Below are 60,948 nucleotides of genomic sequence, written 5' to 3'. Positions count from 1 at the left end.
GACCAGGCTGGCCTCGAACTCATAGCGATCTGCCTGCCTCTGCCTCCCGAGTGCTGGGATTAAAGGTGTGCGCCACCACCGCCCGGGAGGGACTCGTTTTCTAGTTTTTCTTTTTACAGTGAAGGTGGACAGAGTACAGGACAATTCATTAAAGGGCAACCGGACTTGTGCAGCTCTGTGACTTTCAGCCCTGCCCTCCCTTTGGAAATTGCACAATGCTGTGTTGAAACGATTTCAACAGCTAGTAAAGACCTACGAGCTGGCTCGTGGGCTGGGTGCTCAACCCCATTCTGTGGCGCGATTTAGCCAGATGCTAACATGCCTTCAGTGGCTCCACATGAGAGGTCGCTAACACTTTGCTCCTCAAAGCCTATCAAGGAGCTAGCAGGGGAGCCGGTGGAAACCTTTCACACCCCCTGAACCCGTTCTCCACCCTCTCGACCGTGCCTGGATCGTGTTGGGGTTGCTCACGCCTCTGGTTCGCTTGCTTATGATTGTGCTATCTACAGATGGGTGTGGGCAGTGGTCTGTAGACGTGCTACTGTCCCGAAAGTTCTCGCCCGCTGCGACGGGTTGCTTGTCAGCTTGACTACAGCTAGGCAGTACCTAGAAACCCAAGCAGCTGGGCACCCCTGGGAGGGACGTTTAGTCAACTGGCTCATTTGAAGTGGGAAGCTTCACGCACCTTAAATCCAGACCGCTTGAGGTCGGAAGACTCACCCTGAATCTGGGCCACACCTTCTGGTGGCAGCCGATGTAAAGGGCAAAGAAAAAGGATGCTCCTGCTCTTTGCTTGCTTGGCCTCACTCTCACTCACATCCTGCCGCTGAGACACTGACTCCTTCACTGGATTAGAGCAGAGGACCAGGTCTGTTCCTTTAGAGAACCATGACTAATTCGCCGGCCACGATTGGAGTTGGGGCCTTGGCGGGCTAGCTGAGCACTCCACACACAGAGATGCATCCCTCCGCATAATGTCTTCTGTTTAATGGTTGAAGAACAGCCTATTCTGGCAATAAGACTGGAATAAAGATGCATAGAAATGGCTCACTGGTATGAGCACCTGCTACTTTTGCAGAGGATCCAGGTTTGGGTCCCAGCACCCACATCTCATGGTTCATAACCATCTTCAAGCTCCGTTTCATGAACATGATACCCATTTCTGATATCTACAGGCACTCCGCACATATGATGCACATGCATACGTGTAGGCAAACACTCATATACATAAAATAAAACTAAGTAAAATATTTTAAGAATGGGACACTGGAATGATGGGGGGATATCAATATGGAAATGGTTTCCCAGAGTCACTTTGCTTTAAGCATAAATGCTCCATATTTGAACTTGACAGTTTTGACAGAGGCTTGTTCAAAATGGGGTCTTACAAAACTGCACGCACAGTTCAGATGCCTTCATCCTGCACTGTGGCACAGTGTGGGCATCACCTGTGTCCTTCATCCTGCACTGTGGCACAGTGTGGGCATCACCTGTGTCCTTCATTGACGCAGTGTGGGCATCACCTGTGTGCCTGGGCCTCTTTCTCTCATAGACTACATGGGAGATCAGGACTGTTTGTCATTATCCGTAACCAGAAAACTGCCCAGACCCTGGCAGGACTCAAACATGGCCCAAGTGATAAAGCATGTATAAACACAGGTGCCTCTGAGGACACTGTCTTTTAGGGTGTGGGGATTAGAATTTAGATGCTATCTTTTTAAAAGCTCTCCCAAATAGATGCATGTATTTTCCTGACATTTAGCACATTTTTAAAAATGACCTCAGTGAAATAGCAATTCTTTGCCTTAATAGCGTCACGACTGGGATAAATCAATGAGATAAGTGAGGGGGAAATACTTACTCCAAATAGCTTTCTTGTTGGCTTGTTTTTCAAATAGAAGCTTCAAGACAACTATCAGAACTTAAAAGAAAGTTCTTTAGGGCAGCCAAGCTGTAAACTCACAAGCTGCCCAGGAAGAGGAGAGTGGAAAGGAGAAAGGGGAAAGCCATGTTGTCTGAGTCACCAGCTTTGAGGTCCACCACTGCGAGCGCCTGCAGCTCTGTGGTAAGGAAGAGGGCGTTAGAGAAAGAGTACAGAAGCCCAGAGTGTCAGAAAAGCATGCTTAGGGCTCTGGGTAGCATTCAAAAGAAAGATGGGGTGGGGGTGGGGTGCCAGGGGGCAGAAAAAGGGAAAGTTGTACATTCTGAGTCAAAAAGGAAGAAGTCAGTCTTGTAAAGGAGAGAGCAACAGCTGCTATTTTAGAGACCATAAAAATGTAAATTAGGCCTGGAGAGATGGCTTAGAGGTTAAATAAGAGTACTGGCTGCTCTTCCAGAGGTCCTGAGTTCAATTCCCAGCAACCAGCTATCCATAATGTTATCTGATGTCCTCTTCTGGGATGTAGGTGTACATGCAGGCACAGCACAGTATACACAATAAATCAATCTTTTTAAAAATGTAAATTAGCCGCGTGGTGGTGCACGCCTTTAATCCCAGCACTCAGGAGGCAAAGGCAAGTGGATTGCTGTGAGTTCGAAGCCAACGTGGTCTACAGAGTGAGTCAGGACAATCAAGGCAACACAGAGAAACCCTGTCTCAGAAAACAAAAACAAAAAAACAAACGAAAAAAGTAAATTAATGGACCCTCAACTCCTCTCAGAGACAGTGTCTTAGAATTTAGCTCTCCCCTCGCCTCACCCCCTCTTAGCATCAGAAGTCGCTACCAGTCCTAGTCTCACATTGGCTGCCTTTCCCAGGAGCTTTAGGATTGTAGGAAGCAGACCTGGCTGCTGTGACAACTCTGTCCTGATGACAGGCTGGTGGCCACTGCTTAGGTCCTGCAGGTATCTGCCCAGCATTTGTACACCACGAGGTTCTGTCTTCTGGTCTGTGTTCCTAACTTCACAGATGCATCTGCACATGCTCAGGCTCAGTCGGCATGAACACAAGGCTGCGCATTTGATATGAAACGTTTTCCTTCTATCTATGATAACTGGGGGGGGGGGGGGGGGGGAGGAGGACATGACGACCCCCTAAAGTGTGGAGAAGGTTTTTGTTGTAGATTTAAGGGAGAGCCCAAGCAGAGTGAAGAGCCCAGGCTGGACCAGCAGACTAAACTGCGTCATGAGCAGTCAGAGTAGGGAGGAAAGCTGAAGGCCCTGAGGGAGAGGTTAGGGGAGGGGAGGGGCGAGAAGTGCCCGGGGAGGTCACACGTCCTGAGTGTGAGAGCTGTCCTCTGTTGGAGTCTATTGCAATGGACACAAGCCATGTATTTGTCCAAACCACAGACTGTACCACACCAAGAGTGAACCTATTGTAGTCTATGAACACAAGGAGGTAACTGTTGTTTAAAAATTTTTATTACATTGATGTATGGATGTGAGGGGGCGGGGGGAAGGAGGAGTTAGGGTGGCCAATCAGAGGACAGCTTATAAGTAGGTTCTTTTTCTTCTTCCACAATGGGGGTTTTCTGGGGATCGAATTCAGGACACCAGGCTTGGAAGCAGGCACCTTTATAGCGCCACCCGCCCCCCTCTCCACACACACCTTGGTTGTTTTTAAAATGGAGAAATTTCGCTCTATGGTCTCAGAGATCGGTCCCTTGTTGCAGGGTTTTTTTTTTGTTTGTTTGTTTGGTTGGTTGGTTGGTTTTTTGAGACAAGGTTTCTCTGTGTAGCTTTGGCTGTCCTAGACTCACTTTGTAGATCAGGCTGGCCTCGAACTCACAGCGATCCACCTACCTCTGCCTCCCAAGGACTGGGATTAAAGGCGTGTGCCACCACGCCCAGTTTGTTGCAGGTTTTTTTTTTTTTTTTTCGAGACAGAGTTTCTCTGTGTAGCCTTGGCCATCCTGGACTCACTTTGTAGAGCAGGCTGGCCTCGAACTCACAGCGATCCGCCTTCCTCTGCCTCCCGAGTGCTGGGATTAAAGGCGTGCGCCACCACGCCCGGCTCTTGTTGCAGGTTTTTAACTCGTGTGAAACATCACAGTTGGTCCCACGGCAGAACGCTTAGCCTGCCTTCTTACAAGACCTAATATTGTTAGGTCTCAAGAGCCAGGACAAATGGCTAGCTGAGGTACCAAAGCTGACGCTGCCCAGCCCGGAACTTGGCAACTATATTGCCTTTCTGTTTCAGCCACACACACAAAGACATACATGTATGCAAAGTAAGGCATAGTATTTTATTTTAAAATTAGATTTTTATTTTAAAAGTTCAGATAACGCCCAGATTGAACATTGCCATAGAGATGTTAGTTTGTTGGCTTTGGTCGCGTTCTCTTTAGTCACATTGCAGCCAACATGATAAAACCACAAGGGAGGCAGAACTGTTAGAAACGTGTAAACTTGTGGCGATTATCTGAATCACCTGGCCCTCAAAAATACTGTCTTAAAGTTCAAGTTCAGCTTAATTGGCGGTAAATGTAATCATGTCCAGCGGGGGAATATTTTATTCTGATTTTGGCTGCAGGTTATATTTTTGTGGCTGGAAAAAATTCTCTTCAATGGCACTGACTAGCTCATCCAGTTCCCTTTTGAGCTGCTCCGGATCACTGAAACAGAAGGGGCGGGGGATTCCGGTTAATGGGTAATATCCCAATGCAAGACAGTATTTGATTTCTTTCCTTTTCTTTTCTTCTTTTTGAGACAGTGTCTTACTATGTAACTATGCAAACCGGGCTAGCCTCAAAGTTACAATGTAGAGCTGGCCGGTGGTGGCACACACCTTTAATCCCAGCAGAGGGAGGTGTATTGCTGTGAGTTCGAGGCCAGCTTGAGTCCAGGACAGCCAAGGCTACACAGAGAAATCCTGTTTTGAAAATTTAAAAATTAAAAAAAAAAATTTTTTTTTTTTTACAACGTAGACTAGGCTAGCCTCAAACTCACAGAGACTACCTGCCTCTGCCTCCTAAAGGCTGAGAGAGGCATGCAGTGGCACGTTCCATCTTGATTTGTTTTTGAGGCAGGATCTTATGAAAATCACAGGACTCCTCCTGAGTGTTGGGATTAGCGACTGCAAGTATGGGCCCCTACTCCCAGCTTCAAAGCAATAGTGTTCTGCCTGTGTGTGTGCCTGTACACCAGAAGAGGACACCGGATCTCATTATAGATGGTTATAAGCCACCATGTGGTTGCTGGGACTTGAACTCAGGACCTCTGGAAGAGCAGACAATGCTCTTAACTGCTGCACTATCTCTTTAGCCCCAGAAAAAATAAACATTTAAAACACATGCACATATAAATGTATTTTAAAGATTTAATTTTTAATTATGTGCATGTATACATGTAAATGCCGGTGCCTGTAAATGCTGGAATTACATGTGGTTGGGTTGCCCGTCCCTGGTGTTAGGAAAAGAATTAGGGTCCTCTGCAGGAACAGTTCACACTTTTAATCACTGACTCAATCTTTTTTTAGCTCCTTCAAGCTGCATTTTAAAATGCTTCCTTCATGGACCTAGTGAGACCGAAACTAAACTTCAAGAGGTTGGAATTCAGGAAAACAAAAACAGAACTCCATGAACTTTTGAGTGGGAACACATATGTTGACTTAGGTGGGGGTGGGGGGATCCCAGAAGGCATTATGTGGTATGTCCCCTAGAGGTTTTCCAACCCAACATCTCCACAACAACAAAATCACTCTTTGCTCTTCCTCTGAGGATTTTAAAGGACCACAGTTTTGCCGGGTGTGGTGGTGCTGTGAGTTCGAGGCCAGCCTGGTCTACAAAGCGAGTCTAGAACAGCCAAGGCTACACAGAGAAACCCTGTCTCGAAAAAAACAATAATAAAGTCAGGTTTTCAGGCATGCGTATAAGCACTTGTTTGTATACAGCAGGTCCATGAGTGTAAACAACACACAAGCCCGACTGCCCGTGAAATGCACTCCTAGCCCCTCATAGAGTCTAATGTAGTTACCACAGAGCAGAATTTGGAAATTAACCCTTCATCCACTTTCTGTTACCTCCTTCTTGACCACCTGAAAATCTCAAGTGCGGTTTATCCGAAAGGAAATGGCAATTTCTGCAATCAGCTAAGATCATTTTGACATTGCAACTGGCAACAGTATAATGAAGGCAACGGTTTCACTGCACAGATTAATTCTGACTTTATTAGCTCTGTACCTGTGGGCAAGTGGCCTGGGCTTGCTAAGACCCACATTCTCCATCTGTGAAACTGGGATAAAGACTCCACCTTCTCCAGGGAGTTTCTGCACACATCGAGATACACTATATAAAGTAATTAGCCCAGAACCTGTCCCAAAGACCTCAATAAAAAGAGCTATCGTTATAATTATTTTCTCTCTTTTTAGCAGCATATATAGTAATTATGATTCATAAATGCATACAAAATACACTGGTCTCTTTGTCCTCTGCAAATGTGCTTTGAAGAAAGTGACAACTCTCATGAAGGCAAATACGCTCATAATTAGTTCAGATTGAAGCAGAAAACTCAAGCTCAGGGAATTTGCTACTTTCTAACTTCTTTATAAATACTTAATTTCTAAACACAACACATCTATAGCTTGACTCCTTTGCTTGTTGAGTTAATGTTTCAGAGAGGCATGTTTAATGTGTGTAGGGCCCTAGTACCGCTCTATAGGATGTAACATTGTAATACTTACTGAAAATAAAGTCCGAGTTTACCATTTATTCCCTATTCTAATCCTAAATGACCCGTTTTGAAATTTAAAATGTGACATTGTTGAACAATATTTATTTATTTATTTATTTATTTATTTATTTATTTAGGTTTTTCGAGACAGGGTTTCTCTGTGTAGCCTTGGCTATCCTGGACTCGCTTTGTAGACAGGACTGGCCTCAAACTCACAGCGATCCGCCTGCCTCTGCCTCCTGAGTGCTGGGATTAATGAATAATATTTTAAAAAACAAGAATGCACTACATGGCAATGTAAACTTGGGTTAAGAATCCTTATTTCTGGTCAAGTGTGGTGGCGCACGACTTTAATCCCTGCAACTTGGGAGGTAGAGGCAGGCAGATTGCTGTGAGTTCGAGGCCAGCCTGATCTACAAAGCAAGCCCAGGACAGCCAAGGCTACACAGAGAAACCCTGTCTCGAAAAACAAAAACAAAAACGAAACAAAAAAACAAAATAAATAAACAATTCTGAATTGGTGGTGGGAAGGAGTGAGCACTACTTTGAGGACTGGGGCAAGCCTGAATTCATGTTGACCAGGCTAGGCTTTACAAGAAGTTCTTGGTTATTCAAATAATAATTTTGGCATTGCTGTCAAAGGATTTTGGAGATAGCCACTTACAAATAGTTTACTTTAAAGAAGACAATTATTGTCAGGGACCTGGATGTATAATGTTCAAAAGAAAGCCAGGTGTGGTGGCACACGCCTTTAATCTCAGCACTCAAGGAGGCAGAGGAAGGTGGACTACTGTGAGTTCAAGGCCAGCCTGGTCTACAAAGCAAGTCCAGGACAGCCAAGACTACACAGATAAACCCTGTCTCAAAAAACCAAAACAAAAACATTGAGAAGACATACTTCAAAATACCAGCAATGAATGGTACCCAGCTCAGAGCAGAGCAGACTTAAGGTATTCACCAACTGCATGTTTGTTTGTTTTGTTTGTTCCAAGAGAGAGTTTCTTTGTGTAGCTTTGGCTGTCCTGGAATTGCTCTATAGACCAAGCTAGCCTCGAACTCAGAGATCTGCCTGCCTCTGCCTTCTCAGTGCTGAGATTACAGGCATTTGTCATTTTGCCCGGTTTTGTTTGTAATTATTAAAAAAGCTTTTTTTTTTTTTTTTTTAATGTGTACTAGTCTAGCAGAGGATCGGCTCCCAGCACTCACACAGGACAGCTTACAAGTGTCTGTAACTCCAGCTCCAGGGGACTCAGTGCCTCTGGCCTCCACCTGCACTCAAGTGCACAGCCTGCCCCATCATCCAAATGCACAATTAAATAGAGAGAGAGAGAGAGAGAGAGAGAGAGAGAGAGAGAGAGAGAGAGAGAGAGGGAAAGAAGAAAAATCTTTTAACCCCCCCAAAAAACCCCAAAATACTTGACTCCCAGGTCATACTCCACTGTTATTAAAAATCATAACTTATTGCTGAGACCTAGGAGGTTTGAATCATGTGTATACCTGTAATCCCAGCACTCAGGAGGCAGAAGGAGGCGGATCTCTGTGAGTTCGAGGCCAGCCTGGTCTACAAAGTGAGTCCAGGACAGCCAAGGCTACACAGAGAAACCCTGTCTCAGAAAAACAAAAAACAAAACCAAGAATCACTGTTAATCCCCTCACCCCCTACTTTGATTTATTTTTTTAGTTTCAAGTTTTAAGTAGTCTTTAATATCATGACATTGCCATAGTTTCTAAGTAAGCTACACATGAGAATTTTTACTTAACACTTGAACAGGGCTAGGACGTCTCAAGAGTAAGAGCCACAGCAGCTACCGCCCACGTCATACCTGTTGCCAGGGGGAGCACACAGCTCTGCATAGTATTTGATCTTGGGCTCTGTGCCGCTGGTCCGCATGGTGGCCACACCTCCGTTAGCAAAGGTAAAGGTGATCATCTGGCTGCTCTTACTGGCAGGAAGAACCTGGAGATCGGTTCATACATGTCACACACTCAAACAGCAACGAGCTGCTCTGACCTAGCGACTGCTGTCCCAAATCAGCAAGAAAACTGATACCAGACAAGTATGTTGGCTACAAAGATGATGCTCAGAAAAATCAGAGGATGCAATCCTAGGAATTCGAACATTAAGTGACTTCACAGACTAGCTCTGCACTTCTATAGAGGTATTAAAGTTATCAAAGTTTTGTTTAAATCAAAACATGTTACTTCACAAGAAATCGATATTAATAGCTTGATAATGTCCTACAGAAAACTAGATCAAACCTTAATGTTGTAAATGAAAATTTTTTGGCCAAAAAAAAAGTTCATAAGGAGTTTGTTTTTTCCTGGTACAAAACACTGACTGCAGCCTGATCTACAGAGTGAGTTCTGGGACAGCCAGAGCTGTTACACAGAGAAACCCTGTTTCAAAAAAAATCCAACCAACCAACCAAAACTCTGACTGATATAGTGATAGTTGTTAACTTCAGAACGTCACTAAAATTACTGCAGATGTGTTTTCACAGGCAGAAACACAGGGGCAAGGAGGAAAAGACATGACAGCGCTTGACAGGGAGGCCACCCGATCACGGAAGTCAGGAAACAGATAAAGATGCAGAAATGGTGCCATGAAGTATGTGACTATGGAGTCCCCTAACCTGATGGGGAGACAGAAACAGGAAACCGAGCCACTGTGCTCTTGTAGAAGCTCATCTGGTCTCAAGAACCAGAGCCATCAGGTAGCCAAGGGCCGGTGTGAGGCAGGGGTGAAACCACGACAAGGTTGGAAAGAAGCTTCTCTCGTAGCCTCTGGAGGCAGGGACCCAGCTCATCTCTGCCTGCACGGGATGCTCGAGTTCTCCGGAGTCTGAAGCAGAAAGGCTCCAATACTAGGATCACTAGGCACCACGGAGACATCCCAGACCTGCCCCTAGCCATGCCTCTGGGGCTTTGATATGCCAATTTATATTCCTCAGAAAACCAGTTAGGGTCAGTCTCTGGGCCAGCCTAATAGCACCAAGATGAAGGTCAATCTCAGAATAGTTGGCTTGCTACTCAAGATCCCTGAAGTGAATTAGGTCATTACACACACACACACACACACACACACACACACACACACCCCTTTCAACCAGTTGAGTAAAAGATACTGAGGGACCCCCAAGGGGAAGATAATGGGTAGCCGACAAAGCCAAAACAAGTAGAATAAACAACAACAACAACAAAAACCAAACTTGTAGGAAATTAAGGCTATATGGATGAAAAACACTCATAGGGTTTTTGTTGTTGTTGTTGTTTTTGGGTTTTTTTTGTTTTGTTTTTTGTTTTTTGAAGACAGGGTTTCTCTGTGAAACAACCTTGGCTGTCCTAGAGCTCACTCTATAGTCCAGGATGGCCTTGAACTCACAGAGATCTGCCTGCCTCTGCCTCCCAAGTGCTGGGATTAAAGGCAAAAGTGTGTCACCACCACCCAGCCTATACTCATAGTTTTTAAAAAGAATCTTTAGAAAGGTATGGTATACACACACACACAGAGACGCACACACAGACACACACAGACACACACACACACACAGAGAGAGAGAGAGAGAGAGAGAGAGAGAGAGAGAGAGAGAGAGAGAGAGAGAGAGAACAACAATAGGGTGCCATTCTGGAAAAAAAAATTGCGAATAAGAATTGAAATTAACAGGTAACAGGTCCACCAAAAGTTAAAATTTGAAAAACTCCTCAATAAAATAAAATAATAAAGTGGGACAAGCAGAAAGAAACAAACAGGGAAGGGCATTAGTCTCAGAGAGGCAGCATCTATCTAGGAACTCTTCAAGAAAACAGTCAACCACCCCCCTCTCCCTTGACATATCACCAAGCCAACTGAGACCTGAAGGAAATGGCACCATAGACCAAAGGGCCCAGTGTGATGGCTGGCCTGACTGGACTGTGACGTGCCTAGGAGGGCAGCACAGCATACTCTGGGTAGGTCACTGAGGGCGTCTCCAGATAAAGTGATATCATGAGGACTCTGGTCTAGTCAATGGTTTAATGCTTTGATGATTCCTCAGAACTGTGGAATGTGGGGGCTACTTGGAGGCAGTGGGTGTCTGGGAGCCTGTCTTTGAAGGTCTAACTTGGCTCTGGCCCCTTGCTGTGTTCTTTCTACTGCTTGTCTGAAATGAGCTGACTGGACAGCTTCCTTCTACTGTGCTCTATCTGATTTCTACACTGCTGAGGGCCCAAGAGCAATGGAGTCACATGACCACCAGCCAAACCAGTGAGTCCCAACAAGCCTTTCCTCCTTTAAATTGTTTCTCTCGGGTATTTTCGTTGCAGAACCAAAAAGCCTGACACACCTGAAAAGTAACCACAACATTGGACAAAGAGACACGCTAACCCATGAACTGTGAGGTTTGAGAACATGAGGTTTAGAGAGAAATTTCTCGTCGAGGGGACAAAATCAGTTGCAAAGAAATGGTGAGCGTGGTGTTAACGAGTTGGCGTTGTAGGCATTGCATGTCAACTCTATCCTTTACTAAAATGATGCGTAGATACTGAACAGTGCGTGGACACTGAGCAAGAATGGAGCGATGCTTTCAGACTGAGCCTGGGGAGCGTTCAAGCCTAACATCCTCCCCAGATTTGCTTCCACCACCACCCAGGAAGCAATTAGAAGATGGGAAAATGGGAAGATAGGAAAAGGAATATAGGAAGAATCCAAAAGACAGGGACCAAGGGCCTCAACCTTGGCGAACGGCGGTCTGAGGATGACAGCTGTGCACTCAATCCAGAGGACAGCTGGCACGGGCTGCGTGGAGGGCTGAGGGGTAAGACCCATGGACACACACAGGAGCCCAAATAATAGTGAGACCCAGGGAGCTGTGAAAGAGGCCACAGAGAGGTATTTGGAAGGACTAGTGACAGTGGCATAAAACCCCAGACAAGGAAGAAAACATTTATCAGTTATAGGAAGTGGAAAGTTGATAGGCCTGTGAGGAATATATTGAGCAACACAGGGCGTGGTGATGACTCGCCATCATGGTGAAGGCTCAGAGGCGGTTCATGAGGACAGGCAGAGGGCTACTCACTGTAGAAAGTGTATGCATGGACTCTTTCTCCCACAAGAGAGAGGGAAACAAACAAACAAACAAACAAAAAACAAAAAAACTTCCCCGGCAAACACCAGGAGAATCAATTGAGAGGAAAGTTGGTTGGCTGTCTCCTATGAAAAATGTAAAACAAAATGCTAAAAGGGCACTATCAAGGAAGTCACCTAATAGCTCACGAGGCGATTCCTGCTGTCCTCCGGCTTTAAGGGAGACCCTAATGCAAACATGGGCTTCACAGCTAGGCCACAAGCAGTCAGAGAACAGGGCCAAAGTCACCAGAAAACAAGTCGCTCTCCCAGAGAGGACCAGTCTCTAGTCACCTTGAATCTTATTAGACATGCAAATTCTCAATGAGGAATGCCAGGGTGGCTTTTTAGCGCTATTTGTTTGCCTGTGATAGGAGGTCATAACATAGCCCAGGTGGGCCTCAAACTCAGACTTAGGATCCTCCTGCCTTGATCCCTCCATGTGTAGGGAGTCAAAGATTTACTGGCATGTGTCGCCGTCCCCAGGCAGTACCAGTTAGTCACGCATCCCCTTGGGATTGGTGACTCAGCGACTCTCAGGAGTGACATGTGCTGGTGATACATAGGAAAAGCTGGGTCCAGAGTCAAAGGCCTGAGTTCCACCTGGACCCTCACAAGTCATTGCCCTTCTGAGTCACCACTTCCTTGCATGGGAAAGGGTGGCTCTGGATGTCACTCATCATCGAATGACTTGTGAGATCACCTGCATTTCTAGCCCACGAATTCTAGTTTTTCCACATATCTCATTTGATTTGTTTGTTCTTTTTTTCCCCCGACACTAGGGGCCTAACACCTACCCTACCCCTGAGCTACACACCTCCATCCCCAATTTTCTAGGTATTTTATTACAGTAGCACTTATTGTAGTGAGTAAATGAATCTGTTCAAATTGTTGAACTGGTAACCGCAAAATAAACTCGTTGATAGAAGTAAACATGACTTACAGCTTTCTTATCAGGCTGGCTGTCATCATAGCCAGTTGTAAGGTCCCTGATAGCAGAGATTTCAAATTTGCCACAAGTTTTGGGATAATTATCCTTCCCATCATAATTTCTCAGGTTTTCAAATAATTTTTTAATGGTGCCTTGATCATGACAGATAAAATAAGAAGCTTTGGTAATATGATAGCCATACCTATAAAAAAAAAAAACACAACACATACGCACACACATAAATTTAAGCAAAACGAGCCACAGAAATTCTGCCGAGGGTATGCAAGATGTGTAGCAGCTAGCACATTCTGAAATAAGTGAAACCAACTTCAAAAACATAGTCTAACATTTACAAAGACGCTGGGGCTGGCAACATGGGTCAGTGGCTAAGGGCGCTTGCTGCCAAGCATAACAACCTGAGTTGATCCCCAGAACACACATGGCAGAAGGAGAGAAACAATTCCTCTCAGCTGTGCTCCAATCCCCATGTGTGTTCGATGGTATGTGTGCCCACCCACATACATACATACATACATGTATACACAATAAATAAATGTTTAAAAAAGAAAAGGTAAGCTGTGTGTTGTGGTGGTATGCCTGTGATCCCAGCACTCAGGGAGGCAGAGGCAGGTGGGTCTCTGTGAGTTCGAAACCAGCCTGGTCTACAAAGTGAGTTCAGGACAGCCAGGGTTATACAGAGAAACCCTATCTTGGAGGGGGGGGGGGGGGGAGAAAGAAAGAAAGGAAGAAAGAAAGAAAGAAAAGAAAAACTAAAAGGGGCTGGAGAGATGGCTCAATGATTAAGAGTATTAGCTGTTCTTCCAGAGGACCGAGGTTCAATACTCAGCACCCACATGGCAATTCACATCTATCTGCAATACCGATTTCACGGGATCCCAGCATCCCTTCTGGCCTTTGTAGGTACCAGACACACACAGGGGGTGTACAGATACATGCAGTCAAAACACCCATACACATAAAATAAAACCAAGTAAAAATTAAAAGACAATGAGTAAGAGGCCCAGGGCAGGGCTGGAGAGATGGCTCAGTGGTTAAGAGCACTGTCTGCTCTTCCAGAGGTCCTGAGTTCAATTCCCAGCAACCACATGGTGGCTCACAACCATCTATAGAGATCTGGTGCCCTCTTCTGGTGGGCAGGCACACATGCAGGCATTGTATACACAATAAATAAATCTGGGGGGGGGGGGGCGGGAGCGGGGAGAGGTCCAGGGCAGAAGGACATAGCTCTGTCACTGAAATAGTTGGCTTATAAGCATGAGAACCTGTGAAATTCCCAGATGGGCACAGAGGTGCATGCTTGTAGTCCCAGCACTGGAGCACTGCGTGGGTAACTGTTAGTGTCATCTATGTGGCTTCTGCAGCACAGAGGCAGAGCTCAGCACTTGCTGCAAAGACTGAGCCTGAGACTGATATAGTTAATTTGCTTATGACATTGACTACTCTTCAGTCAAGCCGTTTGTACAAGCGTCTCATGGGTTAGAATGCACATAACCACTAACAGTCATTACTAACGAGTGCTGACACATCAAATGGAAAAGGTGATCTTGCTTTTCATCAGAAATGGAACACATCACCAAAATAAGAGCACTTGGAATATGGCCTCCAACATTCCCTCACTAATCCATGACACTTACTCCACATAGATGGCCTTCAGCTGCTGAGATAAAGACACATTCTTGGTTGCCAGAAAGTTCGCCAGCTCTGCACTTATGACAGCAGCACTGACTCCATCCTTGTCCAGAACAAAGGGGCAGCACATGTATCCTGCAGAGACGGCAGTAGACACGCAGCCTTAGGACTCCACCCAGCACCGGAACAGGTCACATGAGTGCAGGCCTGCCGGCTACTGCATGTTGGAGGTCACCCAGGCTGGAGCACACGAGCACTTTAGATCTGGATATGTGTGGTTCCATACTGTAGTGCTTATTGTATCTGTTTCACACATAGAAGGTTCTGGGTTTGAGCCCCCAGTAGTGTGATTAGCTTACATTTAGCCGACAGTGGTGATATATGCTTGTAATTCTAGCATTTGGGGGACAGAGGCAAGAGATGAGGAGTTCTGGGTTACATAAGATCGTGCCTCAAACAAACTATATATATATTATCCCAGTGCCTAGAATATAGGAGCTTTGAAGAAATCTGTGTTGAATGGCCCGTGTGGAGATTTCCCCTGCTGACGAACACTGTTCGCTGACTAGACTCACCGTCACAGTTTTAGTTCAGGTGGATGCAGCTCTACTTGTTTCAGTCACTACTTTCTTCTCTGAAACCTGGTGGTTGTTGGTAGTCACATGACTCATCGTGTAGGCTGGCTCTATCCTCTTTTGTGTGGTGACTAGTTGGAGCTGCTGGGGGCTCAGGTCATTATCATATATTTCAGAGTCTTGATAAACAATGTCTCCTTAACAAAAGCCATAGAAAGACGGACACCCCTCCTGAAAACCTGACAGGGGAAGGGCAGCAGCTGGGCCACCCCTCTGCAGTGATGGTTAAACAAGTGTCTCTCTGCTTTAAGGAATGCACAGCGTGGAAAATAATAGTTGTACCGAATTAATAGCTAAGCAAAGTCTTTGCATAAACCACATAGCTGCCTTCTACTCCCTGGGCATTCTCAGCACACATCCTCATTAGATTTCACCAGTGAAATGAAAAACAGAAAGAAAAAAGGAAGGACAAGATGGCTCCTACAGGAGAAGGCTTATTGTAGTTATGAGGGGGAGCACAGCCAGAGGCTGAGACATTTGGGGGAGTCCAGAGTGAATATGACGCAGAGGCAAGCCATGTAAGTAGAAGGGGAACGGGGGGGGGGGGGGGGAGTGGGGGCAGGAGAGTAAATCATAGACAAAAAAGGGTAAGGTAACCAAAATAGCTGGATTATATAGGGAAGGGCAGCCGCTGGGATGGAGAAGTTTAGGGTAAGGGGCATCCAGGTCTGCTTTGATGTGCTAAATAGACACCTGGGCTAGCCATTTGTCCTAGGGTGTGAGACCCAACAGTCAGCTCCACTGATGTGTGGATTCTTGCACTGCCCACAGGCCTGTGCAGAATAACACCACCATCAGATGTGTGTGGATGGCCCAATTATTTGCATGCTATTCTTTTTTGTTGAAAAGATATAAGACTCCAATTTTGGAGTAGGAAAGTTCAGTGCTTGACCCAAACAAGAGAAGTAAGGTAAGCTGTGGCGCTCCCATTTTATTGGAATCTTTTAGGCTCAAAATCAAACCTTTCTCTCATATTATGTATATTAAACAAATATATATTATCACTCTGTGAACCTCATTATTGCTTCTTACCAATAGCTTCTTCAAATGCAAATAGGACCGTCTTCCCCTGGTCTATCAGCTGTTTGGTTCTGTTTCCCATCCACTTGAAGCCAGTTAATGTTTCCTGAGGGGGTAACACAAAAGAAAAAAAGAATTGTTTTGCCACTCAATTGGTAGAGTGCTTTCCTAGCCCTGGGCTCAATCCCTAGTGCCACATACACTGGGTGTGGTGGCACCTGCCAGTGATCCCAGCAAGGTACAGATGGAGGCATGGGGATTAGAGGTCCAAGGCCATCCTTGGCTACACATCAAGGTCAAGGTCAGCCTGGGCTATAGGAGACCCTGTCTCAAAATATAAAAGGAGGAAAAAAATGAAAGAATAGAAAGTGTCCTAGGAAACAGGGAAGTCAAAGTAACACGAACATCTTACCTCGAAATGAAAGCCCTCCTTCAAGGCAATGGCCCGCAAGATTTTGGAGGAAACAGTGCTGGACAGCATGTATGTGTCTTTGAGGGTACTTCGGTCTTGGTTCTTTTCCTTCCAGGAAGTGAAGAGCCACCATCCCAGCAGGGCCCCCAGCTCATTGCCTGAGAACACTCTCCACTCTCCACTACAAGGAAACACACTCTTTGTTTCAGCAACCCCCAGGAAGGCACGGATAGTCCCAGAGCTAGGCAAACCTGCTATAATAAACCTGTTTCTGTTTTTAAATAACTGGGCTGAAATGGACCTGCCGCATCTCAAGTGTCTGAGCAGCTTCCATGCCAGTTCTTCCAGACAAACACTAACGTCTTTGGAGATGGTCTACAGTTAGCGTGGCAGGGACGACACAGGATGCTTTCCTTTCCATCCCTGGCACACTCGTCTTGAACATCATGTCAACGCCTGTCTGTCCCCTCTAAATTCAGCACCGCCTTAAAGGTGTAGTGCTTTATCAAATCCACTGGCAGACACTGACCTGCAAAGCCAATGTCATGCAAAGGACTGTGCCTTATCAGGCATGGACACCTTCATATATTGACTCCAATTATAAAGTAAGGGGTCACAAAGAGTAACTTTTCTTTCTTTTTAAAAAATAAATATTTTTTATTATTATGTATACAGTGTTGTGCCTGCCTGTACACCTGTAGTCAGAAGAGGGGATCAGATCACGTTACAGGTGGTTGTGAGCCACCATGTGGTTGCTGGGAATTGAACTCAGGACCTTTGGAAGAACAGTCAGTGCTCTTAACCTCTGAGCTATCTCTCCAGTCCAAGGGTCATTTCAATTCCCAGCACACACTGGACTTCTTTGCTCTGTGTTAAACAAGTCAAGGATATGATCCCCTGCCTTTATGATCAGCAAATCGTCCTGTTAGAGGAATCCACCAGAGGTTTTGTTGTAAAAACAAATATAATTAAGAGGAAAACTTCCCATTCGAACTCAACCCCCCTGGAAATATAGTGGAGCTAAAGATGGTGTTCTACATGTTTTTCATGACACAGATAAACAAGTTAACTTCACCTGTCTTGCTTTTCCGCCACAGCAAGTCTGTCAGCATCTGGGTCATTGGCTAAGACAATTTTGGCCTTGATTTTGTCAGCCAATTCGAAAGATAAAGTCTGAAAAAAAGCCCGGAAAATAAAAGATTACTCAAGGAAAACATCGAACACATCTTAGTCTTTAGAATTTGATAGTTTTAGAAGCTAAAAAAATGCTTTTCCCCAAATTGGGGGTGCAGGGTGGTTTTTTGTTTGTTTGTTGTTTCTTTTTTTAATTTGATGGTGCTGGTTTTGCTTTGTCAGATTTTATATTAGCTTCCTAAATTGGAGGTCAGATGGTGAGAGTTCCAGCGATTGCACAGAACTGCAGCAGCCTTGTGTCCAGACTGGTATTTCTAGGTACTGTGTATGTTTGGCCACACAAATAACCTTTCAAAATGGTATGTGAATCATACTGTCAATAATATTCTTTAACAAGAAAAAAAAATATAAAACATCTCCATTTTACTATTATTTCTTGGCAATAAAGAAGCTGTCAATTAAAATTTAGTTTAATTTAAAGACAATTTAGATTTTCGCTCTTATATTGTCCTGTAAGATGCCAAGTTTGATAGTTCCTTTAAGTAATTAATGACCATCCCACATACATATTTCCAGAGATATAATTCATTTTTTTCAACACAACACCACCCTACAAAAGCATAATGTATAGCAATTTGGTTTAGAGTTTACAAGGCGAGTCCATTATTTAATAAAAGTAGGTTACCAAGACACCTTTACCCTCCTCGGGATTTGGGTATTTGACAGTTGGGAACTCAGGATCCGGATCCTTCTGCTGGACAACAGCTTCAGGAGGAGCAAGGTCAAAGGCCTTGAACGCCAGCTGCACAAACTCATGGCCCACACCGTGGACAGAGGTGTGCACAAACTTCAGCGTGCTCTCCTTGTTTACACTCCTAGAGTGAGACACAATGGGAACCGACCGAAGATATAAACAAGGCTCACTAGGGGGAAGGGTCCAGAAAATGCCAAGAGCTGGGGGCACTTCATACTGTAAGAAAGATTCTGCTCAAACTATGGCACCAGGCAAGGACAAAACATGCAGTAAACTTCGAACCCCTACCCAGATCTAGCCAATGGACAGGACATTCTCCACAGTTGAGTGGAGAGTGGGGTCTGACTTTCACACGAACTCTGGTGCCCCATATTTGACCACGTCCCGTGCATGGGGAGGCCTGGTGGCACTCAGAGGAAGGATAGCAGGCTACCAAGAAGAGACTTGATACCCTATGAGCATATACAGGGGGAGGTAATCCCCCTCAGGAACAGTCATAGGGGAGGGGAATAATGGGAAAATGGGAGGGAGGGAAGAATGGGAGGATACAAGGGATGGGATACCATTGAGATGTAATATGAATAAATTAATAAAATGTTACAAAAAAAGGAAAGATTCTTTAAAGTGTGTTGTCCTACAATGTGAGCCTTCCAGAGGAACCTGTGTGCTCCATACAAAACCATTGATGACTTGAAAGATTCAGTACCACAAAATGAGAACACGGAGCCAGGCACGGTGGTGCATGCCTGTAACCCCAGCACTCAGGAGCCAGGTAGATGGCTGTGAGCTCAAGGACAGCTTGCTCTGCAAAGTGAGTCCCGCACAACCAGGGATTCACAGAGAAACCCTGTCTCAAAAAACAAAATCAAAGCCGGGCGTGGTGGCACACGCCTTTAATCCCAGCACTCGGGAGGCAGAGGCGGGCGGATCGCTGTGAGTTCGAGGCCAGCCCGGTCTACAAAGTGAGTCCAGGACAGCCAAGGCTAACACAGAGAGACCCTGTCTCGAAAAACAAAAAAACAAAACAAAACAAAACAAAAAAACAAAATCAAAACAAAACAATGGGAGAGCACAAAAGTTCAAAAAGCAGAATTTTCCCCTTATAATCTCAATATGAATCTTTTAAAGTATAAATAAAACCCAGAAACCAAAAACTAAGAGACAACCAAATATTTAAAAAATTGTTAAAAACTTCCATAAAAAGCTTGCCGGGCGTGGTGGCGCACGCCTTTAATCCCAGCACTCGGGAGGCAGACGCAGGCGGATCGCTGTGAGTTCGAGGCCAGCCTGGTCTACAAAGTGAGTCCAGGATGGCCAAGGCTACACAGAGAAACCCTGTCTCGAAAAACCAAAAAAAAAAAAAAAAAAAAAAGCTTAATAAAAAATTTCAAAGTAACAACAGGAGAAAAATAGATACCTGAAAGAAACAAGACTGCTTTTCTAAATAAAGAAATTTGCTACATTCAACAGAGAAGGAAGTACATTAAAAAAAAAAAAGGTCAAATAAACATGAAAAAAGGTTTTCATAATGAAAGGATGTAAATGAAAGTGAGATCTGATTCTCATCTAACACATGGGAGGAGATGATGAATTTGATACTGCTGAGCACAGGGTCGTACCACAGGCTGCAGGCGGGGGACCAACTGTTCTAATAGTCTCAGATGGCAGCCTGTAAATGCATATACTATATTATTATGCACATACTGTATTATGTAAGAAGGTTATTACACACACACACACACAACACACACACACACACAACTCACACAAGGAAGCAAGCAACTATTGGTTCCCATGTGACTTGCAGTGACAAAAACACCCTGTCAACTCTTCACGTTTGTGAAACTAAATAAGAGGGGCAGAGGGAAAGCTCACAGGTGTGGCTTGTTTACGTTGCATACCAGTGGGAGGAAAATGATAACCACGGTTTTTTGGTTTGTTTGTTTTTTGTTTTGTTTTGTTTTTTTTTTTTTTTGGTAGAGAAAATTAAAATCCAATGACTTGAGAACTCAGATCTCTATCCCATGGCCCAGGGAGCCCCTTAGCCAGTGTGGCCTCTCTCTGAGATGGGACTGGGGTCTCTACTCTGCACTGGATTTGCCAGGCGCAGGCTGTCTACCAAACACAGCAGCAGACAATGCAGACTTTCAGCTTCTTGCTGGGGGACAATGAGTAGCAGTGAGCCAGCACTACCACCTGGCTCAGCACCTGACTGTGAGCGCTTGCCCTAGGCTGAACAAACAGATGCTGTAGCATCGTTTGACGGCGCTTGGGGACTCGGAATTGGAATTCAAGTCCTCACAAGTGGCAAGTGCTCTTGCCCACTGGAACATCTCCCCAGCCCTGAAAGGTTTTGTTTTGTTTTTTAAGTACACATACATGCACATATATTTGTATCCATACAAGCATATATAGACATAGCTACAAACATATATGTATAGGTTTACAACACTTTCAGCTGGAGACGATGGTGGGCTCTGGCCACCTGCTTTTGTAAATGAAGCCACCGCAGTGTGCCTTCCCCGATTGGTCACCTGTACTGCTCGTATCCGAGAATAGATTCTGAGCGGTGAAGACGGGCTCCGTGTCATCAGCAAAGCCATGAGGATTTGTTATCAGTTTCTTTAAGAAAAAGTGGCCAGCTCGGCTGCTGGCCCCTACACACAGCTACAGCGTGTGCATCGAGTAAGGGGAACAAAACCAAACCCCCAACAGTGATAGAATTCGGCTCAATCACAGTAGCTGCAGCGAAGCCCACAATCCAGTTACCTGCGGAAACAGTATTTTTGAAGGTCTTCAAAGTAGTCCTTACTGATGGAAGAGCTGGGGTTGTGAAGAAGGGAGCTGCTGTCAATCAGAGACTCATCCCAAGCCTTCGGCCAGGGCTCTAGATTTTCCTCAATAGCTCGAGAAATGCCTTGATCGTGCGGAGAGATGATCTGAGCGCCGTTGTCCCAATAGACCTACAGAAACCAGGAGTGCATCTAGCAGGTTCAGGGTGCAGAGCACTGGCTCCCGAAGAGCACAGGGACGGCGGCGGCTGCTTCTAAGTGCACAGTGTGAGGAGAGAGCGGGGCGGGTGGGTACCTTGTAGCCATTGTCCTGCTTGGGATTGTGGGAGGCGGTGATCATGATCCCCGCGCAGAGTTTCAGGTGCAACACTGCATAGGGCTGAAGAGAGGAGGAGACAGATCTTAACAGAGATAAGGCATTGTTTGGACCACTCATCCCCGCCCCACCCCCTTTATCTATCACCCTAATAGCATAGCACATCATTTACTATTTTGTGTCCCAACCAAGCAACCACACGGCATCCTCCGCATCTGTGGCTGTGCCCTGTTCTGTTTTAGTTGCTCGAGGTCTAGGAAGATGAGTGTGCGCTTCGGCTACTCCAGCAGGGCCCACACTCACGTAAGTTCATGACCGGACACCGCCACAACTGCTCTGCTTTAGTTTCTGTTCTTAAGTCTTCCCTAGAGCCGGGTGTGGTGGCGCACGCCTTTAATACCAGCACTCTGGAGGCAGAGGCAGGCAGATGGCTGTGAGTTCGAGGCCAGCCTGGTCTACAAAGTGAGTCCAGGATGGCCAAGGCTACACAGAGAAACCCTGTCTCGAAAAACCAAAAAAAAAAAAAGTCTTTCATAGTTTTCACCCACAAATGAAACACACCCCTTGGCACAAACCGTAGGCCGCAAGCTGCATCAACTCTTATACTCCTGTGGCTTCCACTGTCATGAAACACTTTGCCCGTGGCTAAGTGGAGATGACTGTAGCCTTATCACCCTAGGAACCAACTGGATGTTCAAAGTTCCAGAATGTTCATCCTAACAAAACAGGCGAACTGCTTCTTAGGTGTCCTCTCCTTCTGCTTCTTCCTTAGTAGAGCTAGAAAATTCTCTGAAGACAAAGACAGCCCAAGCCTCTGTTCTACGACCATTCAAAGCTTTTGTTGAAGAAGGAAGCCGAAGCACGGTCCGTCCTCTGCACTGTGCACTCAGTCCCTCCTTCCTTTTCTTACTCACTAAGGAAAAAGCTGAGGCAACTGTCTGTCTACTCAGACAGGTTCTTTTTTTTTTTTTTTTTTTTTTTTTTTTTTTTTTTTTTTTTTTTTGAGACAGGGTTTCTCTATTAGCCTTGGCTGTCCTAGACTCACTTTGTAGACCAGGCTAGCCTCGAACTCACAGCAATCCGCCTGCCTCTGCCTCCCCAGTGCTGGTATTAAAGGCGTGCGCCACCACGCCCGGCCCAGACAGGTTCTTCATCTTTCACCCTAGGGCTGACATCTGGCCCTGACATTTTCAACTGAGCTCCTGCCTTAACAAGACCACATGCCAAAATAGAGGAAGTGCCTTGGCTCCTTCTGTGCCAGGCTGCCCTGTGAGATTTCTGCATAGGCCACCTGGGATTTGAACCATCCAATCCTCTCTCTCATCATCCCACCATCATTTTCTCCTTGGGAATTATGTCACATTTCTTGGGTGTGTGTCCCGTTACAGAGAAATGGGCACACCTAGCTAGCTGTGGTGGCTTGTGTCTGAAATTCTGTCACTTAGAAGACAGAGGCAGGAGGATCGCTGTAACTTCAAGGTGAGCCTATCCTACAGTGAGTTCCAGGATCAGAAAGTGCTACATCGCAAGACCCTGTTTCACAGAGAGTGCCAGGACCACTCTACTGTGTAGGACAACAGGAGACACTCAGTCAACTCTCCTATAGTAATCCTAGCCACTGAGAGTGAGGCCATACAGAATTTATATAGTATACTGGGACATAATGCAATATTCACACCACATGATGAAACCCAAGCTGCACAGAGCTGTGATTCTGAGCACCTACTGGGTCATGGATGCCCACGAAGGTACAGGGGCTGCTCTCAGTTGAGTGGGCCAGTGGGCCTTCATGCTGGGTGACATACTCTCACTCCTACCTGATGGAAGGAGCCACACTGCATCTGGTTTTATCCAAACACATTCTCAGCATCAGGTCTAGTTCTCAACAGTTGGGTCCTGCTGAAAAGCAATGGCTGTCACGGTCCTTAGTGGCCTTTGCTTCACTTCTGTTTATAAAGGACTTACTCCATAACAGTCTAGCCAGGAATAACATTTGGAATGGAGCATCCATTTTTAAAACTGGTACACAGCTAGGTGAGGTGGCACACGCCTTTAATCCCAGCACTCAGGAGACAGAGGCAGGAGGATCACTGTGAGTTCGAGGCCAGCCTGGTCTACAAAGTGAGTCCAGGACAGCCAGGCTACACAGAGCAACCCTGTATCGAAGAACTGAAAAAAGCAAACAAACAACTGGTATACCAACTTGTCAAAACCACAGTCATATAATGTTTGAGAGGAACTCAGATTTAGACTCAAGAGATTTCCTAATTGTGATGATTGCAATAAAGAGCTATCCACCAAAATTTTTTTTAAAACCAAACAAAATAAAAGCAAGCACCAGAGGCAGGCGGATCGCTGTGAGTTCGAGGCCAGCCTGGTCTACAAAGTGAGTCCAGGATGGCCAAGGCTACACAGAGAAACCCTGTCTCGAAAAACCAAAATAAATAAATAAATAAAAATAATAAAAGCAAGCACTTTTCTAATTTGCCAAAAGATCTGTAGACTGCAAAACAAAATAAAATGATACCTTGTTTTTCCTACAAGCTGAAGCTTGAATCCAGGCCCTTGCCTGTGCTACCACTGAGCTATAACCAAACCCTCAACAAAACAAAACAAAAACCCACACAGAATGAAACTTTGCACCCCACAAGCACATTATTAGGCTGTGAGTGAAACTGTCTTAGAGAGAGGAGTCAGCCCAACAAACACCAAGAAGCTGTCTGTCACCAAAACAGCAGAAGCCCAATAGCACCAAGGCCCATAAAACTCAGCAGAGTCCCACTCTGGGCCCTGTGACAAGAAGTTAGGAAGGAAATGGTTACTTACCACAAAGGGGGTTGGGGTTATATCAGAAAAGAGGTACACAGGAACCCCTTGGCTGATAAATGCAGTTGCAGCCAGCCGGGCAAACCTAGACAGGCAGAAATGAGGACAAAAAGGAGAGGTCAGGGGTCAGAGCCGAGGGCGGCAGTGAGAATCCATGAAGAATGATGCTGGTGTGGCTGTGCGTGTGCGCACATGTGTGTATATGCATGTGTGCGTGCCTGTGCGTGCGCTTGCATGCTCTCAAGTGCTAGGCAAACACTCTACTAACGGAGCTGCATACCTGCCTTCTTCCAACATGCCTCTAGGTTGCCTATGGTAGTGAGAGAAGGAGAGCGTTTCTTTCAGATGTTTACACTGGCACAGAACACCAAAGCTGAGGACAGCTGGACTTCTGTCCTTCCACCTTCTGTTTAGGATAAAGGCCTGAAGTCACCCTGCCACATGCCCAAGGCCACTGAGCTTAAAGTCTTTCAGCTCTGTCCATCTCAGCCTACCTCAGTGGTTCCCGCTTAGGCTCATCTGTCCCTCACAAGGTTGTTGCTATGTGCCCACAGCTAAACAGGAAACTCACTGGTCTGGGGCTGTCACCAAGCCACACCCTGAGAAGGATGGGACTCAAGAAAGGAAGAGGCAGTGAAGCCTGTAACAGCAGGGAAGAAATTCCATGGAAGTGGGAGGCCAGTTCAGACGATTTCTTTCCTTTGGGTAAACATTACATTTTAAATACTTAGATAACTTTATTTGAATTTAAATGTAAAATGGAACATTTTAAAGCTGCTAGCAGTTCTTTTATTCATAATTTGTGTTTGTTTTTTTGAGACAGGATCTGTCTATGTATCCCTGGCTGTCTTAGAACTTGCTATGTAGAGCAAGCTGGCCTTGAACTTGTAGAAATCCTCCTATTTCTGTTTCCTAAATGCTGGCATTAAAGGCCCAGCCTAACCCATCACCTTCTTTCTCTCTTTCTTTCTTTTATTTTTATTTATTTATTTTTTTAATTGGTTTTTCAAGACAGAGTTTCTCTATGTAACAGCTCTGGCTGTCCTAGAACTCGATCTGTAGACCAGGCTGCCTTGAACTCATGGAGATCCGCCTGCCTCTGCCTTCCAAGTGCTGGGATTAAAGGCGTGGCACCACCACCGCTCGGCCACATCATTTTTCTTTTTCTTTTTGTTTTTTTGAGAAAAGGTTTCTCTGTGTTACAGCTCTGGCTGACCTGGAATTGCTCTGTAAACCAGGCTAGCCTTTAACTTACAAAGACCTGAGTGCCTCTGCCTCCCAAGTGCTGGGATTAAAGGCATGTGCCACCACCCCCTGGCTCTAACCCATTACTTTTAGCAGCTAAGCAATCATAGGTTTAAAGTTCAGTTATCAAAAAAGATGAAGGAACTGAAGAGATGGTTCAGTGGTTAAGAGTATATGTACTGTTCTCACAGAGGCTGGCTTGCAACTCCCTTTAACTCCAGCTCCAGGGCACCCAAGGCCTCTGGCCTCTGTGGGCACCTGCACTCACATGCCTACATGCACACACACACATAAACACATAATTTCTAAAAAAAAAAAATTTTAAAAGTCAAGTTACTGAAATGGTGGTTAAAAATAAAAGTATAAAAGAAATTATGAAAAACCATCTTTTTCTGAAGAAAATGTCTCTGGGTTCCATCCCGAGGATCCTCCAAAGCCAAGTACCTCCTGCTGCTGCCTCCGCTGGCAGGGTGAGCCCTGGCATCGAAGCTGATCACCACGCCCCTCTGCTTCAGGTCACTGAACTGCTTTTCCAGGTACCTGCAAAACCCCTGAAAATAGCCCAGGGATTAAAAGCGCGTATTTCATACCTCTAATATGAAAATCAGCCCAAATTATGTTTTCTCCATTGTACAGGACAGCATCACTCACACAGGGGCAGGGGACCCATGATTATGCAGACTGAACAGTCAGATGAAAACAGCTTTTGCATCGTCTACTCTCCAACTCAGATGTTGTGCTTAGAATTTAATACCTTCAGGTCCACACCAACTTGCTCAGAATTTCCATTTTGAAGATGGGAGCGCAGAGAGGGGCAGGCAGGGGCCAGGCCACTCTCAGACCTAATGAGCAGCAGACCATGGCTTGAGGTCTGGCGAGAGGTAGTTCAGTGTAGAGTGTAAGGTATAGATGCTCTGGGGCCAGAAAGTGGATTTGAACTCTACTCTGCTGCCATTGAAGAAGAGACAAATTCTTCAATCTTTTTGATGCCTCAGTTTCCACATCTATTAATAGTAACTCCAATATGTACCACATAGGGCTTTTATAAGGCTTAAATGAACTAAAATATGCAAAGTGAGGCCAGTTAATAACTTGTAGGCTGAGGGCCTGCGTTCAATCCCCAGAAACCAACTTTAAAAAGAAGAAATAAGATGAGGTAGTGTAGAGGAATTTAATTCAGAACACGGCTGCTCTGGCAAGAGATCCCATCCAAAGACCTAGGTCTGTGTGATCCGGCTGGAATGCAGACACGCCTTTAATCCCAGGAGACAGAAGCAAGCTGATCTGAGTTTAAGGCCAGCCTGGTATAGAGCAAGTTTCAGGTGAAGAAAAGCTTAGGTCCAGGCATGGTAGTACACGCCTTTAATCCCAGCACTCAGGAGACAGAGGCATGCAGGTCTCTTGAGTTCTAGTCCGTGTTGTTCGGGCAGTTTGATTGAGTCAGGGGGTTGAGATGGAAGTGCAATGGAGTTCATTCATTTGTGAGTTCAGTGAAGGTCAGCAGAGAAAGAACAAGGAGACAGTTTTACGGAGAGAACAAGTTCGACACAAGTGAAGGCAGAAAGAGCCAGAGAATGAGAAGGATCCAGAAGATTAGAACAGATTGATAGAGTTAGTTTGAGACTGAGAGAGAAGCCAGATTGAATCAGTCATCTTGGAGAAGAGTTTGACCCAGAACAGGTGAGTTGAACCAGCCAGCCAGTGTTCAGAAAGAATTATAAATGGTGAGCTCATTCAGCAGTAAGTATTAAATAGAGGCTGAAAACATTCTAGGCCTAGATTAGATTATATACCTTGGCTAGAAGCTTCCAGGACTAGGCCTAGGTTAGCAGATGTAGGCAGTAAGCCTCTGAGACAACAATTACTTCTGGCAAATAAAAGATGCTTTTACATAGTGGCCCATGCCTGCAATACCATAACTGGGGAGGCTGAGGCAGCTCCTAGGTCCATGGGGATCCCTTGCCAGTCAGCCTTGCCTACTTAGTGAGTCCTGGGCCAGCAAGAGACCCTGTCTCAAAAGAAAATGTCAACGGTGCCTGAGAAATAACACTGAGGTGCACGCGCGCGCGCGCGCACACACACACACACACACACACACACAGTGTCTGGCATTCCTCCCATACTAAGGATACTCTGTAGCATTTGGCTTAGGACATTACTTGAATCAACCTTTCCTTCGATGACCTTATTTTGCTGTTTCCTCTAAGAGGCTGCCTAGACTTATCAGGCACTCCAGACATTCCTCTCTGTTCTGTGACATCAGTTAGAGAAAGCCAATGTTTTATACAGTTTTGACAACTACCTGTTGAGAATCTGTTTGACTTGTTTGTTGATACTATTTTCCAGAAGTCTAAAGGAGGCTGGAGCTGGGCATGGTGGCACATGTCTTTAATACCAGCACTCGGGAGGCTGAGGCAGGTGGATCGCTGTGAGTTTGAGGCCAGTCTGATCTACAAAGCAAGTCCAGGACAGCCAGGACTACACAGAGAAACCCTGTCTCGAAAAACAAACAAACAAGATAGATAACAGAGCCTGGAATCAGTCAATTTACAGGGTATAGCTGGCTATACAGATCAGGCTTGTGCAGCTGGGGCTCTCACTACTTGCCCCAAGCTGATGGAACATCATCCCATCCCTGTACTTAAGGGTCAAACATCAGTCTCAGCCCTGAACTTGGAATCCAAAACATCTAGACATGATCAGAGATTTCTGGTTGACTAGGCAATAATGATGTGACCTAATGCTTATTTCACTCTGACTAAAGGAGTTCTTATAGATAATAAAGTAGACCTAGGACTTTTGGACACATCACAGCCTTCTTACCAAAGTTATGTCAATTTAAAATGTTTCCTTTTCCTTGACAAACATATCGTGTTCAGCACACCTTCAGAGGTGACTAAGAAATAAGGGCATGTATATATTGGTTTTCTGGGGTCCCAAGAAGAGAATGCAGATGCCTGACTCTTCACAGCTGACAGTGGTGACATTATGCCTGACTCTCCAGGTCAACCCTTGTGCCGTGACCTCAATGTGTCGGGGGCAAAAAGCACATAGCTTGAGTCCAGATTGTCACAGTTCTAAATTCATTAGGAAACTCTTGGTCCTGTTGAGGGTGAGGACCTGAGAGTGGCTGAGGGAAAAGAATAAATGATTCTGTGGGGAGGAAGGAGGCTTTCAGAATTAAAATGTTACTATAAACAAAACAAAAACTTACATGGCTTCAAAATATATAACTATGGCTCATAAAAGCTAAAAAAAAAGATGGATTTGGGATAAAAATAATGAAGCCATTTTTAAAGAAAATATTGTTTTAACATTTATTTTTAATTTTTAGTCACATGTATGTGTGTGTCTCTGTGTGAGTGTATGCCACATGTGTGCAGGTGTCTGTGGAGGCCAGAAGCAGGCATTTGATTCTCTGGAGCTGGAGTTACAGGTGGTTATGAGCCACTGGATGTGATTGCTGAGGACCAAACTCATATCTTCTGCAAGAGCAGCAAGCATTCTTAACCACTGAGCCACCTGTTAAGCACCCCCTCTCACCCACCCCTCCTACCCCCTCTCACCCACCCCTTTTACCCCCCTACCCCCTTACCACCACCACCACCATCTCTCCTTTTTTTCCCCCTAGACAGGGTTTCTCTGTGTAGCCCTGGCTGTCCTGGATTCACTCTGTAGACCAGGTTGGCCTTGAACTCACAGAGATCCACCTGCCTCTGCTGGGATTAAAAGCATGAGCCACCACACCCGGTTATCCCCCTCTTTATTATTTCAAGTTGTGTGGTGTGTGTGTGTGTGTCTGTGTGTGTGTGTCTGTGTGTGTGTGTGTCTGTGTGTGTGTGTGTCTGTGTGTGTGTGTGTCTGTGTGTGTGTGTGTGTCTGTGTGTGTGTGTGTGTGTGTGTGTGTGTGTGTGTGTGTGTGTGTGTCTGTGTGTGTGTGTGTCTGTGTGTGTCTGTGTGTGTCTGTGTGTGTATCTGTGTGTCTGTGTGTCTGTGTATGAACTTGTGCATATGTGTTCAAGGAGGCTGGAAGAAGGTGTCAGGTCCTCTGGAGCTAAAGTAGTGTAAGTTGCCTAACGTGGGTGCTGGACAGCAAACTCAGGTTCTCTGCAAGGGCAGTATGTGCTCTTAACTGCTGAGCCATCTCTCCAGGACCCTGAGACCATCTTTAAATAACGTTATCCCTGAGTTACAATGGGCTATTTCAGAGGCCAGAGAGTTCTTAGTCACTGATGTGCCCAGGTCAAATGAAGTATTTTCCAGTAATCATAAATAGAGCATGAAAAATGACTGGAATTAATTGTCACAAGAAGATTCTGGGCTGAAGAGATGACTCAGAGGTTAAGAGCACTGGCTGCTCTTCCAAGGGTCCTGAGTTCAATTCCCAGCAACCACATGGTGGCTCTCAACCGTCTATAATGAGATCTGGTGCCCTCTTCTGGCATGCAGCAGAACACTGTATACATAATAAATAAATATTTAAAAAGAAAACAACAAGAAGATCCTAACCTCTATCAATGAGGCAAGCAATGGGGGAAGGGGGATCCTCCAATCTCTGCCCTATCTCTTTGAGATGTTCTTCACTCCCCTGCATCTGCTCTTTAACCAAAGCAGGCCAGTTTTCAGGTGTCACTAGGCTGGGCCTTCATACCCAAGAGAGCAGCAGGAGGAGTGCCAATGCCCCAGTAAAGGGCGAGGACAGGGATGTGTCCAATCAAGCTGCACGCCAGGCTCTGTTAGGGAACGCCAACTACAGCTCAAGCGGCAGCAGCGCGCTCTCCTTCAATGCTGGAGTGACCCCTAGGCTGTTAAAGATGCTTCTGCTGCTCTTGGGCTGAGCATCCTTGTGTCCCGCCCACGGGAAGCACCCCAACACAGGAGAGTTGGTGGCTGCAGAACAGAGGGCTTCTCAGAATCACACCAGTGGGTGGATGGTGGAGTCATGTCACTAATAAAATATCTGTCCCCCGTGGTTTCCAAGGACTCCTAACCACATCACTCCCAAGCTCACTCTCGGAAGAGATCCATTACGCCAGCAGAAAGGTGGCCCAAAGGGGTCTAAGAGCTTCCCTAGGCTGAATCCCCCCATTTCTGGCAATTAGATAGAGTTTACTACAGGACAAACGGCTCAAGCTCAATTGTCAGTCCAGAGAGGCTCCAACAGTTAGGCCTCACAGCAGGTGAGACAGTTGGATTATCCAAAGATGGTCGTGGCAACAGGTACCCCTACCACATGACACTGACCTCCTCTCTTAACAGACAGACTATAGATGGTAGGAATTAGTTTGTGTGAGTCAAAGCTCATTGATAAAAGCCAATACTGCTTCCAGCTGACACACTCATACGCTCATACTCCCCACCATCAGTTTAGTCAATGGGTCTGTTTAAGAACAAAAATCGCCACAAGGGAATCTGTCTTAGTCATATCAACTCACCACGCCTGACACACAGCAGACATTCAAGAAACTTGTTGCATGGCTGGCTGGATGGATAGAGAGCTAGTGAGTTTTAAAATAAGGACAGCGCAAGTCTCATTTTATAGATTGAATGGTGGAAAATGTCTCAATTTGGTCAGATCCAAAGACATAGCCATGACTAAACAATTAAGTCTATCAGATGCAAAGGGCTCAGGGAGATACATACCCCAGGAGTAACCAACAATGACAAAGCCTTGGTACCTGTGTGGTCTGGATGATGGTCAAGTCGTTCATTCGAGAAATCCCTGCTCCCATAGGAGCTCGAAGGCCAGCTGTCCCAAACTCCATCCGGGCCCCAAAGCATTTCTGAAGCTCTTCTTCGTTACTCTCAGAAATCAGCTGTTTCACGGATTCCGAAGTTAAAGGATTCTAAAAGACAGATGGTAAGAGAAGGTTAAGAGAAGGACAGAAAATCTGCAAGGTAGATCACTGTCTCGACATCACACACACACACACACACACACACACACACACGATTCTAACCTCTAGGCAAAACCTGTATAAATACAGGCTTTTACATTTTCTGGTATTTCTGAAGTCTAAGCTAAGGAATTAGTTAGTGATGTGAATATTGCACTGAGGTAAGTAGTTTCAGAGAAAATGAACAAGGTGCTGTTTTAGAATAGACATCTAGGGCTGGAGAGATGGCTCAGAGGTTAAGGACACTGTCTGCTCTTCCAAAGAAAGGCCCTGAGTTCAATTCCCAGTAACCACATGGTGGGTCAGACTATATACTGGATCTATAATGAGATTGGTGCCCTCTTCTGGCCTGTTGGCTCACATGCAGACAGAATACTGTATAAATAATTTTAATTAAAAAAAAAAAAAAAAAGAATAGACACCTAACATGCTCAGGGAGATTTCAGACCCATCACTGGCCAACCCTGTGCTTGAGAAGGCGATAAAGTTTCTTGAATACTTAGTTTCCCAATCTGTAGACGGCAAACCAGCTGGAATCTCTCTTGCACAGTTTTCAAGGTTTTAAATTAATTTGTCTTTCTCTGTCTGACAATGACTTAGGACATTCAGCTCCTCCCCTAAGGTCCTCAAACTTTCCCAGGGCAGCAGGTCTGTCAGTTGAATTAAAATCTGACTTCTGTAGTGCATTATAGTTTTCTTTTTTTTTTTTTACAAAGTGTTTGCTTTCTATCTGGTCAAGTTTTAATGACTCTAAGTCAGGTCAATAATAGCTGATGGCTTCAGTAGTATTTTACTACTATAAAATACTAGTAGTATTGAGTGGCTCGCTTAGACTGCACGATGACCACTCACCTAGTGCCTTTTCCATTACATTAATTGCAAATAGCTAAGAACAGGAATCACTTAAGTCCAGCCTACATTGCCTTGTTTTCTTTGCATAACAATCGCAGGAGATGTTAAGACAGGAGAAATGCAGTGATGATTACCCAACTCCACATGGACTTTTAAATTAAGAATCGCAGGAACACTGGAGCAGGCACGCCACTGCTTTGCTTCTGGTCCCCACCCACTAAAATGAACACTGGGTAAGATAAGGCCCCATAATTAAACTTTGAAATGCGCTTGCAATAAAACCTTGGTTTCCTGGAACCAAGCCTAGGGTTCCAGATTGTTCCAGATTCACCAGGAACCCGGACCAACGTTTTGATTAAAAAACAATGGATTCTAAGCACAGAGAAATGGTCTTACCCATTACACAGTCAGGTGCCCCCAAGGAAGGGCTCAGAGCTGGTACACAAAAGGAGCTCAACAGCCATCTGCTGAGTGGCTGGGAAAACACGGACTTCCTGGCCACACCCAATAGACAGGGCTTCTCTGAGTCCTACTGTAGGGTTTCAAAAGTCCTAATTAGCCTTGGATATCTAGAAAAGACTCAGCAGCCTGAGAGAACAAAGCAGAGATAATGAAAGGTCAAGATGAGAGCAGCAGAAATGAGGGTCAGACCCGGGGAGTGACGGAAATAGACAGGAGAGGGAAACATTCAGGGAGAGGACGCCCTGGCAATGCAGAGAGCACCACCCCAGGGCGCTGGTCTGCTTGGGTGGGCTAGCAGCTTCAGTGATTTAGCTGGTAGGAGCTTCACTAAAGAAGCAATGGGTCTCCCGGCGATGTGGTGGTGCATGTCCTTAAACTCAGCATTCAGGGAGGCAGAGGCAGGTGGATCTCTGTGAGTTCGAGGCCAGCCAGGTCTATAAAGCAAGGCTATACAGAGAGACCCTGTCTGGGGGGGAAAAAAAAAAGGTGGAAGCTGGGCGTGGTGGCACACTCCTTTAAACCCAGCACTCGGGAGGCAGAGGCAGGCGGATCACTGTGAGTTCGAGGCCAGCCTGGTCTACAAAGTGAGTCCAGGACAGCCAAGGCTACACAGAGAAACCCTGTCTCGGAAAAGAAAAAAAAAATAAAAAGATGGTGGAGAGAGACTGAAGAAGATATTTGACCACCTCTGGCCTCTGCAGGAATATGCACACAGGTGCTCATACAGTTTCACACAACACATGAACACACAGCTCTGACTGGGAAAAGACCGTTGAAACAAAAGAAGAAGGGACAATTTCCCTCCACCTTAAGCCGTGGAAGGTATCATTCCTAGACAGACTCTACATTACAACCTCTGTTTTTCTTTCATGGAATGTGAAGCTAAGGCTGAATCTCAACTTGATGAGAGTGACAGGTGCCTAGGACAGCAATGACGCCCACTTCTGGAGGGCTCTGTGAAGTAGCTTCCAAAGATGATTAGATCACCAGGCTCTGACAGGATCAAAGGGTCACTCTTTTGATGGAGCCACACTATGATGGCGTTATGAGGAGGTGACAAAAGGGAGCTAGTTCGAGGGAGGCGGTTACTTGTCATTAGGTGTTCTTTTGCCATGGCCACTTCCCTCTTTCTTTACTTCCTAGCCAGCATGACGTGAACAGCTTGGCTACACCTCTCCATCATGAGAGATAAAACCATCTCAGGATCTGAGAAAAGCAGTTCTTCCCCCGTTCTCCAGCCTATGCGGATAGTTAGTCTGAGTGGTACAACAGCCAGACCAAAACACAGAACAATACTTTCTTGTTTTTTCAAGACAGGGTTTCTCTGTGTAGCCCTGGCTGTCCTGGACTCACTTTGTAGACCAGGCTAGCCTCGAACTCACAGCGATCTGCCTGCTTCTGCTTCCCAAGTGCTGGGATTAAAGGCATGCGCCACCACGCCTGGCTAGAACAATACTTGTAATTCCGCCTTTGGGAGAATCGGCACAATGCAAGTTACGAATTATCTGAAATGGAAAACAGTTTCCTTCCCTTAAGCATACTGGAATGCTTAACTTTCCAGGAAAAAAAAAAACAAAAAACTTGAAAACAAAACAAAAGACAACCTGGAGGAGTTGGCACCGGCGTCCTGGAAACAGGATGCCACGACAGGATGGCCACGCTTCATTGTCTAAGTGGGAGTGTGGAGTGGCCTCTGCTGAGCCTTGCAACGACTATCCAATCAACACTGGCTTCAGGGACCTCCTATAGACATATGGTACAGTAGGATAGTCCTGTAGGCCACAGAAGGCCGCAGGAACACACAGCGCCAGCTCTGTAATTTTCAGGAGCCAATGCAAAATTAAAACGAAGGACTCCATGTTTGACGATAGAGAATCAGAAGGCAGACCTGTAAAATATGGCTTAAGCCCTTCCCGGGGTGCCGGTTTAGTCTACTGCATGGGTCTCGCCTCCTGAAGTTAGCCCTGGGCACCATCAGACTTTTTTTTTTTTTTTTTTTAAACAAGGTCTCTCTGTGTAGTCCAGACTGGCCTCGAACTCATAGCGATTCGGCCACCTTTGCCTCCCTGAGTGCTAGGATCAAAGGCGTACACTGTGACTTTAAACAGACCTTGGAGGGGTTGTGTTTTGTCTCTTTCAATCCTAGTAAGATCCAGGAAGGAAAAGGCTTTCTAGAGCGAGCATTGAGAGGGGTAAGTTTCACTTGGAAGACGGGGAGGAACAACACAAGAAACGAAGTCACAGGGAAGAACACACAAGAGGAGTATTATGGGGAAGCAACAGGACACTCGAACGCGCAGGTCAGAAAGAACTTGTAGAGGGCAGAGGAAGTTATGTCCGGAGCTGGCCGCCTGACTGCCTCAGCCACAAGATGGTTACAGGGGAAAGGAGCAGCTGGGAGCATAGTGTACCAAGTCACCTGCCTGGTGAATAGAATGTTCCCTGGGAAACTCCCTGTCAGCCTGGCCCACCAGGGACCTGTTAATTACCATGCCATCAGGAAGGGTGCTCTGCACTGTGGGTCCCGGGAAAGGCGGGACAGAGCAGATTCTGAATGGATGAGGATGCTTGGCTCATCATAGAACCTCAGAAACCCTTTCTTGCGTGGACTACGCGGGGCCCAGCCCGGTTATGTTCACCCCTCCCCAGCTCCCTCCTCTACCCGGTCTAGTAGCCGGAGCGGGGCTACACTGCTGTCTTCGCCCTGCAACAGCCTATTCCGAGCAGGCTCCGTGTGGCGGGGAAGGAGAAGAGGGAAGCTGGGCCCTGCCCAGCGCCGGACAAGCCACGGTGCCCGGGAACCCGCGATCGGCCCTCACCCGGTCCCAGCGCAGCCACTGCGCGGTCTCCTGCTCCAGTCGCGCGTCCATGCCTGAGCCACTGCCTCCCGGAGCGGGTGCCGGTGTCGGTGTCGCCGCCGCCATCCCGTTGCAGTCGTAACCGGGTGGAGGAGGCCCGGTCACCCTTCCGGCAAGGCAGGGGAGAGGGCGGGGACAGCGGTGCAGTCAGAAGGCCCGCTGGAGGAGGACGTGCAGCCCCGCCCGGCTCCAGATTTGCCCTTAGCGGGTGTTGTCTGGGGGGTGGGGGTGGGGGGGGAGGGGACGCTGCAGGGAACGCTAGCGGAGCCGCGGGGGAGGGAGGGGGGACGGGGCTGCCTTCCCCTACTCTCCTAGGCATACCCGAGGTTCCCCCGAAGGCATCAGGTTTGCTTTCGGTGCCCAACACTGCACTCAGAAGTGAGCACTTTAGTGTGCAGGCAGCAAGGCAGAGGCAGAGACAGCCAGGTCTCCCTGAGTTCGAGGCCAATCTGGTCTACATAGGGAATTCCAGACCAACTAGGAATATATAGTGAGATCCTGTCTCAAAATGTAGATTAAATTAAAAAAGAATATCATAGGGAAAAAAATCTTGGAAAAGAAGAGCCAAGTAGGGACTAAATCAAATATACTAGCGAACAAAAAGTCAGAGTTCAGAAATGAGATTATACTTGCAAAGACAGTTTGTGTCAGAGAGGAGCACCCGGAAGGACAAGTTGTAATTTCAGGGTGCTGGGTCAACTGGATTTTCACACTAGAAAATGTAAAAAGAAAGTCGACTCACCTGTCTAATGACATCACACACAAATGTGAACTCCAAGTCAGCCAGGTGCTGTGCACACGTGGCTGCTCATGAGGAAGCACAAGCAACAATGTTTCTGAGCTCTCGGTGATTCCTCTCTCCTGCAGGCGGGCAATCGGGTGGCTGAGGCAAGATGGCTGTGAGTTCAAAGCCTGGCCTGTGTAATGAGTTCCAAGTCATCCAAGTCACTGGGATACAGTGTGAGACCGGGTCTTCAAAAACAAACAAACAAACAAAAAACAAAAAAACCCCTGGGTGCTCTACCAGAGGACCTGCTTTGATTATCAGCACTCACATAGCTACTCAGGACCATCAGAGACTCCAGTTCCAGGGGATGCTTTGTCATTTCCAGACCTCCATTGCCACACATACCCAGACATATGCAGGCAAAATACTCAAACATTAAAAAAATTTTTTTTTTAATTTTTAAAAAAGTTTCTAGCAACATTAGTCACAAGAAAGCTTCAATGAGACCCACCCAGATGGCCAACAATAGAATGAATAAATACATAGTGGTATATTCATACTAAATAATATAAATAAATCAGCAGTGAGATACACACCAAAGAGAACGAACAACTGCTACGCACAACCTCAAGGATGCCACTCACAAACATCCCACAGAGCGAAAGAACTCAGGCCTCCCACCTCTCAGTTCCGGTGCTCACCACAACTCAGAACCATGGTCACTGGCTATAAGTTGTACCTCAATTTTGAAAAAAACTTACAAAGTGCATTTATTGGTGGAGTGGGTGTGGGTGCGCTGTGGCACACATTTATTGGTGAGTGGGTGTGGGTGCACCGTGGCACACATTTATTGGTGGAGTGGGTGTGTGTGCACCGTGGCACACACTTATTGGTGGAGTGGGTGTGTGTGCACTAAGGCACACGTTTATTGGTAGAGTGGGTGTGGGTGCACCGTGGCACACATTTATTGGTGGAGTGGGTGTGTGCGCACCATGGCACACATTTATTTGTGGAGTGGCTGTGTGTGCACTAAGGCACACGTTTATTGGTAGAGTGGGTGTGGGTGCACTGTGGCACACATTTATTGGTGGAGTGGGTGTAGGTGCGACGTGGCACACATTTATTGGTGGAGTGGGTGTGGGCGTGCCGTGGCACACATTTATTGGTGGAGTGGCTGTGTGTGCACCATGGCACACATTTATTGGTGGAGTGGCTGTGTGTGCACTGTGGCACACGTTTATTGGTAGAGTGGGTGTGGGTGCACCGTGGCACACATTTATTGGTGGAGTGGGTGTGGGCGCGCCGTGGCACACATTTGAAAGCACCAGGACAACTTTAAGGTTGGTTCCCTCCCTCCACCATATGAGGCCTATAGGGATTGACCAGCCAGGTTGTCAAGCTCCGTGGCAAGTGTCTTTACGAGCTGAGCCATTTCACTGGCTCATGGCTCAAGTTTTTAAAATTCTTAACATAAAAAAAGCTACAAAAGAGTTCAGTCTATGGACTGGTTGTGTTTGGGAAGGAGGGATTGTGCTTGTCCCCCACCTTCCTCTTGTGTTAGCCAGGCTACCAAGCAAGTACTTGGCCACAAGTTGACACTCCCAATCCCACTCCCTTAATCTCCCCCCCTTTTTTTTCTTTCTTTTGAGACTGGGTTGCCAAAGATTGTCTAAGTTGGTCTTAAACTGGCTGTACTTATAGCTAAGACTGCCTTGAAACTTATGATCCTCCTGCCTCAGCCCCCTAGAGTAGCTGACATTTTAGATTTTTTGTGAGAGGCCGCACTCACATTCGCCATTACAAGATGGCGCTGACATCCTGTGTCCCAAACTGGTAAACAAGTAATCTGCGCATGTGCGAAGGAACTTTCCACTTGTGCTCTGCCTCTCCCGTGGCGTCATATCGCCTGATGAGTAACAGCCAATCAGGGACTGACACATCCTAAGCAGAGAACAGTTTCCTATATAAGGGATGGGTTTCTGCTGTTTGGGGTCTCCATTTTACTTGTCGTAAGCTTATGCTCTCCCTCTTAAGACGCATTAAAGCTTTACTGCAGAAGGATCCTGTGTGTGCAGCGTCGTTCTTGCTGGCGAGACGGTAACGCGAGTCACAATTTTTGCCATCATCCCTTGCTTAGGCCTGTTCTACTTCTTGGCATGAATGCAAAGAATATAGGTGCACTCACATACGCTATTAATAATTCACAGAGCGGCCAGGCGTGGTAGCTCATGCCTTTAATCCCAGCACTCAGGAGGCAGAGGCAGAAGAATCTTTGTAAGGTTGAGACTAGCCTGGTCTACAAAGCAAGTCCAGGAGAGCCAAGACTACACAGAGAAACCCTGTCTCAAAAAACCAAAAAATAAAAAAAAAAATAAATAAATAAATAAAAATTCACATTGTTATAGTTTATTGCTTGGTTTGGTTTCGGGTTTCCTGTAACACAGGGCAGCATTCAACTCAGTAGGTAGCCAAGTATGTCCTTAAACACCTGGTACTAATTCCTAAATGCTGGGATTATAGGCATGTGTCACCATACCCAGCTACAGTTGTAACAGTCGTGTGAGGCGTGTGTTCCTACTGCATCATTAGATAAAAGCACACGTATTAGGATTATGATATCTGTATGAAGGAACTAACACATAGTTGCCAACTGATAACAAAGCTGACAGCGACTTCCCCTCCTTTCCCGGGGGGAGGATTAGCAGAGGCTGTTGTTGGTGTGAAGAGGCTTCTCTGGGAACTCACAGCTTAGGTAGAGACCGGCGAGCGGAGGTGGCTGGCCTTGGGGATGGCTGCCGCCTGGCAAGTGATTTTTTAGACACACTGTGAGCCTGAACCATTTAAACCAAAGGCTTTCTGAATCAAAAGACTGGGAGATGGAAGGAGACTGGGGAGGACAGAGAGAGAGAGAAAGAAAGAGAGAGAGAGACAGACAGACAGACAGAGAGCAGGGGGCAGGGGAGAGAAGATTTCTGTGGCTGTAGCTGAATAGCACAAACTGGCTATTTTATAAATAAGTTTTTGTTTTGTTTTGTTTTGCTCATGGATGCAGAAACTAGGAAACTGATTTTTTTTTTTTTAACTTTGAGGAAACGCGTTGAAAACAAAACAAGAAGTCAGCTCTGCTTTCCCATCTGCTAATTCTGCTATCTCTTTTCTCTGCACCACCCACACTGTGACAGAAGTTGTAAGGTACAGGTTCAGAGCCAGAGACTCAGCAGGTCTCATCCACCCTTGTTTGCCTTTCAAATGCCACAGCACAGTTCATGCCCTGTCCGTGCGCTTTGCTGCCTTCTGCCAAATGCAGGTGGAGTGTTTCCCAATAATGAAAGTTCAATGCGTCAGAGCTCATATTGGTCCTTCCATGACGGACAGTGTGCTTGCTAATTTGATGTCAACTTGACAGAGGCTGGAGTCATCTGAGAGGAGGAAACCCCAACTGAGAAAATGCCTTTGTAAGATTGGCCTGTAGATGCTGGTCACAGTGCTACCACGCCTTTAATCCCAGACCTCGGAAGGCAGAGGTAGGCGGATCGCCATGAGTTTGAGGCCAGCCTGGTCTACAAAGTGAGTCTAGAACAGCCAAGAGAAACCCTGTCTTGAAAACCCAACCCAAACCAAATTAAACCAAAAACCAAAACCAAAACAAAAAAAGAATGTCTTATAAGAAAGATATTGCCGGGTGCCATGATACCTTTAATCCCAGCACTCTGGGAGGCAGAGGTAAGCTGATCTCTATGAGTTCAAGGCCAGCTTGGTCTACAAAGGGAGTTCAGGATAGCCAAGGCTACAGAGAGAAAACCTGTCTCGAAAAACTAAGAGAAGAGAGAGAGAGAGAGAGAGAGAGAGAGAGAGAGAGAGAGAGGGAGAGAAAGGATAATATCAACACTGGAAGTCTTTATGTCCTGACATTGAGGCACAGTGATTTCCCACAGGTATCCTGCAATGGCTATGCCACACCCAGGGAGAATCATGTTGAACAATTTATTGGATCAGAAATAGAACCATGTTGGTTTGAATGAGATTGCTTCCTGTTGCAGGATATTTGATCCCTGAGATTGTGAGCTGTAAAAACTTGTCTTTTGTTTAGCATGGTTGAGCCCTAACACACACCTTTAATCCAAGAGCTATCTGTACACAGGATTTAATAAAGTTAACCTTAGGTCAAGAGACAGAGCAAGAGACCAGCTGACAGGGATAAAGAATAGGAGGGACTTTGAGTTGAGGGGTATTTAAGACAGCTGTAGAAGTAGAAAGGGCTTTTAACTTTAACTCTTTAGCTCTTCAGCTCCTTGACCTTTGGCTTTTTGGACTTTTTGGGCTTTGAGCTAGCAAGCCTTTGGCCTTGAGTGTTTTTGCCTTTTCCTCTTATACTATAAGCTGAGCTTGTGAGTCTTTTGGGCCTTTTCCATCAGGACATGAGCTGAGTAGGAAAGTCAGCTGGGTGCTTCTCTGCCCCTCTGAGGAGAGATTAGCAGATTTCCACCCCAGCATCTGGCTCCTGAGTCTTTATTGGTAAAATAGACCTGTTGGGATTTTCATTTAAAATAACAATTCATCCATAGGCTCTGATATTTGAATTTTTAGTCCCCAGATGGTGGTGCTGTTTGGCAGGTTTAGGTGTGGTCTTGCCAGAAGAGGTGTGTTACTGGAAGTGGGCCTTGAGGTGTGTGTCATCCCCACTGCACGCTCTCTCTCTCCCTCCACTTCCTGCTTCCTGCTGAAGGTGAGGTGAGCTCTCAGCTCACTGCCCTACCACTGCACCTGCCACCTTTATAGACTTTATCCCTCTGGAACTGTAGACCCCGATAAACTTTCTTCTCTAAGTTGCCTTGGTAATGAATGGTGCTTTACCAAAACAAGATAAAAATAAGTCATTTAGGCACTTAGGGAAGATCTCTGATTTCTAGTACTACCGATAAGGACATGAGAAACAGGAAATTTGAGAGTCTGTTAAAAAGAAAAGTCTGATGCCGGGAGGTGGTGGCGCACTCCTTTAATCCCAGCACTTGGGAGGCAGAGGCAGGCGGATTGCTGTGAGTTCCAGGCCAGCCTGGTCTACAAAGCAAGTCCAGGACAGACAAGGCCACACAGAGAAACCCTGTCTCAAAACAAAAACAAACAAACAAACAAAAACAAAACAAAACAAAAACCCAAAAAATTAAAAAGAAAAGTAAGTCTGTCTTTACTCACAATAAGTTAATGACAGAACCCATGTTCCCACACCTGTTCTCGCGATTTCTACACAGACATCTAATCCCGTGTTGCACTCACCTCATCCTAACGCCTGTCTGTAGAAAAAAAGTGCCGTGAACTCTGGCAGCCTGCCTGTGTGTGGTAGAGTCTCCATTTGTCATGCTCTCCCTGATGCCCAAAAGCTGTTCCTCCAATGAATGGCCTATGTCCTTGGAAGTGTCCCAACAACCCCCCTCCCCAAAACTTAGCCTGTAGTGTCCAGCCCCTTTGGATTCATCTCAGGCACTGTCATTCTAAAGGCTCTGTAGTATGGAAATTTTAAAATATTTCTAACTTTGATCCCCAGGTAACTATCATGCAGGCAAATGGTAATCAATGTGTGGCCAATCTTGTCCCATTCGCTACCTCCTGAATTACTCTAAAGAAAGCTCCAGACGCGGTATCATTTGTCTGCAGCTATTTCTGTTTACATTTTTCTGAAATCTAAGCCCACTTCAAAAGTTACCATAGTGTCACGATTTCATTTGGACATTTCAGAATTAAATGTACCATTCTCTCATGTTTATCAAATGTCCATTTAGTGTCTGACTTTCTATCCTGTCTAGCTTATGTTCAGTTTGCAGTTTGCTTGAGTTAGGAGCCAAGGTTCCTACTCTCTCAAGTCTCCCTCAGTCTGTGGGTGTACATTTAGTTTCCAGGTGTTTCCCTGTGAAGGAATGGAGTCCCTTGTCCTACGGTTGGGATTTTGCTGATTGCCTCAGGGGTGTGTGTCCTTTGGGCTGTTCCTCCCATGCCTCTCTTCCCGTGAATTCACCTGTTACAGTTTTCTCTTTATGGGAGAGACTCTTTATCACTAAACTGTGAACTTTCTGAGGACCAAAACAGTGCTTCTTTATCTTTGTCTTCTCAGAACCTGACACTGTAAGTCTTCAGTAAATACATTTAAAAACGAGGAACTCAAGCGACTGCTTGTTTTCTCCCTCAGGTCAGAACGCAGAAGACTGTAGAGTTAGGTCACTGGTGATGAATTCTTAACTCCTCCCTTTCTCTTCTGGGGATCTCAGGCAATGTTGGCTCCTATGTCTTTATTTCTAAAGTGGAGACAATATTGATGTATTAGAACTCTCTAGAAAGACAGAAGCAGCAGTGTGTGTGTGTGTGTGTGTGTGTGTGTGTGTGTGTATGTGTGTGTGTGTGTGAATGGGCTTCCTGCATTGACTCACACAACAGGAGGCTATGTAGCCCAATAATGCACTCCATGTAGAAGAGGCAGAGAATTCAGTAATTGCTCAGTCTAAGCTAGAATACGGAACAGTAGAGATTGGCAATAAATTCCTGGTGCAAGGCTGAAGGCCTGCAAGCTCCCTGCAGAACTGCTGGTGTGAGCCCACATGGGAGCCCTGAGGAAACCGGAGTTTCCATGGGTGACGGCCAGCAATAGACACATTGGAGAAAGGGCTTTCACAGGCTTAAGTCTCTTCTGGGTTTATCCATACGGTTCTCCGGCCTGCTGGATGACCCTGTGAGGACAGAAGCAGGCCTTTCACCCTCCACTCTTCTCCCACACAACAATCCGGTCTGCAAGAGTGCCCACAGTACTCAGAAGCAGTCTTCACCAATCCTCTGAGCATCTCTCCAGCCAGTCGAGTTGACAGTTGAGACTAACCATCAAAGTTTGTCATCAGTTTGTCACTTATAACCTCCAAATAAAGGCAATAACAAAGTCATAATTACGCCCTCTGTGACGTAACCACACAATACACAGTTGAAAATGTTAACGCCTTCTCCAGAATAAGTGTCAGTGTCTTGATGAATACCTACTCCTCTCCTGATGGAACCTCAAATGATAATATAGGAGCAACAATATTCGTCTTATCATATAACATTAAGGAATAAGAAAGAAACCAAGGCCAGGTGTGGTGATGCACGCCTTTAATAGCAGCACTCGGGAGTCACCGGCAGGCGGATCATTGTGAGTTGGAGGCCAGCCTGGTCTACAAAGTGAGTCCAGGACAGCCAAGGCTAACACAGATAGACCCTGTCTTGAAAAACCAAAAGAGAGAAAAAAGAAAAATTGAGTTCTCAGACTTGGTCACAAGTGCCTGTACATCCTGAGCCATCTTGTCAGACCATATTTAGCTTTTTATGCGGGCACTAGGGATTTGAACTCAGGTCCTAATGTTTGTACAAAAAAGGCTCTTACCCACTGAGCCATCTCCCCAGTCCTTAACCATTATTTTAGAATATGCTCATCTTATGTAAAAACAAACAAACAAGCAACAAGCAAGCATCAGCCAGGCAATGGTGGTGCATGCCTTTAATCCCAGCACTTGGGAGGCAGAGGTAGGTAGATCTCTATGAATTCAAAGCCAGTCTGGTCTATAAATTGAATCTAGGACAGCCAGGGCTATTACACAGAGAAACCCTGTCTCAAAAAATGTTAAAAAAAAAAAAAAAGAAAAAGAAAAAGAAAAAGAAAAACAAAAGCAAACAAAAAACAAGCAAGCAAACAAACAAAAACCCAGCTGGGCATGGTGGTGCATGCCTTTAATACCAGGGAGGCAAAGACAGGTGGGTCTCAGAGTTTAAGGCTTGAGGCTTAAGGCCAGCCCAACCTCAAAGTGAGTTCCAGGACAGCCATGGTTACCCAGGGAAACACCAAGAAGCACGTGCTGTGTTCAACAGGCTGCAATGTCATCAGGTCATGTTGACTGAGTCACTGCAGTTCGTCCTTTTTCCCAGCACAGGATTTCATCTCACGGGGCTGTAAAACACATTGTGACCTGGGGGGAAAAGGCCTAAGTGCACATACACATTTGTGCACACATACCCTTGAGACATACATGCACGAACTCACACAGCTGAGGTGTGCAGTGAGCTGGATTATGTAGGCTGTGTAAGAAAATGTTTACCCAATGATGGAATTGCTTCAAAACACATTGTTAGCACACAGCTTGTCGCTAAGTGAGGCTTGCTTACAGTCATGGCAGTTGGCAAATCACCAAATGGTGTCTTGAATGTTTGTTATGTCTTAAATAGAATCCTTTTACTTGCGGGTTAATGTAATTTAACTTTCAAAAAACAATTAAGGATGCTTTTAGTGTTTTGGGATTTTTGTTTGTTAGGTTTGTTGAGATAGAGTCTCCTGTAACCCAGGCTAGCCTTAAATTTATTTATAGGCTGAGGTTGATCTTAAACATCTGATTCTCCTGCCTCTGCCCTGCAAATGTCCAGCTTATTGGTTCTGAAGTTCAAACCCAGGCTCTCTTGTATGCTGGACAAGCACTTCTACCAATTAAGCCACATTCACCAGTGGGTGTTTTGGAGATAGTATGTCACTGTATGGCTCAAGATGGCCTTGGCTCACTGCAATTATCCCACCTCCGTCTATGGAGGGCTGTGATTATCAGCATAGGCCACCACACCTGGCTTAATTTACCTTTTAGAAATGACTGGCTTGCAAAATCCCCAAGCTCTCCTGGTGCACACTCAGGAGCAAGGAGGAGCCACCAGCAGCGTGGCTTCGACCCTCTTGGCCACTCTATTCAGAATGGACCTTCGCTACCTTCTTTTCTATTTTATTTTATTTTCTTCAAAGCTATCATTGGGTGCCATGGTGTTAAAACTTTCATTGCTACAATTTTATCTGTTGGTTTAGAAATACGACTCTGTGGCTAACAGCACTTGCGATTCTTCCAGAGAAGCCCAGGCCAGTTTCCAGTGCCGACACTGGGAAGCCTATAACTAATTGCTCCTGACTCCATCTTGAGAAAGTCTGGCACCTGCTTTTGGCCTCTGCGGCACATGTACTCATGTGCATACACAAACACACACACACACACACACACAGAGACAGAGAGACAGAGAGACAGAGAGACAGAGAGACAGAGAAAGAGAGAGAGAGGGAGAGAGGGAGAGAGAGAGAGAGGGACAGAGAGAGAGGGAGAGAGAGAAATATAAAATAGTTAACAAATTTAATAAGTAAAAATACTATTTATCTTTCCTCTTTGTTCTTTGCCTTAAGTGTATGGCACTTACCGAGTTCATTGTAGATAGTTGGTCAGTGTCTGTTGAAGAACCAATCAATGGTCCCTTAAGATTCATGAAGAAGAAGTTAAGATATAACACACAGGTTTAAGACTTACATACTTTTTCTACGTGAACTCATAAGCTATACTCTCTGAATTTAACAAAGCAACACAAAACTGTTAACGTTGTGCTCTCATGCCCTCATCCCAAGGTGGGTGAGAATAACTAATGCAATAATAGATCCTTGTCAGTAGTCACCACCGGCAAGACCCTCACTCTGCCACAGTGGGATCTTCTGCACCCCAGCTCACAGGCATTGGCCTTGCCAGTGAAAATTAAAACAATCTATTATTTATACTCATTTTCACGACATTCTTCAAACAGACTCTCATTGCTCATTTTAATAACTTCTTGCCTTTCAATTCCCACTAGATTTTCCTGTTATTAAAATGTAACAACTTGAGGCCTGGGGATGTAGTTCGGTGGTACAGCTTGCCTAGTGTGCACAGTCCCCTGAGTTTGATCACCAGAGCTTAAAAGAAAATGAAAATTAACCCTTCATCTGCTATGTGTCTCCAAATAGGTATTTCCTCTTTCCTTTCTTTCCTCCTGAAGAACCCAACTGACAGCACTTCTTGCCCCACGAGTGCCAGCTGGTCACAACCATCACAAGGCAGGAGCCACTCTCTCAGCAGGGTCAGCCTCCCTGGGTCTTTTTGTCTGAGGAACCTGGACATTTGACAAGCACTAAGGATCTGTGACCTCAGAAAGGCATCATGTGAAACTGTTAAGACATCCGTCTGAGAGCCGGGCATGGTGGCGCATGCCTTTAACCCCAGCACTTGGGAGGAGAGGCAAGCAGATCGCTGTGAGTTCGAGGCCAGCCTAGTCTACAAAGCGAGTCCAGGACAGCCAAGGCTACACAGAGAAACCCTGTCTCGGGGAAAAAAAAAAAAAAGACATCTGTGTCTGCTTGGTCAGAGAGCTACCTCCGTACTGTGAGAACAGAGGGAAAATCATGTGTGGACACCAAGTGGCCCCCTAAAAGAGGAGCATCTGACCTACTGCCCACACTTGAATGTGTCCCAGAATGATGAGGCAGCCTGACATGTTTGCTTTGTACTTTCTGCTGTAATATTGCAGTGTCAGAAGATCAGACAGCCCTGCTCCAAAGTGTTTTTTAAAAACTCACCCCTACATGTTGCTGTAGATCAGGAGGCATCAAGGGAGGCAGGACTACTCCATGCAGAGTAGCCGGGTCCAGTGTGGCTTCCTTCCACATCATAACTGCACGGATCCCCCTCACTGTCACTACTAACCCTATCTGCGTTCATATAGAATGTACTTTCTGCCTCGTGAAACTAGGTGTACCAAAAAGGAGCTAGAACTAGACTATTAAAAGAAATTCTGGCCTGCAATAAAATCATGTGCTGAGGTTGGATAGGTGGCTCAGTGGCTGAGTACTTGTCCTTCCACAGTACTCAAGTTTTCTTTCCCAGGATCCACACAAGACAGCTCACACCTACTTTTAACTCTAGCTCTGATGTCCTCAGCTACATGCGACACGCGCCAAAGGCGTGTCTCTAGCTGTTGTGTTTAACTTAAAGCGTAAATGCAAAAACCATAGCTCTCACCTTAAAGGATATGAGAGACAGTTTACCCTGGAGCTACTTTGAGTGATCCCAAATTCCATGTTCCAACACAGAAGCCATTTCCTGAAGTTCTATAGTTTTTCAGAACAAAGAAATGGATAGACTAAGGCAAGTTTAAAATACACTGGTGAGTACATCAGAGAGGTGCTTACAGTAAGATGGGGCAGCTTGTCTAGGGGCCTGAGATGCTCTCTCATGGCATTCTTAGTGTTTGAGTTGGTGGAAGCTAGCTAGTAGATTCCAAAAGGGTTTAATCTATTAGTCATAAGACTAATAAATAGACAGAGGTAGGCAAGGAATGGCTGGTCAGCAGTGCTAGAGTTTGCCCACGGTAAGGTGGCTGGTGAAGTCAGTGACCGGATCTTGCCAGGTGGAGCACGGCGAGACGGCTCTGGCCGGCCTTGCCCTTCCTCTGCGTTCCCTCCACCATGCTGCAGGCAGTTAGATCACACTCCTAAGGCTAGCCCCCACGCTCCACTCTCTTACTTGGCCAGCCCATCCTCCGAAGGCTGGCTGTCTAGGTCCAGCAATCCAAAACCCTCTTTGGCTCATCTAGTTAACAACATGTCCAGTTAAAATTAAGAAGCTCAGCAGCCTACCAAGAAAAGACTTGATACCCTATGAGCATATACAGGAGGAGGAGGTCCCCCTCAGTCACAGTCATAGGGGAGGGGAGTAAGGGGAAAATGGGAGGGAGGGAGGAATGGGAGGATACAAGGGATGGGATAACAATTGAGATGTAATATGAATAAATTAATAAAATGTTTTTAAAAATTGAGAAGCTCATCCTAACTTAGAGCTTCCCCTTTCACCTTTACGGTTATAATACAAGAATCACCACACAAGCCACTCAAGCACCAATCTCAGTGAGACAGTGATGGTTTATTAGAACGCCATATCCTAAGACCGACCAAGGCCAGGGACACAGTGCATTCGGGAGCCTAACTATGACCCGGAACCAGGTAACAACCAGGTAGCCAGGTGGGAAGCAACGGGGAGGGCAGCACTACATCATTTTGATTAGCTAAACACAAGAGAATCAGTTTTGTTCTGAGCACCACATCCAGGTAGCTAGACAAACCATTTTAAATGCTGATGGGCTAGGATATAGGTTTGGGGATTTTCCAGTTTCCCAATGTTCTGGGAGTAACGAACATAGCAGGGTAGAACATAAATCATTAATTTTTTTTTATAAATCATTAATTTTAGCAGAATGTTCAAGACATAATGAGTTGTCTGAAAAAGGCTATCCAAGCTCCTAGGCAGGCAGAGCCTGAGATCACCTTATGATCACAATGGAGATCTGGAGGAAAAAATGGCTTCTGATATACTAAAAGCGACAGCTGGTATTGACAGAAGAGGCACAGTTACGCTAAGAACTAAAGTATGTCTCAACGGAGGGGCTGTAGAGGTTAAGCAGGTTATAATACTTATAAGCCACCATGTGCTTATGCGCTGTGCCTGTTTCCTCTCTATCCTGAGGCAGTCCTTCCTCCTCTGGGAATAATGAATAATACCTCTTTACCCTTTCCCTTGCCTCTTTTCTCTCCTCCGCCCCCCCCCCCCCGCTTATTGTCCAGCTTTTTTTTAAATTAATTTATTCTTGTTACATCTCAATGGTTATCCCATCCCTTGTATCCTCCCATTCCTCCCTCCCTCCCATTTTCCCCTTATTCCCCTCCCCTGTGATTGTTCCTGAGGGGGATTACCTCCCCCTGTATATGCTCATAGGGTATCAAGTCTCTTCTTGGTAACCTGCTGTCCTTCCTCTGAGTGCCACCAGGTCTCCCCCTCCAGGGGACATGGTCAAATATGAGGCACCAGGGTACGTGAGAAAGTCATATTCCACTCTCCACTCAACTGTGGAGAATGTTCTGACTATTGGCTAGATCTGGGTAGGGGTTTAAAGTTTACCGCCTGTATTGTCCTTGGCTGGTTCCATAGTTTGAGCGGGACCCCTGGGCCCAAATCTGCCTATCATAATGTTCTACTTGTAGGTTTCTAGGACCCTCTGGATCTTTCTACTTTGCTATTCTCCCATGCTTCTCTCATCTCCTTTCTTTTATTTCCTTCCCCTTCTCCCTCTTCCTTTATCTCCTGTCTTTGTCCCTTATTTCCACCCTCTGTCCCTCTGGGACGAATAAATCCCCTTTGTGCTGAGAATTTGGTCTTGGGCTGTGGAGTTTCAAGGTTCCCTACAGTTATCCCCGGGGCCTTGGACATTGGAAATTCTAATTAGTCAGTCACTTTCTGCAACCACAGCTTCTTTCCTGGAGTTATTGTTCACTAAAGACAATTTAAAAACCTGCTATCTTTCTCACTCCAATTACCTAATTTAATTTTCTTCCAACCATATATATATATATTTTGTTGTTGTTGTTTTGTTTTTGGTTTATTGGTTTTGTTTTGTTTTTTTGTTTGTTTGGTTGGTTGGTTTTTTTGTTTTTGTTTTTTGTTTTTGAGACAGGGTTTTTCTGTTACACTGAGCCCTGACTGTCCTGGACTCTCTTTGTAGACCAGGCTGGCCTGGAACTCACAGAGATCCACCACCACCCACCTCCTGAGTGCTGGGATTAAATGCATGTGCCACCACACCCAGCTGGTTTAAATTCTTAGTGTCTCTGGCCTGTCCACCTGTTAACGTCTCTTAGGAAACAGCAGCATTCCTTTCCTAGCCTCTGTGAGCAAGTGTCCTTAGCTTTTAAAAGAAAAGCACACTGTTTCTCCACACACTATAAAAGCTGTTACTGGTAAAATGCTAATGGTTGGCATTGCAAAATGTTTTTGGGTAAAAACAAAGACTTCTGCAAAAAGCATCCTGAGAAAATGGCTCAGGTTCTTTGCTCCTGGCAACTGTGGAGTCTGAAAAATATGACGTCATAGTTTGACTTGATACAATCTTTTTAACTTTTTTGACTTAATAGAATCTTATCAAAACATCATTTGATGAATATAATTTGGTTAACACAGGCTCTTTCTCAAATTAAAGGCTTAGGTAATTTTATGATTGGATACCTAAGTAATTAAAGGTTTTCAGCAGAGTTAATCATTTCTGTATGACAGAAACAGCATCTCATCTCATAGTTTTGCCTCCCAGTGTTCACTTATGTTTGGGTGTAAGTATGTGCTTTAGTCCAGTCAGATAACTCTAACGAAATACTACAAAATGGGCAGTTTATAAACAACAGAGACGGACTTCTCACAGTTCTAGAAGATTAGAAGTAACGTCAAGGTGGAAGCTGACTTGGTGTTTGCTGAGGGCTCGCTTTTAACAGATGGTACTTAGTGTCCTCAGTTAACAGAAGGGGCCAGGCCGTGCCCCCTCCTCTCCGTGTCTGTCTGTCTGTCTCTGTCTCTCTCTCTCTGCATAAGGATAGGAAGCTTGGGTCCAATCTGGGATACTTAGCATGTTTCAAGCCATAGGATGCCTAGGGAGACCCTGTTTCAAAACCAGGGTATATACATTCTATTTATAAAACCATATTAAGAGAAAAAAATAGAAGTTTTGGGACAAATAAAATGGGGAGAGCCAGATCTTTGCACCAAATCCCAGAGGCAGAAAACAAGGGATGTAGGGGAGGCTAGTGACTCTGACAACAGCCTGCAACATCCGGGTCTAGACTTACTATTGAGATATCTCCTTGCTCTTGGAGGCTTACTGCTTCCATCTGCTAACCTAGGCCTAGTCCTAGAAGCTTCTAGCCTCAGTACATTTTAATTTAGGCCTAGAACATTTTCAGCCTCAGAGACCACACTTTCTTGTTCTTTCTGAACTCTGGCTGGCTGGTTTGACTCAGCTGGTCCGGCTCAAACTCCCCTCCAAGCTCATTGATTCAAATCTGGCTTCCCTTGGCCTCTGCTTGGCCTCTAACTCTAGCAATTTGTTCTAATCTTCTGGCTCATTCTGCCTTCACCTGTATCTAGCCTGTTTGTTCTTCAACCTGTCTCTCTAAAACTCTTTCTGTAAAACTGCCTGTGAATTCTACAAACTGAACTGCTCTGAACTCATCTCCACTCCACTGCTCTGTCTCTCAACTCATTGACTCAATTGGACTGCTTGATAGAACTCAGAGATCTGCATGCCTCTGTCTCCTAAATGCTTGGGTTAAAGATGTGCACCACCAGACCTGGGCATAACCTTTTTTTTTTTTTCAAGGCAGGGTTTCTCTGTGTAGCCTAGGCTGTCCTGAACTCACTTTGTAGACCAGACTGGCCTCAAACTTACAGAGATCCGTTTGCCTCTGCCTCCTGAGTGTGTGCACTACCACCAACCAGCTATAACCTTTTTTATTTTTTAAACCTGAAACTTGCTCTATTCCAGGCTGGCCTTGAACTCAGGGATCTTTTTGCCTCTGTCTCCTGAGATTAAAGGCATGTCTGTATTCTAGCCAGATCAGACAGACCTAGAAGATCCTTGGATGCAATCTCTTGCCAGAGCAACCATGTTCTGAATTAAATTTTCTCTACACCCAACGGCCCACATGCTTCTAGAAATAAAGGTGAAGATGGGACTAAAGCCAGAAACACTGGTGGTAATTGTGTTTGAAAGAGGAAGAGATGGAAGGGGGAAATGATGTCATATTTTAATTTCGAAAAGAAAAAATTGAAAACTTCATAGTTTTTATTTTGCATTGAAGAATAAAATTTGGTAAAAAATCAATAGACAGAAAGTTTTTTTGTTTTTTGTTTTGTTTTGTTTTGTTGTTTGATACAGGGTTTCTCTCTGTAGCCTTGCCTGTCCTGGACTCACTTTGTAGACCAGGCTGGCCTTGAACTCACAGCGATCCTCCAGCCTCTGCATCCTGAGTGCTGGGATTACAGGCATGTGCCACACGCCTGGCTGATAAACAGAAAGTTGATACCACACCAGATTTATTGATGGGTTGTTTCCTAGAATGCTGCAGAGCCCTGTCTGGAGGCCATGACCAACTAAGAAACACCAAGAGCTTCTAATGGCAGTGGAGTTTCCTCCAGTGAAGTCACTGTGTGGTACAGCTAAAAATAATCTCTTTTAAGAAAGAAATCCACTCTGTTTCCCACAATTGTATGCTTAACTCCTTCCAAATACCAGCCCTTCTGCTCACATAAGGAAGTAGAGTTGGAGTAGGTTAAAGCTCTCTCTCTCTCTCCCTCCCTTCTTTTCTCTTTTGACAGGGTCTCATGTAGCTCAGGCTGGCCTACAACAGGGATCTGCAAGGCTTGCTGACCAAGGGCCAGACACTAAGTCTCTTGGGTTGCATCACCCAGGAGGTTGCAGCTACAGTTGTGGTTTTTGGGTGGACAACATGCATGTGAATGTGTGTTTGTGGTCCACGCATGTGAATGTGTGTTTGTGGTCCACGCATGTGAATGTGTGTTTGTGGTCCACCCATGTGAATGCGTGTTTGGGGTCCACGCATGTGAATGTGTGTTTGGGGTCCACGCATGTGAATGTGTGTTTGTGGTCCACGCATGTGAATGTGTGTTTGTGGTCCACGCATGTGAATGTGTGTTTGTGGTCCACGCATGTGAATGTGTGTTTGTGGTCCACGCATGTGAATGTGTGTTTGGGGTCCACGCATGTGAATGTGTGTTTGGGGTCCACACATGTGAATGTGTGTTTGGGGTCCAATCAAACTTCACATTTACATTTGCATTCCATGTAACTTTTGGCATGAGAAAAAGTAAGTATTTTCTCTTTCATTCTTCAGACATTTAAAGTGTAAACATTGGGCTAGCAAGATGTCTCTGTGGCTAGAAGTGCTTGTTGCCCAAACCTGTTGACCTGAGTTTGGTCGTTGGCTCCACCTTGGAAGTAGAGGACTGATTCTAGAAGTTGTCCTCTAACTCTACATGCATGTTACGGCATGTGTGTAAATGTACTCAAATATGCATTATACAAATACACAATAAAGCTGCGCAGTGGTGGCGCACGCCTTTAATTCCTGCTCTTGGGTGGCAGAGGCAAGTGGATCTCTGTGAGTTCGAGGCCAGCCTGGTCTACAAAGCAAGTCCAGGACAGCCAAGGCTACACAGAGAAACCCTATCTCAAAAAAACCAACCAACCAACCAAATAAAAACGCAAAGTTGGGTGGTAGTGGCACACACCTTTAATTACAACATTTGAGAGGCAGAGAGGCAGATGGATCTCTGAGTTAGAGTGAGTTCCAGGACAACCATAGTTTCACAGGGAAATCCTATCTCAAGAGACAAAACAAAACAAAACAAAACAATTGAAAAGTGCTTAGGTGCAGGCAAAACTCACTCTCAGCCAGGCATGGTAGTACACACCTTTAATCCCAGCACAGGAGGCAGAGGCAGGTGGATCTCTGTGAGTTCAAGGCCAGTCTGGTCTACAAAGAGAGTCCAGGACAGCCAGGGCTCTATGTAACAGAGAAACCCTGTATCAGAAAAACAAAAACAAAAGTTAAAAACATCACTCTCAGTTTTGGGCTAGATAAAAACAGACAAGCAGGGAGATGTCTTAGGCTACAGACTAGCACTAAGAGGACACTGAAGAAAGGTTGCTGTTACTTGTAACGGTAGCAACACAAGAAGTTGACCATAAGCACAGACAATAAATTGTACTGTGTGTTGTATCCATGTGATGGAATTCTTGTGGTGCCCAAAATGTAAGAACTTCAGGTAGCTCTACCTGTTAATATGATTGGGCTCAAGCTCTTCATTTTTTAAACCCTGTCTCCCCTGGATTCGCTTTGTAGACCAGGCTGGCCTCGAACTCACAGAGATCCACCTACCACTGCCTCCCGAGTGCTGGGATTAAAGGCGTGCGCCACCATACCCAGCGGATCTCAAACTCTTTATTTTGATCAAGAAGCCAACAACAGAAGAAATCTTACAGTGCAATGCAGTTGTATTTCGGCTTGACAGAGGTGAAACATTAAAGTCATAGAACTGATAGGAAAGAAGAAAACTGTAAAAATCAAGCAAGTGGTTCACTTAGGAGATAGGAGCAAACCTGACACTTTGAGAGACTCCTATAAGGGTTTCCATGTTTTTGAAAATTATTTCATATTTTACTGCATCCTGTCTGGTTTAGCGTGGGTGACCAAATCCCAGGCCCTCATCTCTACATTTAAGCTATATCATCAGTCATGTGCTTCCCAAGCCTCATTCTGGGCGTCAGAGCTTGTGGGAATGCCTCTCTGTATGCTCAGTTTTCTTATCAACTTTTTACTAACAACTTATTAACCGAGCGTACGTCACTTATAACCCGACTAACCAAACCAATAGGAAAAGAGGATTAAGGAACACAATAACAAAACCATAAGGATATCAGTGCTGAGGAATGATTCTCCTGGCATAATCAGCAGGATTTCTTCTGCTGGAACCTGGAGCAACCAGAACCCGGAACCTCAGCAGGAGCCCGGAGTCCCGAAGCCTTCCCTCAAGCCGTTTTCTCAAGGAGCAGCTCAAAGTGCAGCGATGAACAGTCAAAACTATCCCAAGTCTCCAAAGGCCCCGCCTCCAGTTCTGGGCTCATTTATATATCTCCTCCCAGAGTCTGTTCACGGCATCTTTTCAGCTGGCAACACCTCTCTTTCTTGTTTTAAATCGTATGATGTAATAGAAATCAAATGCTAATTAGTGTACATTTTATTAAAATTTACTTGGAGGTTTAAAAACATGTTATTAAAATTAAAATTAAAATTAAAAGTTAATGTACTGTGTCTTTCAGATTAATTTAGCTTTGAAGGCATAGTGGATGGGTTTTGGTTTTTATAGGAAAGGGTGCCCTCTTTCCTGTTTAATGTTGGTAAAACAATTTCAACAGAAAATGTAGAGTTAAAAAAAATCCAGAAACAGTGGGATGATATAAGAGGCATTATTCTCTGTCTAGTCTTAGCCAGTTCAAAATATTTTAGAAATTTTGAGGAATAGACATTTTTCTATTTCTATTTTATAATATTACTTAATTCAATTTTTAAAACTCCCTGTTTCAGGGGGCTGGAGAGATGGCTCCATGGATCAGAGAATGAATTGTTCTTCGATAGGACCTGAGTTTGGTTCCAATCACCTGTTGTTTTGGGTTTTTTTGGTTGTTGGTTTTGTTGTTGTTGTTGCTATTTTTGTTTTTTGCATTGGTGTTTTGCCTGTATGTATGTTTGTGAAAGTGTGTCAGATCCTCTGGAACTGGAGTTACAGACAGTTTTGAGCTGTCATGTGGGTGCTGGGAATTGAACTCAGGACCTTTGGAAAAGCAGCCAGTGCTCTTAACTGCTGAGCCATCATCTCTCCAGCTTCCCCAGCACCTCTGTTACAGCCTGTAACTCCAGATCTCCCATCCCAAAATTAAAAAATAATAAAATAGATGCTGGAGAGACGGCTCAGCAGTTACAAGCACTAACTGCTCTTCCTGAGGACCTGGGTTCAATTCCCAGCACCCACATGGCAGCTCACAGTTGTTGATAACTCCAGTTCCAAGGGATTCTATGCTATCTTCTGACCTCTTCAGGCACTAGGTATGGACATGGCACACAGACATACACACTCAAGCACTTATACAGAAACACATACACGCAAACACACAATAAATAAATAAAATATTTTCAAACATTTTTTCTATTTCAGTTTATCTTGATACATGAAATTTTGCAGGTCCTGGCCCTAGGAAGTGAAAGCTACAAGTGCAGAATTGCTTAAGTGGGGCGTTCTTTGACCTGGCATGACACCTAAGGAGAGAGAGGCTGAATTTATTTTTCACTGGCAACAGCTTATGTAATCTTACCAGAATTTCAGAATTCTGTTTCTATTCAGAGAGAAAACATCTGCTCAGCTCTAAGATCTTAACCAGCCTGACTCTAGTTAGCCTGAATATTTAACACACACCTTCCTGTAAGTGTAAAAGTGGAGGCTAGGGAAATGACTTAAGGAGAAATTACCGGGTAGTCAATAATAAAATTTTGCATTGGTGTTTTGCCCGCATGTATGTCTGGGAAAGGGTGTTAGATCCTTTGGAACAGTCATAGCAACTGTAGCTTAAAAGCAATGAATAGATTTTTTTTTTTTTTTTTTTTTTTTGCTTTGTTTTCGTTTTTCGAGACAGGGTTTCTCTGTGTAGCCTTGACTGTCCTTGACTCGCTTTGTAGACCAGGCTGGCCTCGAACTCACAGTGATCTGCCTGCCTCTGCCTCCTGAGTACTGGGATTAAAGGCGTGCCCCACCACATCCAGCTTGCAGCAACAATATTTCATTTAAAAGGATTCTACTATTTGTGGCTTCCAGATCTTGTGTACTTGAGGTTTACCAGAAAGCCCCAGTAGTCAACCAGACACTTGTGTTCTGGACCTATTGCCTACAGACATCTCAGGCCCACCCATCCGCTGTAGCTCCAGGAACGAACTCACCCCTCCCATCTCCAAACCCGTGATCACCAAGCACTGGAGGAAAGTAGAGGAAGTAAAAGCAGGTACTGAACTGTGAAGAAAAATGCATCTGAATCAAGAGAGCTGGCGTTGAAAGAGGATGGGCAAGAGTATGTTCCAGAAATCAAAATGCTGGGAAGTGGGTGGTTAGAAGCAAGAATTTGGTGGCTGTTGTGTTACTTTGCCAGGTGAGATTTTTTTTTTTTATTCGCCTTAGATATAGGGGAAACAGACCCAAGGAAACTCTCATCAAAGTCCATCTTGGAGAGTCAGTGAGTGTGTTTGAGTTACTTACATGGACACAGGTGAATAGGGTGTCTGCATCACACCCCAGAATGGTCAAATAATCACCAAAGCTGCTTGGCTGACCCCCTGCACAACAGGCAGGCAGCTACACTCTGACAAGTCTCCCTGCCCCCAGCAGCTGTACACTGTTTACATAACCTCAGGGAGAGGCCATGGAGTCTTGTGAGATGACTGGAGCTTCTTTTCACTTGTCCACAAGGAAAGGGATCAGTCTGGTGGAAGAGTGTTGGGGACAATAGGCCATATGGCCAATATTCAGCCATCTTGTCAGAGCCTGCAGCTTTAAGTCTCTGTTTTTCCCAGAGCTTGCCTTTCGCCAGAAACTAGCTGACCCTGTTGTGGGTCAGCAGCTAGACTAAAGACAGATAGAGATGGAGCAACTCTGTTGTGGGTCAGCAGCTAGACTAATGCTAGATGAAGACAGAGCAAGATACCCTGTGTGGCAGGACATTATGACCCTGCCTGGAATTCCCTATGTTTTGAGAAAACCCTACAGCTGGGTTGCTATAGCAATTTGCTTCCACGCCTTCTGACTTATAAAAGCTGCTGCCTGACTAATAAAGTTTGAGAGCTTGATCAATCAGACTTGCTCTCCTTTTTTGTGTCTTGCATTTTCAATAGGTGAATCTCCTCCCGAGTTTTAGTCAAACCCCCGCAGGCCGGGGCAGAAGAGTTGCACATCAGCAATAGTGGTGCGAGGAGGCTTGTGCCACATCATGGGGAAACCAAGAAGAAAACTATGGCTCCAAGCCTCAGCTGTTATACCGATTAATCCACAAGGTTTTCAGGATAACCATGTTGATGCCATTTTAAACTATAAAAGGTGAAGCTGGACGGCTGGAGACATATGAGAAACTTCCAGATCATGTGGAAATCGATATAACAGAAACACCAGGTTCTTTAGAAAAGTGAAGAAGTCTAGTCTGAAGATAATGGAGACCCTGACGATGAGATTGGTGATATGTAAGTTGAACTGGGTGTGCTGTGTTCTGAGTTTCCCAAAATTGTCTTAAAGTTGGAGTTTTGGCCTTTAATTGCTAAGACTCCTGATGCAAGTGTGGGGAACTGAACTTAGGTCCTCTCAAAGAGCATCAAGTGCCCCTAACTGCTGAGTTATTGCTCTACCCAGGTGTCATTTTCTTTTCAAAGTAATTCATTGCAAACCAAAGTTTTGTGCTTTATGAATAAATAAAAAATCAATTGTACAAATGAAAAGCTAATGCCATTAATTCTACAAACTGAGTCTGTTTTTATATTTTATGTCAGTTCGAAATGTTTGTAAAAGATTCCAGCTATTTTACTATTTCCTTTTCTTTTATGATTCCTTGAAATTTTACTGGACGTAAGTGTAGAAATATATTTAGTTGGCTCAAAATTGGGTTCTGCTGCCAGCAAGATGGCTCACTTACAAGACAGGTAAGCACAGCTGCCACCCAAGCTAGATGCCCTGAGTTTGATCCCTAGAACCGAGGATGGAAGGACACAACTGACTCCCACAGGCTGTTCCTGACTCCACCACCACCACCACCATCACACACACACACACACACACAAGCACACACACATACACAACAATAAAAACATTAAAAATGGGGTTCACTCCTTTAAAAATTGCTTACTGTTATAGAGACTATGAGAGAAAACCCTCAGCCAGTAACCCTGAGTGTGGGGCATCAGTCCTTACAGATACACCCACAGCACAGGTACACCTCAGGCTCAGGGGACAATGTGGACAGGGCAGCAGGAATACTGTATGAAGCAGAGGAAGTCTACTGTGAGACAGTGCATTTTAGAAATGTTGGAAAAGCTACACTCGTGAAGTCTCAGCAATATGGCTGCCTAAACAAGGCCTGAATTAGGAAGACATGCTTCTTTCATAGGACCCCAAGCCTAGCAAAGACTTATAGGCCAGTAAAGAATGCTGATAGAGTCCTGCATGGTGGCACACACCTTTAATCCCAGCATGTGGGAGGCAGAGGCAGGCAGATCTCTGTGAATTCGAGGCCAGCCTGGTCTACAAAGTGAGTCCTGGACAGCCAAGGCTACACAGGGAAATCCTGTCTCCAAAAACCAAAAACCAAAAACCAAACCAAACCAAAACACACAAACACACACACACGCACACACACACACACACACACACACACACACAAGATTGAGAGAGAGAGTAGGGTCGATAGGAAGGATTGGAGGAAGAAAAGGGAAGGGGAAATGATGTCATTATGTTTTAATTAAAAAAAAAAACCCAAAACATTAAAAATCCGTATTCTTCATTATGCATTAAAGAATAAAATGTGAACAGCAGGAAACAGAATCCTGAAAGCTAAAAATGGAAGCAGTTGTGAAGTCATCTTACGTCCACCAAGCTTTTCACAGCTGGGTAAACTGGGCTTTGAGCAGTCACCTGACCTGTCCCAAATCACCCTTGCAGCAATGTGTGAGATCTTCTAGCCAGCTCCAGACTTTCTGGCCAATCATCCCACTGGTTAGAGTCCTTAGTGGGGCATGGTAACATGCCTTTAAGCTCTGGGTAGCTGGGAGGCACTGTTGCACAGGAAAAGGCTTGGGGGGCGGGGAGCTGAGAGCTGGCTTTTGCCACTTGGTGGCAGATCTGGGCAAATTACTAAGGGTGCTAATAGGAGCAGTGTCCAAGAGGCACAAGCTGAGAAGAGATAGATGCCCAGGGCTTGGATCACAGAGCTTCAACTAGGACCCATGGCCACCATTATGAGCTCTACCTTTTCATTAGAAATAATGTATATAGTATCGTGGTGTGTTTTTATATTAGCTATATATTTTATTAGTGGTAGATTTTATGCTTATATGCACTTATCTGCAAGCTACCGTCTTGATTTCTCATTCATGCTTTCATTCTCCCGTTTTCCATGCTCCCAGCAGAATATCTTTTACCGTATTTAGCTCTGTGGTGTCTCAGTTTCCCTCATTTGTAACAAGAGGAAGAAACTGAGCAAAGCCTTTACTTTCCACATGTTCACTAGATAAGGAAAAATAAGCTGTGGCCTCTCAAACAAAAGTCCTTAGGTCTAAAATACCTCAAGAACGCTCTTAAAATGCATATATATATTCTTCTACTGTGCACTCAAAAATACTGAACTGAGAAATAATTGTCAGGAGGTAAAAACTGGTTGGGGCGGGCATGGAGATTAAGTGATAGTAAAATAAACATTTCTGAACAAGCAGATAAGAGCGCTGAGAAAAATTCATTTGGATCCTCACTTCATAAGTATGCTAAAGTACACCTCAAATGGGCTAGAGAGTTAAGTCTTATTGAATTGCAGTATGCTGAAGTAAAAACTCTCATGAAAAGTGTCCTAACAAATTCAATATAGCCATGGAGATAAGAATCTGAAACTCTGAGCAGAACAGGCTAGGAACACAGAGAGGTGCAATCTATATACATTCAGTAAGATGAATATATGCACACACATAGCACATTAAAACCAACATGGATGCCGGGCATGATGGCACCTTTAATCCCAGCACTCTGGAGACAGAGGCAGGTGGATCTCTGTGAGTTCAAGGCTAGCCTGGACTACAGAAAGTTCTAGGACAGCCAGGGCTATTACACAGAGAAACCCTGTCTCAGAAAACCAATACAAAGAAATAAAACCAACATGGAAAGAAGTGAACGAGCTGGTGGGAACATGTGACAACATCTGACAGTTCTATTATAGAATCTAGCAAGACACGGATGCAGAACAGGAGGAGCTCATCAGTAACTAATTCAAGGTGATATGGGGCAAGACGCACAGGATATTGTGGGAAAGGGGTTCATGAGGGAAACAGTGTTAAAAAGTAACAGAAGTAGTGATTTCCAGTGTAGCCAGAGATGCATGCTCAGCATGAAGAAAAAGCAAGATATGATTTTAGTAAACCATGGTAGAACAGATCTACCCCTTCCTCTCTGCCCCCTCCCTTCCTCCCCCTCCCTCCCTCCCTCCCCTTCCCTCCCTCCTTCTCTGCCTCCCTCCCTCCCTCGCTCCCTTGCTCCCTCCCTCCCTCCCTCACTATATAGTCCAGCCTAGTTTCAACTCAGAATCTTTCTGTCTCACTTCCCAATGATAAAATCTACCTCTTTCTCTCTCTTTCTTCGTTCGTCCCTTTGTTCCTTCTTTTTTTTTTTCTTCCCTTTGTTGTTTGCTTGTCCTGGACTCACTT

At 45.2% G+C, this 60,948-nt stretch overlaps 1 protein-coding gene across 1 annotated transcript; it reads right to left on the bottom strand.

The window, feature by feature from the left end:
• Positions 1-4,155: 4,155 nt before the first annotated feature.
• On the bottom strand, positions 4,156-35,575 carry Pgm2 (phosphoglucomutase 2). The gene is made up of 14 exons (XM_051164859.1): positions 35,456-35,575; positions 31,104-31,271; positions 25,870-25,976; positions 24,181-24,265; positions 21,334-21,417; positions 21,016-21,209; positions 18,178-18,367; positions 17,434-17,531; positions 16,359-16,539; positions 15,959-16,052; positions 14,297-14,426; positions 12,654-12,843; positions 8,433-8,566; positions 4,156-4,553 (listed from the first exon to the last, which is right to left on the bottom strand). Exons 1-14 carry the CDS (start codon positions 35,558-35,560, stop codon positions 4,451-4,453), a joined length of 1,863 nt encoding a protein of 620 aa, XP_051020816.1. The 5' UTR covers positions 35,561-35,575; the 3' UTR covers positions 4,156-4,450.
• Positions 35,576-60,948: the final 25,373 nt, after the last annotated feature.

The sequence above is a fragment of the Acomys russatus genome, chromosome 22, assembly GCF_903995435.1.
Source record: "Acomys russatus chromosome 22, mAcoRus1.1, whole genome shotgun sequence".
Classification (NCBI taxonomy): Eukaryota; Metazoa; Chordata; class Mammalia; order Rodentia; family Muridae; genus Acomys; species Acomys russatus.
This window is presented reverse-complemented; position numbering and strand designations above follow the sequence as displayed.

Coding starts and splice junctions, on each gene's coding strand:
- Pgm2 (XM_051164859.1), bottom strand. CDS start 35,560: ATGGCGGCGGCGACACCGACACCGGCACCCGCTCCGGGAGGCAGTGGC. Junction 17,532..18,177: donor AGGAGGGTAAAGGTGTCTTG/GTAACCTACTTT, acceptor GCTTTTTTTCAG/ACTTTATCTTTCGAATTGGC. Junction 16,540..17,433: donor GTGGCGGAAAAGCAAGACAG/GTGAAGTTAACT, acceptor GTTTCCTTGTAG/TGGAGAGTGGAGAGTGTTCT.